Source organism: Chenopodium quinoa, unplaced genomic scaffold, assembly GCF_001683475.1.
Source record: "Chenopodium quinoa cultivar QQ74 unplaced genomic scaffold, ASM168347v1, whole genome shotgun sequence".
In the NCBI taxonomy this organism is placed as follows: Eukaryota; Viridiplantae; Streptophyta; class Magnoliopsida; order Caryophyllales; family Amaranthaceae; genus Chenopodium; species Chenopodium quinoa.
The window spans coordinates 5896342-5957289 of NW_018743955.1; the positions used below are offsets into that span (position 1 = coordinate 5896342).

The window sequence follows — 60948 nt, forward strand, 5'->3', positions numbered from 1 at the left end:
TTAGCGTCTGGCGCTGGCGCTAATGTCAGCGTCTGGCGCTAACTCTGTTTTTTTACGTCAGAACTCTGGTTCGATTTTCTATCTTTTTTGCTGATTTTCTCTATAAATAGCCTCCTAAAAACTCCGTTTTCATGGATCTACATTCATCTACAATCATCAACTCTTTAGTTTTCTAATTCTTTTCTCTCTAAGCTAAAGCTTCTCTCTCTCTCTCTCTCTCTCTCTCTCTCTTTCTAAACCTACCCTTTTTTACAAAATTTTGCATTCACGAGACCTAGATACACCTAGCATTATTCAAAGTTGCCTTCGCCCTAGACGTGAAAGGTTTTAATTTCTGAGGGTTTGGTCCCAAATCTCTCTTTCAATTATTTAATTTAATTGTTGTTTATTATTTTCCTTGAAGTTACTAACGCGTGTATTTTGTTATTAGAAAGAGGTACGAGGCATCCAAGTAAGTGCTTTAATGGTTTTTATTGATATTATGATGTAGAAATCATGCTTAGGTTGTTATTATGATTCCTAGTATCATGTTAGGATGTTTTCCTTAATTTGATGTTTAGGGTGACAACAATAAATTCCTAGTATCATGTCTAGGGTAACTTTAATATCAAGTATGATTAAAAGTATGATGCCTTTTATGTTCTTCCTAATATTTATGATTGTTATTATCATGTTAGGGTTAAAGCTTTGATTTTTATTGTTTAGTGACATGCTAGGGTTTGTTATTAATCTTGTTGGTATCATGCCTAAGATCTTGCTATTAATATTATGCCTTATTGTTAACATGATTATTTTAATTATTATTATGATGATTATTTATTATGTTGCTTGATATATTATTATTGTTATTGCTTGATCACGCCTTTTATGCATGTTTAAAGGGAATTGGTACTTGTAATCACGCTTAATAAGATAATTAATAATCTTGTTTAGGGTTAATATGATTATAATTCAAGTGATCGCCAATAATAGATTTATTTGTGCATTAAATTCAACCAACATAGATAAACAGGTTTAGGGTAAACCTATTGATTGCATGTTAGTCAGAAAGCGCATATGAGTACGATCAGAATAAAGTATAGGCCTATTATTAGGGCAGGTTCAATCTCTTTTAGGTTGGATTTTTACCTTCATCCCCAAACTACCAGTCATAATTCAAGACCTATTGGAGTGGACGATCTCTTGGATCGTTAAGGGGCGTAACCTTCACCCTGTGAACGGTTTACAAGTTCCTAAAACTTGTTCGCGACTCTTTTGCTCTATCTTCTTTCCCTTTGGACGCCACCGTACTTTAGTGTATGATCACAGTGGGGTTCAAGCTAGGGATAACGCTTGAAATATTCCCTACAATATTATAAGTAAAAAATATAAAAGCGTAGTAAAAATGTTAATTAAGTTAAAAATTTTACAAGTCAACCATGTGTATAAGGACTACAAGTTTGCAATAAATTTAATACATTTAACTATTTAATTATTTAACAAATTACAAAATTTCACGAAGTTATGAAAAAATCCGAGTTTTAGGTCCGAACCGGATTATTTTGGGTTAAGACCAGAATGAAAACTTGAAATCTTAAATTTCCTTAGATCGAACACCTGACTTGAATCAATCGTTCCATGGTTGGTCTAATTCAGGTCTACAATACGGTCTAGAATTTGATATTTTTCGCGTTGGTTTTAGATCAGGTCAGTCTGGTAGGTTTTGAAACCTTTAATCCCTTGTGGATGCTCTTATGCCACATAAGATTTTAATCTAATCTCTTTCGTAGCTAGTTTGTGCCACAATGGTTTGTTACTAGCTAATTTGCTTGACCAAACTAATTTCATTTATTAGCTCAAATGATTAAGATAGTAGTTAGGGAATTTTCTTAATTGCAAGCAAGTCTTTAACTACAACCATTGGAGATGCTCTTAGTACTTCCTCCGCTTTTCTATATGAAAACTCTTATGTGGACCTGGTTCACAATATTATTATTGTGGACCTAAGGTTTGTACACATACAATAACAATTGACATTATGTTGATTAGTGAATATTAACTAATACACTCTACCTATAAGCTAGTTAAGCAAAGTCTCTCGATGGAAATTCTCTGCCCTCTTCCGAGCCACCTCCGAACCCACCGAAGTTAGAAGATCAATTAGATAGATAAAACAAAAAAAACCTTGTTTGGCAAATAGCGAAAAATAAAACAAGGTTATATATCTTGTTTGGCAAAGGGTCTAAAGGTTATAAGGTTCGGTTCGGACTGATTTTGACTCATTTCAGCAATTTTTTCATTTATTCCCCTCTTCAACATGATAAGTGTCAAACTTTAGAGAATGAATTTTTTGTATATCGTATTAGCTTATGCACAAAGTATTTATATACCGTAAGATAAGAGATTAGGCCTTATAAATCGGCCCATTAACTAAATACAATACTAAGTACAATAATAGGGTTTAACACCCCCCTCAAGTTAGAGCATGCAGGTCACAAATGTCCAACTTGCCAAGAAGATATAAGAATTGTTGCTTGCCAAGATACTTAGTAAAAATATCTGCTAATCGATCTGATGTCCGCACATGAGAAGTACTAGTAGTGTCATCCCGAATAGAATCCCGAACATAGTGACAATCAACCTCAATATGCTTAGTATTCTCATGAAAAACTAGATCCTGGGGCAATATATAACGCTAATTGACTATCAAAAAATAGACTCATCGCCACGTGGATGCGAAACTCCCAAACTTTTGAGTAGTTCCTTCAACCATTTTAACTCATCATTTACACGAGACATCGAACGATACTCTGCTCTAAAGAAGACTTAGAGACAATATGTTGCTTCTTAGTCTTCCACGAAATAGGGGAACCACCAAGAAATACCAACCAACTAGAAATAGATCGTCTCATCAAAGGACAACTAGCCCAATCTGAATCACGCCAACCTGTCAAATGCAAATCACAATCTGAACTCAATGGTATCCCCTATCCTATACAACCCTTCAAATAGCGAACTATACGAATGGCCGCCTCCCAGTGATCCTAACGAGGTTGTTGCATGAACTGTGACAAAATATGAACAGTATAGGACAAATACAGCTAAGTGAAAGATAATTATGAGACGACCCACAAGCCGCCTATATACCTTAGGATCATCAATAAGAGCAGAGTCCGATTTGGCTAAAGTGTGGTTCTGCTCAATCGGAATAGCAACCGGCCGAGCACCCAGAAGACCTATTTCGGTAATGATATCAACAATATATTTCCTCTGACAGAGAAATTAACCTTCCGGACTTCTAGCAACCTCAATTCCCAAAAAATATTTCAAAACACCTAGATCTTTCATATGAAAACATGTGCTAAAGTAGGACTTAAATTCAAAAATAGCAGAAGAAGTATTCCAAGATATTATCAAGTCATCAACATAGACAAGAACACTAATATGGATAGTTCCCCGTTTCAGAGTGAAAAGGGAATCAACAAAGTACGATTGAGAAAACTCGTACCTTTTAAGAGAACTAGCTAACTTCGCAAACCAACAACAAGGTGTTTGGCGAAGGCCATATAGTGACTTCCGGAGACAAAAGACCAAACTAGATTTTGAGCCATGGAACCCGAGAGATGGATTCATATAAACTTATTCATCAAGATCATCGTGAAAAAAGTCATTATGGACATCCATCTGATAAAATTCCCAATTTTTCGCCGCCGCAATAGCTAAGAAAGTGCGAACAGTGACCATTTTAGCAACAGGAGCAAAAGTTTCACTATAGTCAATGCCCTCAACCCGATGATTGCCAAAAATAACAAAACGAGCCTTCAATCGTTCTATTGTGCCATCAGAATTATGTTTCACTTTGTAAACCCATCTGCACCCGAGAGCCTTCTTACTCGAAGGTAATTCTTCCATGACCCAGGTTTCATTATCTTCCAATGCAAATATTTATTTTTTGCATAGCCTCTTTCTAAACTTCATGTTACATAGCTTCCGTAGAATTTTGAGGCTCAATCGTTGTGTCTATAGCTGCAATAAATATACGATGTTGCATAGAAAATTTATCACAATTCACAAAATGTGCTAAGGGGTAAGAATTACCTAACGAGCTTGGAATAGGCGATGAACTGTGAGAGATAGAAGGTCATGGAAGAGAAACAATATGTGCCACATAATCACGGTGCCATCCCGGAGGGTGTCTTTGACGCTGGCCACAATCCAAATCCAGAGAAGAAGTAGAGCGAAGGTTCGGAGCAGCCTGTGGGGTGCTGTTCGAAATAGTAGCAGGAGCAGCCCACTCCGTGAGGCAGCCGCGAGTAGCACTGGAAGCCGCAACAGGGCTGCGTCCAACCTTCCAGACACATTTTTGGGAGCAGCCTCGGCAGAAGCAGTAGCGGTAGTAGGTGACGCAGTAGCAGTATAAGTAATAGGCGTAGCAGGGCTGGTATGTTTGGGAGCAATATCGGGGTTGAGGGAGCCCTCATCGACCTCTAGCACATGCTTTAGGTCGTCCAAAAAATCAATGTCAACACCAAAATTATTGTAAGACACATCATCCGTACCCATATGAGTATCCATAACTCCAACATTATCAGCAAATGGAAACTCATTTTCATAAAGCTTGACATCACTTTTAAAAAAAAATGTCACTCGATTCCAAGTCATACACCTTCCAACCCTTTTTACCGTGAGGATAACCTACAAACACACACTTCCAACTCCTAGGAGCAAATTTATCACCCTTAGTTTTTTTATTGTGAGCAAAACAAATACAGTACAACCAAACACTCGTAATGCATCAAAACTAGGTGGCTTATCAAAGAGTAATTCAAAAGGGGTTTTATTACCTAGTAAACGAGAGGGGGTATGATTAATTAAATAAACCGCCCCAAGGACACATACTCCCCAAAATCAATTGGCAAATTTGCTTGAAACATCAATGTATGACTCACATTTAAGATATCTTGGTGTTTACGCTCTACCTGACCATTTTGTTGTGGTGTACTAACACAAGAGGTTTGAAAAAGAATGCCATGTTCATCAAAATATGAAATCAAGTGTTTAAATTCCGTCCCATTATCACTTCGGATACATTTCACAAATACATCAAATTAGCATTTAATCATAGCAAAATAAGAACAAAAAAAGAATAAATTTCATTTTTGTCATTTAATAAATATATACAAACACCTCTTGAAAAATCATCAACAATAGTAAAAAAATAGCGTGCTTCATAAGAATAAGGAGTCTTATACGACCCCCACAAATCACAATGTACCATCTCAAACATACGACTGGCTCTACTATCACTATTTGGAAAACTATCTTGGGTTTGCTTAGCTTGCAGACAAACTTCACAAGCTTTATTCAAAGATGTGCCACTAGAACTAGTACTAATAATAGAGGGAATTAACTTGATAATTGTATCCGACGGATGTCTTAGATGACGATGCCATAACTCAAAGGTGGAGATATCCGGAGTAGTCACTGCACATACTATTGGAAGTCTCCAAAAGTAGTAGAGTCCATCTATCCGTTCACCGCCTCCAATCAGGATCCTCGAGTGTTGGTCTGTATAGCACACAAATAATCAATGAATTGAACAAAATAAAATGAATCATTAATTATTTTCGACATCGATATTAAATTGCAATTTAATTGTGGAACAAATAGAACATTCTCAAGAGTAATTCTTTCGGTCAAATGCACTCGCTCCTCCTTCGTAGCCATAGCTTGTGCACCATCTAGGAGATCGACAGGACACGAAGATATGGCTTGAGCATCCATTAAACAAGACTCATTCCCTGTTACGTGGTAAGAGGAACTGGTCGGTGTCTATAATCCTAGGCAAAGAACAAGACTCACCACTCAATTTTTCTTGTTGACGAGTAGCAGCCATGTTCAATAAAATTTGCACATGTTCTGGCTAGAGTGTAGAGAGTGCAAAGAGATTATCATGCGAAGGAGGAGGAAAATCACCCATGGAGCAGCCACGGCATTAGCTCGCACCGTGGGTTTGCTCGAGTCCAACACAACAACAACATTAGACGAGGCAGAGGTTGCCCCCTTCTTCCCTTATTTCTCCACCCACCATAGAGGGTAACCATGTAAAATAAAGCACCCCAAGTTATCGTGTCCCGAGCGCTTGCAGTAAGTGCAAAAAAGCTTTGATTTATCCACAAGAGGGGTGGACTGAAATTACCTACGGTCAGCTGGTGGAAGAGCAAACACATGTGCATCCTCCTTTGCCGTATGTGCCTTGGCTTGAGCGATTCTACGAGAGCGCTCCTCTTGAAGGAAGGCCTGGAAAGCGCGATCAAGAGTCACGGGAGGTTGTTGAGATAGCAGATTAGTCCTCACCATTGTAAATCGATTATCATCCACACCAATTAAAAATTGATGTAATTTTTTCTTTTTCCTTATCTAATTCATACTTGGAAGCCACATTGCAAGTACACAAAGGCCACACTCACAGCTGTGAAGTGGTTTTAGGTGAGCGAGATCGTTAAATAATCCCATTAGAGTATTGTAGTAGTCCTCGACACTCATGGTCAGTGACTTCTTGCATAGAGTAATAGTAGCTCGTAGTTGTTGGAGACGAGGGCTATTAGCTTCACAAAAACGCTTCTCCAAGTAGTCCCATAGTTTCTTAGCTTCATCGAACTAAGGCATGGAGGCTGCAAGTTTCGGTTCAACATCCCTTAAAATCCAAGACACTATCATGGAATTAACAGTTTCCCAATCTAGTGTCTTCTTCTTCTCGAGTGGTTTTTTTATTGTGCCATCAACAAACCCGAATTTCCTTCTAGATTTCAAAGATAGAGTAATATCCCTAGACAATGCCAAGTAGTTATCTCCCTTCAAGATGACAAGAGTAATCAAATTGCTTGGTTGATCACCCAAACCACGGTAGAAAGGAGATGAAGATCAATTTTACCATCATCCACCATTGTTGTTGTTAATTCGGCAGAGAAGAATAGAGATTAGAAAAGATTAGAGATGCTTAGAAAAAAAATTCAGTGATTTAGGGTTTAGAGTCATTTTGGCTTTGATACCATGTCAGACTTTAAAGAATGAATTTTCTGTATATTGTATTAGCTTATGCACAAAGTATTTATACACCCTAAGATAAGAGATTAGGCTTATAAATCGGCCCATTAACTAAATACAATACTAAGTACAATATTAGGGCTTAACAATCAGATATTATATTATACATAACAAATATATAAGCGTAATAAAAAGGTTAATTAAGTTAAAAATTACAAGTCAACAATGTGTATAAGGACTACAAGTTTACAATAAATTTAATACATTTAACTATTTAAGTATTTAACAAATTACAAAAGTTTACCAAGTTATGAATAAAATCTGAGTTTCAGGTCCGGACCATATTATTATTTTAGGTTTAGACCATATTGAAAACCTGGAATCTTAAACTTTCTTGGATTGAACACCTACTAAGTGACTGGGATCAATCGGTCCATGTTTGGTCTGATTAAGGTCTACAACACGGTCTAGAATTTGATATTTTTCGAGTTGGTTTCGAATCGGGTCAGTCTGGTAGGTTTTGACAACTTTAATGCCTTGTGGATTCTCTTATGTCATAAGATTTTAAGTTAAATCTCTTTCGTAGCTAGTTTGATCCCCAATGGTTCATTCCTAGATAATTTAATTGACTAAACTAATTTCATTTATTAGATCAAATGGTTAAGATAGTAGTTAGGGAATTTTCTAAATTGCAAGCAAGCCTCTAACTAAAATCATTGGAGATGCTCTTAGTACTTCCTCGGTTTTTTATATTAAAACTCTTTCGTGGACCTGGTTCACAGTAATATTATTGTGGACTTGAGATCCGTACAACTCTTATTTAAAATAGTGATTAATAAATCACATTTATATAGGATTTATAAGCACGTTTATGCTAAGTATATAGTAGCTTTTTAGGTTTTTTTTGTTTCTTTTTATGACGCAAATGCATAAGTTGTTTGTTTTGTACTCTATTACGCCTCGTTTGTGTTTTTCTTAATGTTTTAGGTGATTATATAGTCATTTGGACGCTTTTGAAGTGTTTGGAGTTGATTCGGATGATATTTAGATGGAAGACAATGAATCGAGTTTATTAATCGAAGATACCATGTTCGTGAATGTTGATTTTGATATTTATATGAATGAGGAATGAATATAGCATCCACAAGGGTAGTTATTCACTTTTTGGAAACGAATTTGAGTTAGAAACGAAGAAAAACGATATTTTACAAAGTGGCAAGACTGACCTTTGTCCACTCTTTTGATCATAACTTGTGTTCTACATATCATATTTTATTTCTTTAACTTCTTAGTGTTTTGAGTTGTTTTTAGTTGTTTTTGCTAGTGCATACTTGTGTCTATCTTTTATATTTTGACTTTGAACCGTGTGCGGATTTGATTTGACTCTCTTGAGCTTCTTTTGATCTTAGTTATAATTCTAAAATTCACTCAGTCTATGCTATACATTGCTAACTGTAGACACCCAAATGTATCTCCCCAAAACCCAACTCGGTGATGAGTACCTTTCACGTCGAATCATAATCGAATGAAGTGAAAGTGTGGAAAGTTTAGTGTTGCGGGTAGTTTTAATTTCTTTTCTCTTCTCTCTGTTTTTGAAAACTTATTTTAAGAAAACAGTCAATCCAGTTTGGTTGGTCCATGATATGGGTCCAATAATAGTGTAGTTGGATGGGGCTTGACAAGAGCTTTTCAACGATATATTATAGGCCCAATTCCGATGAATATTGAGGAAATTATGGCCAATTTACTAAACTGGGCCCGTTTTGAGCTTTATATACGGCCCAATGATCTAGGGGAGGGCCTAATATGATTTATCATTCCTAATGCAATTAGGAATGGTTTTAGTCTTCTAGATTCTTCTAGAAGGTTCTTTTCATTCCTAATTCAATTAGCATTGATAAATTGACTTTTTGTTGACTTTTCAAAGTTTTAATCAAAATCAAATAGCATTTTCGAGGAAATTATATGATTTTATCCTCCAGTACGGCAAACTTATCTGATTTTCAAAAACGCGTTAAAACCAGGCTTGGCGCCTGACCCCAGGCATTGGCGCTTGGGACCAGGCCTGGCGCCTGGCACTAGTATTAGTGCCTAGCGCCAATTAGCCAGCGCTTGCGCCAACTCTGTTTTTTGTGCGTCAGACTCTGTTTTGTTAATTTTATCTTTTTGGTTGATTTTCTCTATAAATAACGTATTAAAAACTCCGTTTTCATTCACCAATTCTCACGAATATTCACCTACAATCAGTTTTCATTCATCATCAATTCTCTTCTATAATCATCAATTCTTTATTTCCTTCTCAAAATTGCTTTTTACATACAAAATTCCGCATTCACAAGATCTAGAAACACCTAGCCATATTCGAATTTTCCTTCACCCTAGACGTGAAAGGTTTAATTTCTGAGGGTTTGGTCCCAAATCTCTCTTTCAATTATTTAATTTAATTGTTTGTTTTATTATTTTCCTTGAAGTTACTAACGTGTGTATTTTGTTATTAGAAAGAGGTACGAGGCATCAAAGTAAGTGCTTTAATGGTTTTAATTGATATTATGATGTAGAAATCATGTTTACATTGTTATTATGATATTCCTAGTATCATGTCTAGGGTAATTTTAATATTAAATATGATCGTTACGATGCTTCCTATGTTCTTCCTAATATTTATGATTGTTAGTATCATGTTAGGGTTAAAGATTTGATTTTTAATGCTTAGTGACATGTTAGGGTTTGTTATTAATCTTGTTAGTATCATGCCTAGGTTCTTGCTATTTTTATTATGCTTTAATGTTGATATGATTATTTTAATTATGATTTATGATTTTATGATTATAATTGTTATGATGATTATGATTATTATTATTGTTATGATTATGTTGCTTGATATTTATTATTGTTGTTGTTTGATCACGCCTTTTTATGCATGTTTAAAGGAAAATTGGTACTTGTAATCACGCTTAATAAGATAATTAATAATCTTGTTTAGGGTTAATTGTGATTATAATTTCAAGTGATCGCCAATAATAGATTTGTTTGTGCATTAAATTCAACCAACATAGATAAACAGGTTTAGGGTTAATGCTATTGATTGCATGTTAGTCAGAAAGCGCACATGAATACGATCAGAATAAAGTAGAGGCCTATTATTAGGGCAGGTTCAATCTCTTTTAGGTTGGATTTGTACCTTCATCCCCAAACCCTTATTTGGTTCTAGAACTTATGGAGTTGACGATCTCTTGGATCGTTAAGGGGTGTAACCTTCACCTCGTGAACGGTTTACAAGTTCCTAAAACTTGTTGGCGACTCTTTTTCTCTATCTTTTTCCCTTTTGGACGCTACTGTACTTAAGTGTATGATCACAGTGGGGTTCAAGCTAGTGGGATTAAAGCTTGAATCTATTCCCCACACTAACTACTTGATATTGTGTGAATCAATTGAATAGTTTGTGGAAAGATTGGTTGTCCCATATCAAGTATAGCTAGCCAATTCTCTTGCTAGGTCACCTTACTTTGTGTTTGTGTGATTGATGCAATTTGTTATTTCAATGACTTTGGCTTGAGATTTATTAGTAATTTGAATATGATTCACGCATGTCGCATATGATAAAGGTCATGTTCTTTAGGTAATCTTCAGATGATATTTAGATACATTTGTTCCTTTTGCTCACCCATGTTGTTGTCTTGCCCATTCATTGATATATATCTACATTACAAGCCACTTTAGCCCCATTGGTTACTATTCCCAAGTCTAGCTAGCTTGGGGAGCTTATTGATGTGGTGTCGTTGTTCGGGTGTCAAGCTTCAATTTATGCAAAACATGGTGGAATAAAGATTGAAAAAAAAAGTTGTTTCTATAGTTGAGAAGTGCTACTTGAAAAGAAAAAAAAAAAAGAAATAAAGAAAAAAAAAAAGAAAGCTTGTTTATATGAACTTCATTGAAATAGCCGAAAAATTGAAAGAAAAAAGGCAAAGAAAAAGGAAAAAGAAAGAAAAAGATTATTTATGACGATATATAATTAATTTCAATCTTGGTTCTTTATAATGTTTGGAGAAAGTTGGTGATGTCAATTAGAGAATGAATTTTAGATCATTATTTGTTCGTGTTTATGTTATTGCTCCCCAAGTTGTCTTTTCCGCTCACATTTTCCTAAATATTATCCTACCCCTTCACCTTTGCCCCATTACAAGCTTTAAAAAGTCATTTTGATCGGCATGTGTGTTTTGTGATTGAGTGAACATTATTTCTTGCTATCGTCAAGTTACCCTTTGTTGCTTCAAATATTCATATACTACAAGGTGTGCGGCGACGACTAGCTTGATTGGGAAATCGTTTGTGGCCAAGTTTGGTTTCAAATGTGGATCATGATGTTTAGTGGTTCTATTTGTATCTGAGCTAGATTTTGGTCTTAATAACTTTGGTTTGATTGTTTGCTCGAGAGTTAGGTCGGTCTTATTCTGGTTCCCTGGAATTTTTATTCGTCTTGTTTCTCCGTCTTGAGTTTAGTGTTGCTTAGGGACAAGCAACGGTTTAGCTTGGGGGAATTTGATAAATCATATTTATACAGGATTTATAGGCACATTTATGCTAAGTATATAGTAACTTTTTAGGTTCCTTTGTAGCTTTTTATGATACAAATGCATAAGTTGTTTGTTTTGTGCTCTATTACGCCCCGCTTGTGTTTTTCTTAATGTTTCAGGTGATTTTACAGTCATTTGGACGCTTTCGAAGTGTTTGGAGTTGATTCGGATGATATTTAGATGAAAGTCGATGAATCGAGTTTATTAATCGAATATACCATGTTCGTGAATGTTGATTTTGAGATTTATATGAATGAGGAATGAATATAGCATCCACAAGGGTCGTTATTCACTTTTCGGAAACAAATTTAAGTTAGAAACGAAGAAAAACGATATTTTACAAAGTGGCAAAACTGACCTTTGTCTATTCTTTTGATCATAACCTGCGTTCTACATGTCAGATCAAAGTGATTCAAATTGCGTTGGAAACTATACTTAAAGATATTTCCAATGATAGATCGCACACCTCAAGAAGCTTCCTATAACAGAAGTTATGGGCGTTTGAATCCAAGTGATGCAGTCAGCCTCCCGCGAGATGTTGCTGCGCCCCTGTCCCGCGACCACTCGACACCAGCCTCTGCACTGCCAGCCCGCGGCCACCAGCCTGCGCCCGTTGGTCTATTCGAGCAGCCTTGAAGCCTCGAGTAGCTTTTTCATTCCGCATCGTCACAAGTCTTCGGGCCACGTCATCTTCTATCATCCAATAATAATTCAACTTATGTAATCTTTATTTTCTTATTTCTTTTCTTTAATTATTTTAAATTAGATTAAGGATTTTATAAATACTCAAGGGATATCAGTTTTCCCTTAGACCATTTTTTATGTTCGTTTTCTTAGCCCTAGTTTTTCTCATGGGCAACTCCACTCCATGGATTCTCCATTGATTGTTCTTGAGTTTATTAATTTTATTCATGGAGGTAATTTTATTTCTTTATATTAATTATGCTTTCTTTATTAGATTTAGTTTTAATTATTTCTTTCATGTTTAAGTAGTTTATTTCTAGGGTTTGGGAATCCATGTTTATATAATGAATCTTGATTGGTATTTTTAATATTTTGATTATTGATTTCTCTAATTGATAGTGTTTTATTGTTAATCTTGCAACCTGATTGACAGGCTAAATTCGTATCACCTAATCAAAAGTAATTCTTAAAACCACTAACTAAAATAGATAGGGAAGTAGGGTCGAATTCACAGGGAAACGAGTCTTTTTATTCCTAATTAATTAATATAATCAAGATTATAGAGTAACAAATTATTATTATCGAAGGGAAACTAAACTACTAAGAGTAAAAGTGGGAAAGAATAAAAGTAGGAGGAGAAACAATGAATAAAAGACCTAGGGCATAGGTTCACCAATAAATAATATTCCAGGGTAAAACATAATAATCAATCATCAATGCATCAATTAATCAGATCATAAAGGGCTTTCGCTACGTATTACAATCACATAATTAATCTACCGGTATTAAATCTCATCTCTCGAATCTCGACTTAACCATTTATAAATTAACCTGCCTATTGAAACTAGGCCTTAATATTAATTCTCATCTCTCGAATCTCAAATTAATATTGCTAAACTCATACATAAAAGACCAGCGCTAATCTAGTTGCAGAGCATTAAATCAATCAATAGAAAATTAATTAAGCATTGACAATCAATGACAATAAATTACCCCTTCATATTATTTATGGATCCCCATAAACCCTAGAAAGAAAACTACTTACACATAATTAATTATAAACTAAACAAAGCAATTAAAGAAGACATGATTAAGATCAAAGCAAAGAAAATAAGTGATAAAGGAGAGAAGAGAAAGTACCAAAAGAAGGAAATATAAAATTGCATAAACCAAGAGTTTAGGGAGAGAAATAAAAGAGAAAGTAATACTAAGAGTTTAATTAAGAGGAGAGAGAGAAAGAGAAAAGGAAACTAAATTAAAAACTAAAACTAATAATAAACTAAACTAAACTAAGATTAAAAACTAAGAAAACTACCTAAAACTAAAGCTAAGCTCACAATTACCTCCCAAAAGCTACGTAAAAAACCTCCTTTTATAAAGAAAGGAAAAGGAGTTTGATTCCCATCCAACTATTACTCCTAAACTGACAAATTAAACATCAGCAAAACAAAACCCAAAAGTAGCAAGCCCAAGATAGGCGGTCCATTCATTGAAGCAGCCTAACGTCGATCGGGCCCGTCTGAACTCGTGGCCTCTTTCTCCCGATTGGGCCCGGTCAGCTGAGTATTGAGATGGATCTTGTCAGCTTCTTTTTCTTGAGCCCAAATCTTCATTCATGCTCATCACTTGATCCGCAACACTTGTTCTATCCGTGATAATACTTTAACATTGAAACTTTGGACCTCACTTAATCGAGCCCTTAATCATCAAACTAAATTTAATTAGCTTAATCTTGAGCAAATAATATTTGGTCATAATATAAGATCCGACTCTAATATCTTCGTAGTGGCTCAATAACCTCGGGAATTATTATAATTCTGCAAGTTCCTACAAAATAATACCAACTCTATAAAAACACTAGAAAACGTATATTAGTAATAAAAATAGCTCTGTAGAGCTCAAATAAGCACAAATATGACCGTGGGACGAGGAATAAAATATATATAAAATAGACTCATCACTGATCAATTGTTTGATTAATTATTGTCAATAAGAGTTTGAATCGAAAGATATTACTTTTAGAGGCTTACCTACAATTAGCAATCCTAATTATGTTAGCGACCGAACTATATATGTTGAATTGTGAGCGTTAAGACCCGATCGTAGGCTTAGCAATTGCTCTATGGAATTGATTGATTAAATTGTTATTGATATTTGATAGATTTAGAACTATAAACATGGTGAACCATAACCCTAGGTCTTTTTAATAATTGTTTTATTTCTTATTTCAATTAGACTATATTTCTATCCCAATTTTGTGACATATTTTAGTTTCTTCATACCTTAAAAGCTAGATTGAATAACCATCTCTCTGTGGATTCAACCCTACTTACCCTACTATATTGTTAGTTGATTTTGTTAGGAATTTATTTTTGACAGGTGTACGACAACCTATCAGTGATCCTAATTTTAACATAGTAATAACCTTAATAAAAATTTGTGCAAGTTTGGTTTAAAGGTTTGGAATGTGCCACTGACGTTAATTTGAACATAGTAATTCTAATTTTAATATAGTGACCTTTTAATATTCATATTGATCATTATAATAAATTTTCATTGGAATATATATTAATCTCTTATGTCCTTTATTATAACTCATTGACTTTTATTTAATGGGGTCACCTTTATTTAAACATAGTAACATTTTCATTGATATAAAACCCTTCAGGTCTAATTAATATTTAAATGTAGTGCCTCTAATATTAGTGGTGCACAATAAACACTACCACAAAAACTGGAATAAGTAACACTTAATATAAAACTGTCAAGTAGGATAGACGTTCTCTAGAATTACATAGAACACCTAGGATAGATAGACGTTCTATATGTTAAATCATATAGAACGCTTGTCCATCCTAACAGCTCTATTTGATTAATTTACTCTTTTTATAAAAATGTAATTTTCAAATATAAAACGCCTTTCATGGTTAACCGTTTTATGTGGATATAAGATATTAATACTCTGTATCACATACAGTACAACATAGGATCCAATTTCACAACTCTCCTCTCTTTTTTCCCTAACTTCTCATTACCGCCTAATTCGTTCCATGTCTCCTCTCCTCCTCCATGGATCAGCCCTGCCCCTCACTCGACCCAAAACCCTAACATCCACCACAATGGAGTTAGATCCCACCACTCGACGAACTCACCGATGATCTCCAATCCATTGAGGTCCACCACAACAACCATTGCACCACGCATCACATCTTCCTCCTCCCACCACTAACCTTCCCTCTTTCTCTTCTCTGACCCTTGTTGTTCCGCCGTCAAGTCCTTCCCTTCTCTCTCATTCTCTGACCTCTGCTTCATCTCTCACTTCAACTCTAAAGATTTCCACTTCGCTGCTACAGTTTCAAATTACTAGAGGTGTTCGATCTTCTCTTTTTCCAATATTCTTCTCCTCTCAATCCGTAAGTTTTAATCTGCATTTCTAGGTTACAGTTTTTAATAATTATGACTTAATTAAAATAGTAAGTCCAATGTCAACATATTAACACTAATTCTACAGTAAAATATTTAAAGTTTAAAACCCAAACTTTGAATTGACAACATACGAGGTATGAATTATCATTTCACCCTAATTTCGATTAATGTGGCAGGTAGACAATTAGTTAATTGCAAAATACAAACAAGATGGAGTGTAGGAGATAGATGGAGAAGCAATGATTTTCAAATAAGAAAGAAGGGAAAAAAGGTAAGTTGGGTGTCTTGAACTCGCGACATTTGATAAAACTTTATGTGCTCCTACCAATGGGCTACAGACCAAAATACATTACATGTTTACGCTATATTTTATTTAACTAATTTCTATTAGCTAAAAACTGACCAGTTTTTTTTGTTTTTTTTTTCCAGTATGGGTTTAGCTGAACCCACTTAACCCATACTGGAATCGCCATTGAGCATCAAACTTACCCATCAAGTGAAGGTAGACAAGTTAAGGCAACAACATTACCTAAATCATCACGCACAACACCCCCCAACCTTACGTCATCCGACCTGAATGTGGCAGCATCGGTATTGATTTTTATCACACCTTGCGAAGACAAACTCCAACTAAGCTCAACTGAGGTCGAGTAGTAAGCGAGCAGGCCGGGAGATTATGGAGCATGTGCATAGTCCCCAACAAGCCCCACAACCTTGTGGATAACCTCACTAACATCCTTCTTCCGCCCCTCAAAAATCCAGGCATTTCTACGAAAGCCAAATCCCCCACATTAAGCACCAAAACACACTCCACCAAGTCTGATCCTTATGACACTTTCAAATAGCAACACACCACTCCCAAAAGAACCCCCCTCATATCACTCCACCTCCAGCCTAAAATGGTGAAAGGCACCATTATAGCTTTGCATCCTTAGAAAAGAACAACATATGCAAAACACTTTCAATTTCATCACCACATAGGACAAATAGGATCAGTTTTTATACCTCTTTGCACCGAAGACTGACAAGCTGCTACAACTCCTTTAATAGCATGGCACGCAAAAATGTTTGATCTTCGGAGGCACATTCGCATCCCATACTACTTTCCAATCAGGACTACAATTTGGTTTAGAAGTAGTAGGCTTGTTATTTTCTACTTCATAGTGATTTGATTGCACTTCTCATCGTTGCCCATCCTTAATGTAATGCCACATCCTATTAAAGATAGGGATATGAATTTTGCAGATTTCATTAATCTCAACCGAAGAGAATGTTGCAGCAAGAACTTAGGTATTCCAAGAGTTGTCCAATAAGAGATCGCGAACAAGAGTTGGTGCCCCATCATTTGAACTTTGTCGATGACACTTTAAATGTAGGGAGGCTACATTGGGAATCCATTGGTCATTCCAAATGTGAATGGTTGAACCATTTCCCACTGAATTTCTAACATCTTTCGCAAGCAAATCACTAGCTCCCAAGATAGATCTCCAAGTATAACTCGAATTTGGTACACTTTATCATCAAATAAATTTGAATGGGGAAAATACATCCCTTTAAGAACCCTCGCCATTAGGGATTTCTCATTTATCAGAATTCACCATGCTTGTTTAGCAAGAAGAACCTTATTGAAATTCTTCATGTTTCTAAAACTGAGCGGAGGGAGTACATATTAGTGTATCTAATGATATCGGCATATCGCATTTAATAATTTTTTAGCTAACAATTAGCGTACAAATTAGATTAAATAATATTCGTTTTCGTCATGTGGATTGTTCTCCCATAACAGTTTTTCAAATAGCTTAGGGTTGGAGTTGTCGTAGTTCTGCAGCTAGAGATTTCTCCGACGTTTCTGGTCCTCCTCCTGGTTTTACTTCTTCCTCTCTTTCTTTCAGAATTAGAGGTTTTGATAACGTCCCTCCATCAGTCTTAGTTATTGTTGATGGAGCTTGGGATTCCAACTGTACGACTGGTGTGGGCTGGTGCTTCTATTCTTTGGAGATAGGTCTTAGTCTAGGTGGAGCGGCTTGTGCTTGTTTCACTCTTTCCGCTTTTCAAGCTGAATTACTTGCTTGTCTGTTAGCTCTTCGAATAGCGATCCAGCGAGGATTTGTTCATATTCTCCTCCAAACTGATTGTGTGTCTTCCCTTTCAAACATACGGAGTGCAGTCTCCAAGGATATTTCTACTGTTTGGATTACTCGGTAACTTTAGGATATCCTCCCGTCCTTTCATGTTTGTCATTTCCAGAAGATTTCTCGGGATGTCGTCTTTCCGGCTCATTGCCTAGCCTCTCGTGCTAGGACAAGATAGTTACTTCATTACTCTTACTAGTTTTTAGCATAACTATCAATGTGATACTACTGTTCTTCCTCAAAAATAAAAACTAAAAAAAAAAAAAAAAAAAAAAATTCAATGGCTTCAACCGCAGGTTTCACTTTCACCAACCTCAACCACTGCGGCAACGTTTTCCACCAGCCTCAACCACCGTAGCGCCTCCACCAACCTCAACCACTGAAGCTCCTCCACCAATAGCGCACGCAAATAGCGAAGCCGCACCACCAAACACCCAAAATCATAGATGAAAAATCAGAAATTTACCAAATCATAACATTAAAATCAATTGATAAAAGTTATAGATCAAAAATTAACAATTGGGAATTAAACAAGCTACCTCAATAAATGTTAAACACCAAGCAACCCGCAATAACTTGCGACCATAAACAGAGCAGAACAGAGATTTAATGGTTCTATCTTTCACGCTAGACTTTCGCGACGCACTGTATCGGAGTTGGGGTTGGAAAACAAGGCTCGTTGTATTTCTAGATTTTTCGTATCATTAGCGGCGATGCGACACTTGTAAATAGAGGAAGACGACGATGGAGAGGAGGTTAATCGGAGGTTAGCTTGGAGTTTCTAGGACATGCATTGAACCATTGAAGGATGAAGGTAGAAGAGAAAGGAATTAGAGTTTTAGTCTTTTAGAGGAGGTAAGAAGTGAAAGAAGAGGGGAAGTTATGGATGAAGAATGTAGTGGAAGGCTATCTTAAGAAGAAAGGGGAGTTAGGGTTAGAATTTTGGGCCCTTTCATATGTTAGATTATTCTTTTTTATTTTTAAAAAATAATATTAAGCATATAGAACGGTTAACTAAGAGGAGCGATTTATATTGTAAGTGTAAAATATTTGGGTATACTAAATAGAACGGTTAACTAAGAAATGCGTTCTATAAAATAAATTTACAATTTAATAAATATATTAAATAAATCAAATAAAACGGTTAACTTAGATAGACGTTCTATATTCTTCAGGAGAACGCCTACCTTTGGTAACCGTTCTATATTTTGCGATCTCTAATCTAGTTTTTGGTGTAGTGTGGGAAGAAAGACTTGCATGGCTTGAAGGCAAGTCGGAAGAGTGGGTTGTATTGGGAGAAAGGTTGCCCAAGCTCGAAGATATTGTGATAAAAGAAGCCGAGCAAATAGAGAGGCTTACTTCGGCAATTGATGGGTTGACGGAGCAGCTTAACTTTGTGCAAGGCGTAGCTGACGAGGCACAAGATAAATGTGCAACCTTGATGCACGCTCAAAGAGGGCTCGGGGGAACCAGAGGTGCTAGAATAAAACCTCCCAAACCTCGAACCTTCAATGGCACGAGAGATTCGAAGGAAGTGGATAACTTCATCTTTGACATGGAGCAGTACTTCCGTATCTGTCAGTTGGAGGACGGACTAAAAGTAGATACTGCCACGATGTATTTAGTGGACGACTCCAAACTCTGGTGGCGCACAAAGTATGCCGACATCCAAGCTAAGAGGACGTCAGTAGACACGTGGGAAGATCTAAAGAAAGAATTGATGGCTCAATTCTACCCAAAAAACACTGAGTTCGTTGCTCGCACCAAGCTTGTGACTCTTCAACACAAGACCTCCATTCGTGAATATGTAAAAGAATATTCGGCTTGCATGTTGGAGATCCATGACATGTCGGAGAAAGACCGTCTATTCAAATTTGTGCGAGGTCTAAAAGATTGGGCCCAAAGAGAGATATGGCGCCTGAAAATTGATACCTTGTCAGGTGCTATAGCTGCAGCTGAAAGGTTGATGGATTATTCATCAGAGAGGGTGCCTAATCAAAAGAAGGGAAAAATGGGGTCAACTTCAAGTACTCCGAAGAGCACTAGTGGTAACTCCCAAACCAGCTCGAACAGTGTTGGGAACAGATATAGGAGTGGGGGAGAGGACTCACGTAAGGGCGGAGTCGCGGCATCCACAAATAGAGGTGGGTCCGCCGGCTCATCATAATCATGGAATAAACCCCTCACTTGCGTACTCTATCGCGGACCGCATAAATGGTTTGAGTGCCATCACAAGGCGGAAATAGACAACCTCCAGAAGAAGTTGTCCTCGATGTCCTCAGAACCCACTAAGGGAGATGACAAAGAGGAGGACGTTGTCAGCGAAGAAGAAACCTCTAAGTTAGGGGCAGTGTATTATATGTGTGCAATGGAAAAAGAAACATCCGGGAACAAGAGCCGAGCCACCAGCTTGATGTACGTTGATGTCGTGATAAATGGGAAGAAAGCCCGGGCAATGGTTGATACGGGAGCTACCCACAACTTTGTCACCAAGCGGGAGACAAGCAGTTTAGGCCTGAAGGCCGTGCATAGTGGAGGTCGAATGAAGACCGTTAACTCCAAAGCTCAGCCAACTTGTGGGGTGGCAAGGAACGTGCATACGAAGATTGGGGAGTGGAGTGGGACTCTGGATTTCACAGTGGCAACAATGGATGATTTTGAGCTGGTTCTCGGGATGGACTTCCTACACTCCAGTAAGGCTGTCCCGATGCCCCATCTAGGGTCCTTACTTGTGACAAGCCGCCAATCATGCCTCTTGCGGACACACACCCAAGCAGAAGAAGGGAAAGAACTGAAAGGCCCCCTCCTCTCGGCAATGCAACTCAAGAAGGGGATCAGGAGGAATGAGCCTACGTTCCTCGCTACTCTCTTAATGAAGGAGGAGGGGGACATTCCGAGGTCATTAATGAGTTACTGGGGGAATATTCAGACATCCTCCCCAAGGAGCTCCCGAAATCTCTTCCCCCTCGAAGGGCCATAGATCACAGCATTGAGCTGGTGCCTGGTGCTAGACCACCCGCGAGAAGTCCCTATCGGATGGCCCCTCCGGAGCTCACAGAGTTATGAAAACAATTAGATGGTCTGTTGGAAGCCGGATTTATCCGTCCTTCTAGAGCTCCCTATGGTGCGCCGGTCCTTTTCCAGAAGAAGCAGGATGGGAGTTTGAGATTGTGCATCGATTATAGAGCCTTAAACAAGCTAACGGTGAGGAATCACTATCCAATTCCATTGGTGGAAGATTTGTTCGACCAGCTAGGAGATTTTGTGTACTTCACCAAGCTTGATCTAAGGTCTGGCTACCATCAGGTTCGAATTGCACAAGGAGATGAACCAAAGACGGCTTGCGTCACTAGGTACGGGGCGTTCGAGTGGTTTGTCATTCCATTCGGGTTAACAAATGCTCCTGCAACATTTTGTACGTTGATGAATCAAGTTTTCCACGACTATCTGGACAAGTTTGTGGTGGTCTACTTGGACGACATCATAATCTTCAACAACACCCTTGAAGATCACTTAGAACACTTGAAGAAAGTGTTTGAGAAATTGAGACAACATCACCTGTTCGTGAAGCGAGAGAAATGTTCCTTTGTGAAAAAAGAAGTAAGCTTTCTTGGACATTTCGTAGGAGGAGGCCGCATAAGGATGGATCCTAAGAAAATCCAAGCCATTAGTGATTGGCAAGCACCAAGGAACGTCTCGGAGCTAAGGCCGTTCTTGGGGTTAGCTAATTACTACCGACGCTTCATTCAAGGATACTCTGAGATAGCGAGCCCTTTGACGGAGTTGCTAAAGAAAGACAACAAGTGGGATTGGTCAGAGAAACAACAGGGGGCTTTCCTCAAGCTCAAAGAAGCAGTAATGAAGGAGCCGGTCCTAGCGCTCCCCAACATCAACAAGCCGTTTGAGGTTGAGACAGATGCATCTGATTATGCTTTGGGCGGGGTCTTACTCCAAGAAGGACACCCAATTGCTTATGAGAGCCGGAAGTTGAGTGATGCAGAAAGGAGATACGCAGCACAAGAAAAAGAGCTCTTAGCGATTGTTCACTGCTTGAAGGGGTGGAGACACTACTTGTTGGGCTCGAAATTCATTGTCTGCACCGTAACACGGCGGCTAGCTACTCCCTCACCCAACCAAAATTAACGGGAAAGCAGGCTCGTTGGCAGGAGGCCCTTGCCGACTTTAATGTGGAGTTCACTTACAGGCCGGGAGCAAGCAACAGAGTTGCCGACGGCCTGAGTAGGCGTACGGATCTTGCCACAACATACAAGCTTGCCCCGATGACTTCAAGAAGTATTACCACGGCAGTTCGGGATCAAGTTCGAGCTTATCTACCAGATGGCCCAATGACAACTACCTTAACGAAGATGATTGAAGAAGGGAAGACCAGACGTTTTTGGATGGAAGATGGTCTCATCTTCACCAAAGGTACAAAACTTTTCATCCCTAAAGCAGGAGGATTAAGGAAGATGTTGTTGAAAGAATGCCACGACACTCTGTGGGCGGGACATCCAGGTTGGCAAAGGACTTAAGCTTACTCTCTATGGGGTATTATTGGCCCGGCATGAAGGAAGACGTTATGCACTACACCCAGACTTGCTTGGTTTGTCAACAAGACAAGGTGGATCGTCAGAAACCTGGAGGCCTCCTAGATCCCCTCCCTGTTCTGTCACGTCCGTGGGAAAGCATATCGATGGACTTTATTAGTGGTCTCCCCAAAGTAGATCAGTATTCAGCTGTGATGGTGGTGATCGACAGATTCTCAAAATATGCCACCTTTGTTCCCTTGAAGAAGGCCTGCGGTGCTGAGGAGACGGCGTCATTATTCTTCAAACACATTGTGAAGTATTGGGGGTTGCCACAAAGCATCGTCAGCGATCGAGACACGAGATTCACGAGCATATTCAGGATGGAATTGTTTAAGCTAATGGGGTCCGACTTGAATATGTCTTCGAGCCACCACCCTCAATCTGATGGGCAAACTGAGAGATTCAACGGTCTCTTAGAGGAATACTTGAGACATTTTGTCAGCGCCAATCAGAAGGATTGGGTGAAGCTCCTTGATGTTTCCCAACTTTGTTTTAACGCCCAAAAGAGCACAACATCCAATAGAAGCCCTTTTGAACTGGTGATGGGCCATCAACCTCTCCTGCCTAACACGATAGCAACCTCCGAAGAGGGGAGAAGCCGCGATGCACGAGAGTTCAAGCGAGAATGGCAGAAAAACATGGAATTTGCTCGTGCTTACCTAGAGCGAGCATCGAAGAGAATGAAGAAGTGGGCAGACCAAAACAGAAGGCCGTTGGAATTTAGTGTGGGGGACATGGTGATGGTGAAAGTCCTGCCAGAGCAACTCAAGTTTCTTCAAGGAAGTGATCGTCGACTAATCAGAAAATATGAAGGCCTCATCCACATCACCAAACGGATTGGGAAGAGTGCGTACAAAGTTGAACTGCCTACGTGGATGAGGATACACCCAGTCTTCCACGTTAGTCGCCTCAAACCATATCATCCAGATGCAAAAGACGATAGCCGCAACAACAGCTCCCGCGCCAACATCAGAACCAGGACGAGAACCTCCCCAACAACCAAAGAATGAAGCTGCTGTTTCTTTTTCTTTTTGTGCGTAAGTTTGTTTGTGAGTCGACGAGGTCGTCGACGGCTTAAGTGGGGGAGGATGTTAGAATCCAACCTCTTTATTATGTATTCTTCTTTATTTTCCTTGTAATTTCCCTTTCGTAATGTCTCTTTAGTCTTTCTTTTTATTTTCTAGGCTCTAGGGAGAATTATTGTGTTACTGTCATTTCAACGTTCACTTGTAATTCTCTACTAATGCAATATAAAGCTCTTTAGGGAGCGCATGGTTATTCAATCTACGCCCTCTACCCCTTTGCTATTGCTTTAAGACGTGTGTGTTGTTTAAGCCTTTATAGATATTGTGCTTACCTTGTTTTAAAGCATCCCCCCACCAAACCAAGAGACCCTCAAAAGACGCCCTCATCTAGTCGGTTCCGCTTGCGCCCGCTTCGAAGTATCGGCAGTCACAAGCCCCGACCTAGCACCCGTTATTGACGAGTGCTTTCTTAAGATACCTTGGTCCGTGTTGCTGTGTGATTACGAACCTCACTTACTTTAGTCTTGCATCCTTGTCGCTAATAGTCAAGCGCGCGCCGCACGATCCGGTGTCAAAACTCTCGGACCGTGACACTAAGATTACATGCCACCATGTTAGTTTTCTTCAAAATACTTGTTGTTGATGTGTTGAATACATCATCACACCTTGTCAAACTTGGCTGCCTTGAGTTCCAGGGACATTTTTCCTAACTTGAGAAGGTCTCTGTGTACATATGAAAGCTATTAAGTGAACAAAAAAGAACATAAAAATATGAAACAAAATAGAGTGAAATGAGCTAACTCACTAGTTGGATAACACTGCCATTAGCTGAAATGATAATCCCAACACCAACAGAGCCTGTGTTGCTACCAGCTACAGATGAAGTTGAAGAGGATCTGCCACCTCTTGATCCCCTCCCACCAGTTGAACCCCTACCACCTCTTGAACCAGTTCCTCCTCTAATCATCCTCCTTCCTCTCCCGAGCTGGGTAGGTTGTGCAGTAGCAAGATGATGATGTTGTTGAGTGGGACCAGCAGATTGCATCATAGTAGAGGCTTGTGTTTGATGTACAGTCGAATTTGGTCTAGGTTCTGATTGATCATTCCTTGGTCTGCCCCTTTTTCTTTTTGCTGGTGGTTCACTCACAGTAGTTATGTCCTTGTTTGGACACCTTCTTTTATTATGACCCTTCTCTTTACACACACTATAGGTAATTTCCATTCCAACCCGAGTTAATGTCCCTGGTTTTTTAGGATTCTTGGAAGGATCTTTGATCCTATTTTTCCTAGGCCTGCCTGTTCCTATTTTAATGGGAGGGGGTTTTAGGCTAGAATTCACTCTTAGCCAATGTCTTTGTGAAACGCTAAACATCGCCCGCAAATTACCATATAAAGCCCACAAATATGATTTGGTGTGACCATTATGCCCATTTTCTAAAATTGAAATAATCTCGGTTTAAAAAATGTGGAGCCGTACTAGCTCGCCGGGGGAGACCGGAGGGCAGGCCGGAGATGCGGGGGACGCCGTAGGTACGTCGTCGTCGACGGAAAACGAGGTAAGTCACCGTTAAAATTCACGGTTTACCGTCGGAGTGGCTCCGGCGCCTAGGATGGACGCCCAATCCGTAGCCTGGACGTCCAAGCCAGACGCCAGAACCACCAGAGTGGCGTCCAGCCCAGACGCCCAGACCACCAGACTAGCGTCCTGGCCAGGCGCCACTTTACTGGATGAGGCGGCCCTGCCAGGCGCCAGTCCAGTGGCTGTGGCAGCCCTGGCAGACGCCACCCTTATAAATTAATTTATTTTTTTTTCTTTTTTGATTTTGTTGTTGTTTTTTATTTAATTTTTTTTTTAAAAAAAAAATCGAAAATGATTTTTTAAAAAAATTCGAAATGGGTTTTTTTAAAATTAAGTTTGAAAATTCGAAATGATATATTTTTAAATTTAGTTTGAAAATTCGAATTGGGTTTTTATAAAAATTAAGTTTGATTATATATAATTATGCTTTTTTTTGTGTTAATTCTGTGTAAATATAGAAATTAAATGTATTATCCGTTAAATGTATTTATTGTAATATATAATTGATGCAGGAATATGGTGGAGACGGAAATGATTACAGTGGGATATTTGGACATGATGGTCCATTCGAAGAAGCTCAACAGGCGATTGATTGGGCAAAACAGGTTGCAATTGCAGCTGGATTTTGCTTGGTAGTAGTAACTCATAAATCTCAACGGGATGGTAGAATGGATCGCATTTTGAGATGTGACCGTTATCGCAAAAGAGAAGAAAGAGATTTTCGTACAGCCACTCGGTTTGATACAAAGCGGAAAGGTTGTGGGTGTGAGTTCAGAGTAAAGGTTCGACAACTACGGAGTCGTGACGGTTGGGAAGTGATTGGTTACTCTAAATGGGGGTATCACAACCATGAGATGATAGTATATGAAGAGGGTCATCGACAACTGAGCGGCTTAAGTCCTGCTGCGAAACTAGTTGTGAAAGAAATGAGTGATGCTCAAGTCAAGCCTGCTAAAATATTAGCATCTGTGTTAGAGAAATTTCCAGAAGACCATCCAAACCAAAGACACATCTACAACGTCAGACAACAACTCAGGTTTGAACGGTCAGAGGGAAGGAACCCTATACAGCAGCTGCTACACCAGGCACAATCACGTGGTTACCTGTTCTGGTTTGATTCTGATGAAGATACAGCGGAGGTGACTCATCTTTTCCTTGTGCATCCTGATTGTGCTGATATGATCAAGTCTTGGCCATTTGTGATTTTGATCGACTCAACGCACAAGACAAACAAGTACAAGTTCCCACTGGTTGAGATCATGGGGATGACTCCAACGAACCAGAACTTTCTAATTGGTCATGCAATCATCAAGGATGAGACGGCTCCAAGTTATTATTGGGTGTTGGAGAAGCTGAGAAACTACATCGGGCCTAATGTTCATCCAGCAGCCATCGTCAGCGACTGTGAGGGAGGTCTCTTTGCCCCCATAGCAGAGCTGTTTCCCGAATCGAACCACTTATTGTGCACATGGCACATCAACAACCGCGTGAAAGTGAAAGCCTACAACCTTTTCAAGAAGAATTTGGAAATGGCAGAGAGATTGGTGAATGGTAAGTGGCGGAAGATCCTACAGGCTACCACAGAGGAAGCGTATGAGCGAGCATTGGCTAACTTCAGGGATTCGTACCAGTGGTGTCCGGCACTAGTGGACTATGTGATGCAGCAATGGGTCCCTCACAGGGAAAAGTTTGTCAAATATTGGACAAACCAGGTACTTCATTTTGGGAACAGTACAACATGTAGAGTTGAGAGCGCTCATAGAGCTACCAAGGACTGGATTGATTCATCGACCGCTTCTTTGGATACACTGTTCGAAAGACTTAACAAGTCAATTGAAACTCAGAAGAACGACATCAGGAACTCTCTAGAGGACTCTAGACGACGACATGGTACGATGTATAGCCATTTTATATTTAAGATTCTCCATGGTCGTGTGTCGCACTACTGCTTGGGGTTGATTCTCACTGAGCTGAACAGGGTGAGGGACTTGGCTGACGAAGTGTATGCTCGGTGTGGGTGTGCTATTTCAGTAACTCATGGATTACCTTGCGCATGCACCATTCACCGCGTTATTACAGAAGAAAGGGCGTCGTTACATGTTGATCAGGTCCATTCATTTTGGAGGACGCTTGTTATTGGTGAGCATGCAGACACTCAAACGGCCGACCGTGAACAGGAGGAGTTGGAGCAGTTTCGTTCGATGTACGACCGAGTGTCCTCCAGCCATCCTTCTATTATTCGTGACGCTACTCGTGTACTTCATGACATGTTCCACCCGTCTACCTTAGATTATGAGGAACCCGAAGGAGTTGACCGTCCTCGAGGTCGACAACGGCGGAACAGGAGTGCGTTTGAGTATATCCGTGGTCTTGGTCGTGGTCGTTCTCGTAGTCGGACATCGTCATCTAGTCGTAGTCAATCTTCATTGTCTGTGAATATGCCCCTGAGAACTGGTACGTTTTGGTTGTTTTTATTGCACATAGTTTTAAAGTGTTACTCCTGCCTTCTTAACTGTCTATAATTATATGGTGAATAGGAAGAAACGATGTTGATCAGTTTCCGTACAAGGAAAGGATACCTGCGATCATCATGTCATACTTGGAAGGGTGGAATGATGTAATCGGAGATGGTAACTGCGGATTCCGGGTCGTGGCTGATGTTTTTCAAATGGGCGAAGACAACTACGGTTTGGTGCGTCAGTTGATGTACAGCGAAATTGCCTCTAACCGAAATGTTTATCGTCATGTGTACCAGGATGACTTGGATGGCGCTCTGCGGCGTATCCGGTGGGGAGGTGGACCTTGCGGCCAAAATCATTATTTTTACGCGCCCCTAGATCTGTTTGCCGTTGCAAACATTTACAAATGCGCAGTCATGCATTTCGGCCTGGGAGTGCATAGTCAAGCTTATTATCCTTGTACCACGGTTCTCCCTTGGCGGTCGCGTGAGACTGTCACCACACCGGTCAGAGAGCTAGCTATTGCGTTTCTTGGGTCGTCATACAGACATTTCATCCGACTAGACATGTCAACCGATTTTCCAGTGCCACCGATTATACCTCGGTGGTACAACATTCGCACAGCGAGCGTAGAGGGTTGGGATGCGCTATATCATGACCGGATCCACGAATGGAACACCCTAGCTGCATTTTAGTTTTTCATATTTACTTTCTTTATTTGTAATCTTATTTGTACGTTGCTCTTTTATTTGTAATCCACGAACGGTTATATCAAAATTTAAAAACAGCACTGATAATATGTTTAAGTTGGAAGCTAAAAGAACAATCTAAAATGTTACAATCTTACAACATAATGTCCAACATAATGCTCTATAAATAAAATGACAAAACCATCAGTAATCCCTCCTCGACGACGACTCCCACTGCGCAAGGGTCTGTTTCAGACTATCAACAACAGCTCTCCCTGTTGCACTCATGCTGTCCTTCTCAAGAGAGAGTTTCTGTACGTCCTGCATTATCTTTCCCATCCACTGCATACAACAAAAAACAGAAGATGAAATACAATAACAACATATAAAACTTAATTAAAAGACAACGATAAATATAATATAAGACATACCGCTTCCATGGCAGTAGGCGGTGGCACATAATCATCATCGATGTGGACGAGATCTGCGATCAACCTCGGGTGCGAATACCGGTTGAACCATTCCATGTAGTAATGGCCACACATGGGAGTAACCCCAGAGGGCGGCCGCTGCAACTCCGCAGTCCATAAGCGGGCCACCATCGGAAACTGGTCCCACATCCCGGTCATGATATCCGGCCATTGCACGACGTAGTCCCTCGACGATGCAGGTCGGACCGCCTTCATCGGACATGCCGGGGGAGGAGGGACAACTTGGACAAATCCAAGCTGGCGAAGACAACGCTGGGGCATGTACGCCTCGACGATCTCACGATACTGAATGAGTCTCGTGTACAGGGTCCTGGGTACCCTAACACTAGGGTTCGGGCCGAAAGGCATCCAGTTCACCTGTACAATAACAACATATAAAATTTAATAACATGAATATAATATGTGCAAATAATAAAATGTAGAAACAATTTATAAACGTTACCTCTAAGGGGGACAGCCTGTCCAGCAATAACCGTATCGATCGGAGGCGGTCAACGGACTTCTTCTCCGAGCGCGGACTCCACGCACAAGCACGCGGCATCCCCTCATCAATAGGAACTGGGTCACGATGTGGTCGCAATGCAGGAAAGTACTCGTATATCCAGGTCTGCAATAGAGTCAGACACCCAGTGATACCTGCCGCGTCAGCCCGACTCGCAAATCCTAGTTGGCGATACAAATACGCCAACGTAGCCGATCCTCAGGAAAACTGGCCTACACTGTCGGGGTCACACGCCTCCACTATGTCGCGTGGCCTGAGCTTGTTTCCGCCGCTCTTATCCGGAAACAAGGTACATCCGAGGAGTAGAAAAACATAAGCACTCAGCTGTGCGTCGTGCGTCTTACGTGCACTGGGGTACAAACACCGCTGCAACACGGATGCGATCTTCACACCTCCGTGTTCCCAAACACCTAGCGCCTCGGTGTACAGTGCAGCCCTGTCCACCGCCAACAACTCCGCCAGCAAATCTGCCTGATCCGCATCAGCCACAGCACAAAGTCGTTTACCCTCAACACGAATCCCCAGAATGGCCTCGACGTCATGTAACATGATCGTCATCTCACCGAACGGAAGGTGGAAAGAGTTTGTATCCGGCTGCCATCGCTCAATGAAAGCCGTGATCAGCGTACTGTCAATCTTATCGTGCATGGTGGCAGGAACGTGATTCACCCCAGTGCCCTCCAGTCGCTCGAACATCTCGCTCTCCGCCGGCCAAGCCTCAGCCCATGTACGCAAAAAGCTACAAGTCTTTTCCCGGGTATGACATTTCAACAACCCCGTAACTGAAGGCCTCTCCTGGTCCTCCCAAATACGGGCAGTTATGTGTCCTAGAAAGCTAGGAATCACACTCCCGTCAACAGGCCCACCGGGCACCTCACTCCTAACAACCCAAGAATCATTACCGGCCCTCGACCGTTTCCTGCTTGCCCCAGATACAGTGGACGCATATGATGTGCCAGATCTACTAACAAACCTACCACCCCTACCCTTACGCACCTCCACCATATGTGTCTCGTACATGTCATCAACCCTCTGACTGAATGGACCGTAATCATCATACGATCCACTGCCATCGTCCACATCCTCATCCTCATCTGCGCCCTCCTCCTGCTCTTCCTCCTGGTCACCCTCCTCAGCATCATCATCGTCATCGTCATCCTCATCCCGACGGTGGATCCGTTCTCTACGAGCTGAGGCCGAAATACCACGGGATCTGACATGTTTATGCCCCGACCTCTCCACTGAATAGCTTCTACTAAGAAGCTCTACATTCTTCCCCGCACCATGACGACCCAGTAAATTCTACACAAAATTTTAAAATATATAAACATACAAAAATTTATACGAAAAATAGCTACCACTCCCAAATCAAATAAACTAAAACCATACAAATAATTGTAAACAAAATATAAACATAGAAAAAATATGACAAAATTGAAAAAATTTATAAAAATAAACAACAAAATATAAAAACATTTCAAAAATATATTACACAAAAAAAAATTAAAAAAAAATAAAAACAATATTTTATTTCAAAAAAAAAGGGGGGGGGCGCCTTGGCTGGACGCCCAGCCAGCAGTGGTGGCGCCAGCTGCAGACGCCGCCACCAGTGGGCTGGCGCTTGGGCTGGACGCCAAGGCCACGGCTGCGGCGCCTTGAATAAACGCCACAACCGTGGCTATGGCGTCCAGCCCAGGCGCCAGCCTACTGGTGGCGGCGTCTACAGCTGGCGCCACCACCGCTTGCTGGGCGTCCAGCCAGCGCGCCCCGCCTCCGTCACGGCGGTTTTTCCTTTTTTTTTTTTTTTTTTTTACAAATTGTACCTTGCCTCCTTGGGACCTCCTTCCCTCCGCCGCCGCCGCCAATTCCTTGTCTTGCCGCCTCGACATTGCCGTTGTTTGAATTTTTTTTTTTTTTTAGAGAGGTTCAAAGAAGATGAGCGATGAGAGTTTGAGTGATGAGGGTGTGAGTGTTTTTTTTTAGGTTAAGGGCAATATTGTCAAACCAAGTGAATTTTGTGGGCTTTATGTAGTAATTTGTGGGCGATGTTTAACAAATCCCATGTCTTTCCCCCTCACATGGTGGAATCGACCCTGAAATTGAGAGTATAAGCATATATTATCAACAACCAACAAACAACACAAGTCAATGATTAACAACATAGCCTTACTTAAAAAAAACAAAAAAAAAAACATACCTGCATATGCTTTCAAGTACATATCCTTTCTGTATCATTTATCAACATAGTCTTCAGCATTTTGATGCAAAATAAAGATGCATGTAACTGCATGGCAGCATGGAATTCCAACCATGTCCTACTTCCTGCAAGTACAAGTTCTTGCCTCCAAATTCACAATTACTTGATCAAAATGGTAGCTTACATTAAACAAGGATTCAGATGAAGGCATGACATCACAATGTGTAGCTCTGTCTTTCTCTTTCTCAAGCTTCATGTGAATCTTAGGGCAAAGAACTGAAGTACAAGCATCTTTCTGGTTGGACTCATCTTTTAACATTAAATGTTTGGGTAGGGCCCTCCTTATTGGCACCTTGTGCTGTGAATCTTGCTTTAGTAAAGGTTGAAAATTTTTTACAACAGGTGGGGGCTCACTGGGGTTTAACTGTGGGGAAACAATTCCATCAAACACATAAATTTCAATACATCTGCTTTTCTCAATTATACTCCTCAACTCCATCACTTCATGGTCTGAGTACACCTTCCTCAAACCATTATCTAAGGCCATACCAGGAACTAAATAAAACAGGTTGTCTATTTTTTCATAATCCCCACAATTTTTGGCAAAATCTTCCAGCCACACTACTACAAAAGTGAACTTAAGTAACATCCATTGGTAACACTTTTAAAATTTCAAGATTATTTAGTTTTATGTAACACTTTTGTAACATTGTATTACTAGGTAACATTTTTTGTAACACATTAATATTATGTAACACTTTACAGTAACACTTTGATATTAGGTATCATTTAGTAGTAACATATAGCGGTTTTATACAAATGAACATTGTTAATACCGATACAAATTAAAAACTAATCGGAGCCCTATAGTCTTTTTTTTCTAATTACTGGTATTTAATTTTTCAGTTTAATGTATGTTCTCCCTCATTTTCTGTATTTATTGAATCTCTCAGCCGCTGCCGCAACCATCGCCGGCCAAAAATTCTTTTTCCCCTTCCTTTTCTCACTCCTCTAGCTTGGTATTCTAGAGTTTTGTGAGATTTTACTTCTGCAATTCTCACTTTTTCTCTCCTCCAGCTTGGTATTCCAGGGCTTGACAAAATTTTGTGATTTTATTTCGAAAAATTCGTCTTTATTTATGAAATTCGGGCTTGATTTTCAGCGAGATCAATGAAATTTTCTCATCGCTTCAATAAATTAAAGAAATGTTGCAAAAGACAGTCAAAATAATAAAGAAGAAACGATTTCTAGGTCTGGTTTGTTTTTCTTCTTCAATTGTTGAATTTCTATACTATATTCATAATTTTTGGAATTTTTACATTGTTTGCCTTCATTTTCATTTTAATCGCAATGATGCGTGACTATGAGTTTTCCTATCAAGCTGTTTGATACTTTGATGTCAACATTATAGTTTGTTAATTTGTTGTTCCTATTTAATAAATTAAATTTACAATTATGCATCGGATTTTCTCTGATATATTTGACAAGTACTGTACAGGTAGGCTTTCGAAATTTTTTATAATTGTGATGAATGAATTGATAATTTGTGATTGTAAATAATTGGGTTTAGCGTTTAATTTATGATTGAATTTGAATTGGGGGTAGATTATGCTTGATTCCTTATGGGGGTTTTGTAAATAATTCTCATATTTTAATTAATATATTGAATTAGGTAGTTTGTAATTGAATTGAGTGTTGATTTTAGGGTTCTAACTCTAATAATTGAATTTTAGTTAAGGGATCAGTATGATTAAATTAGCAAGCTCTAAGTGCTAACAATCATTTTTGGGTATATATTATTCATAGGCTTTCCTCAAAATTCCATGCAAATTGGTGAAATTGGCGATTCGTAGAAGGATTAATAATGAATGCATTAGTTGCAAGCCCATGGAAGAGGTAGAAGACCCCCAAATTAAAGACAATGAAGTTTTGATCAAAATTGAAGCAATTACGCTTAAACGTGCAAATATCATTTAGAGGAAGGACTCTTTGGAACTATCCTGGTCTACAATGTTCTGGAACTATCCTTCAATTTGGCAACAATGTCACTCGCTAGAGAGTTGGTGATTAGGTTACAAATTTTACCTTTTCTGCTTTAATTTTCCAATTATTTGCTATTGCTTGAAGTTTTGTGATTTGGGTTTTCATAATTTTTAATAAAAGTTATAATATTGACAATATTTTATTTGTAGGGTGTGATTAACTAGTAGTTTTGTTCTGTCTGCGATTAAATTGATTGATTTATCATATGTTAGTTTGTGCATTTTCTCTTTGCAGTTGATATGGTTTATTTCTAAATAGAAAATGATAAATGTTGGTTCAACATGTTGTTGATTGATGGTAGTGGAGGTAAGCTAAATATTGTTATATAAGCTGGTTGTCTGATTGATGCAGTAGAATGACTAGTAATGCTAAAGATGAAATGCATGTAGAGCTGGCCAAAATTGCCTTTGACAGATTTGATTTTACCATCTAAAGTTTCTTGTATCACATTTTGAACCATGTAGATCCTAAAGGGAAATTATCATGACTAGATATGCATTTAATGTTAATATTTATACAACATGGGTCTTAATTAATTCATTATTACTTATCGTTATTCATTAAATAAAAAAGAAATATATCTCATGAAACTAACAAAAAAGATTGTGTGGGCATATTTGAATTGCTATGTATCAAAAATTACAAAATTACTTTTAGTGCAATCGTAACATAATTTGAATGTGGCTATATCCTCTTAATCTAGTATGGTAGTTCATTTTATACACAAATCTATAATTCCTTATTTCTGTATAATTGCACTTTACTAGTTCAAAAATTTGGTATGAAGTGTACGTTTAGTTTATCTATTGTCAGTGTTCTAATTTAGAATTTTAGAGTAAGTATGGCGTTTGAGTTATACTTGTTATGATTTTTTTGAAGGTACAATTCTCTTTTGGTAGAGAATGAGTCATACGTACATACTTTTTTCTTAAAGTATTGGGCAGATTTCCGTAATCTGATCTTGTTGCAGCTAGAGTTACCAATTAGTTATTGATTTAATACTCTACAATTGTTAGCTTCTACATAATGAATTTACAAATATACATAGTTTCATGAGCTAATATAAATTAGATCATTATCATCCAAATATATCAAAAGTCAAAATCACAAAGCAATACTGAAGGAATTTTGGAATTAAGATAGTGTGATTAACAAAATGTGAACCACGAGGCTCACTACTTGCAAATTTTAATTGTGAAATAATTAGTGCAAAGAATTTTGATTTCTAACATTTGTGAGTCAAGTTGGTGGTAGTAGGCCTAGTAGCCTTTTTAGCGTTTTATCTGTGTACTTCTAATTTATAAGGGAAGGCAAAAGGAAGCTTCTATACGATCAACTGTCAAGGGCCTTGAGATAGTTTGTTGTGACTTGTGAGACTAGAGGAGCCTACCAAATTTTGTTGATCAATTTGACTAGTACACTTTTCTTTTTAGTCTACATTTGATTTTTTTTATATATATCATTCTCTTTTGTATTGTAAGATTTTGTGAGTGCCCCGTTCTTTTTAGTCGATTAGAAGTTCTAAACATATCAGTAAACCATCTGCTTGTGGAACTTACCTATCCACCATATTGGATAACTGCAAAGGTGAAAATTTTCTTTTTTATATGTTCTAATATTGCTTTCGTAATTCCATGAATCAATAATCAAATCAATTCTCTTAGTCTTACTATGCAGGACTTTAAAGTCTGAATATTGAACGATGTTCGATCACGTACGAAACAATTCAAATAGTTGCTAATTTGTTGGATTTTGGTTATGTACTGTCTCAGATCTCTTAGTGGGTAAATAACTTGGTCAATATGTTATTTTTGATACTTTTTCATCCTTTAATTGAGCTTCTAACATAAATCTCTTTTTTTTTGGCAGGACATAACAGCCCTATATTCATTAACTCTTTATCCAACTGACTATCAAATCTTGGGAAGCTATAAAGGTGAAGGGTTTTCATACTTATTTGCGGCTGTCATTTTGAACCTTAACTTTCTTATAACTGTGATAGTTGTAGGTTTTCAGAACATAGATTGTAGTGAATAATTAATGAACTAAAATTATTGTAAGTGTGGTTAGCATCTCCATTTTATTTGACCAACCTTGGCTGATGCACTTGTGTTTACATTCCAGAGGATATACTCCCACCCCAACAGACAATACTCACAAAAAGGGAGGCAGCAGCGGAAGGAGGATGTGAATGATCGTGTTTATGCATTGTTTAAGCATTGTAGTTGTATTTTATTTTAATGAAATTGTAATAATTTTTTATTTTGACACAATGAAATTGTAATATTACAAGAATTTATTTATAATAAAATCTAAGTTTATTTATATACATTGGTTTGTTTATCAATTTTAGTGAAAAAAAGCAAAAAAGTTATTATTTTTTTTTTTTTTTTTTGGCATAAAGGGCACTGACCTATCTAAAAAACAAACCGGTGCATATAATAATAATGATGGAAAAATGATTGAAAAGTGTTACCTAATAATGAAGAAGGTGTTACTTAAGTTTGCAAAAGCGATACACAATGTCAGATAAAGTGTTACTACGTGATTGAAAAATGTTACTAAAGATTAGTAAGTGTTACATAAGGAATTAAAAGGAACACTATAAAAATGATACTAATAGTATAAACAACGTTACATAAAAGGGTTTATAGTAACACTTTTAAAAGTGATACCATACGTGACCCAAAGTGTTACATAAGGCCTTAGGTAACATGGGCGGATGTATCACCCACTAAAGTGTTACCTATTGTATATAATAACACTTTTAACACTTTATGTAACACTTTTTGGGTGTTACTTAAGGTCAGTTATGTACTAGTGCCACCACCAACACTACTTGTCAATATCAATGGTAAAAGTCTTCCCTTTTCCACCTTTATATACTAACTCTCCATTTGAAATAGTTTTAAAAACACCACCATACCAATACTTTAGTGTGACAGCAGAGAAGGGATCATCCAACTACCAAAAAACCACAACATACACAACAATATCCAGCATTTAAAACCAATTCTAAGTTCAAAACCGCAAATTAAGAATTAATATAGCAAAACAGAGCATATAATTCGCAATTCAACAATCAATTATCAACAACAGGGCACTTTTAATACACTACCCTAAACAACCAAACAAAGCGTCACCAACCAAAAAATTCAAAATTTCCACAACACACATACAATTACTCAAAAAAGGAAAGGAATTTAGGGTTCGTTGATCACATACCTCCATTTGACGCGCTTCGATTCGAGAGCCCACAACAATCTTTTGTGCGAAAGTCTTCGATGATTTCACCAAGTAAATCGGGAGTGAAAGATAATAGTGACTGGAGTACGGATAGAGAGGAGTAAATGGAGGTGGTGCTCGATTTTTGATGGTGATGGTGATAGTGATAGTCGTGGTTGAAGTAGTAATGGAGTTTCATTCATTTGGGAAGAAAACCAAAAGTCAATAAGTCAACAATAATAACCCTCACTTGTGTAGCCGGTTGCCAGTTAGCAAGAGTTGATGTGAGAAAAAAGGGGTAAAAGGTTGGACTAATTAGGAATAAACAAAAGGTGGGATTAATATGGGAGAACGGACAAAAGGTTGGATTATTCCCGTTAAATTTTCCTATCTAAAATATAGTTCAATCATAGTATTATGCAGTACCAACAAAACTCAACATCATACAAATTATAATCAGCAGTAATGATTTATTGGTGAAATTCATACTATATAATTCAGTAAATAAATAACACTAACCTTGATGACTGATTTCCTTTTTATATTAATTTTTTTCGTCTGCTCAATTGATTAAAGATGGTGCTAATAACGTGTTAAATATGGAAAAAAATTATAGAGAGATGAGAGAAAATTGTTACGTTGTATCTCTTATTCCATCTAGTACGGGATATATGTACATGTACATTACCTAGGGTTCCATCAATGGATAAGACCAAATACCCAACTCTAGAGTATTCTAGATAGTACATGGGATAATAGTCTACTATATTTAGATATCTTATAACACTAATGTATATTTTTAAAAGCATAGTAATGAAAAGGAAAAGTTGCTAATTTTTTTTTAAAAAAAAATATAACTTTTTTTTATTAAAAAAAAAATGTTTGGCCAAATTTTTTTAACATTTTTTATTTAAAAAATTAAAAAAAAAACTAAAAATTTTAAAAATAAATATAAACTCCCCTACCCAGCTCCTATCTCACTGGGAACCACCCCCCCACCGACCCACCCCACCTGAAACCACCCCATCTTAGCTCCCATCATCGTTTTCGACCCCCTTTTCTTTTCCGCCAACATTGCCGGGAATAGCACGATCTTTGAGCGGTCTTCCAAAAATAGTACCACTTTTCGATTATTTCAAAATAAAACGATTTTTCACATACGTCCGCTATATATGGTACGTGACCAATTTGTAACCTGTTTTATAGTTATCTATGATATTTGTCCTAATATCTTTGGCCAATTTTTTTAAACATTTTTTCTTTAAATTTTTTTTTAAAAAGTAAATATTTTTAAAATAAAAATAAACCCCTTACCCAACTCCCATTTCACCGGGAATCACCCAACAAACCACCACCAACTGAGGGCAAGGTCATCGGACACAAAAAAACGATTACAAATGATAAAAATTGAACCAAAGATATTGTGACATAAATGGGTTGGAAAGTAGACTTTCAAAGCTTTCCAATGATGTATTATGTGTCTAAATCCGAGTTTGGGATCAAAAAGTTATGATAAAATAAAAAAACGCAAAAAAACTGGAAAATTCTACGGGGTAAAACGCTTTTCGAATCTCCCAGGGACTTTTGATTATTTTAGGTGTTTCTCCTTTAGAGTTTTGGAAAAATTGACGTTTTCTCCCTCCAAAAAAAACAATTTTAATTCCGACGATGTGTTCGATGACCTTGCTCTCGGTCGGTGGTGGTTTGTTGGGAAGAGAGGATGTTAGATTAACTTAGAACATGGAATACACCTGAGGGTATGTTTGTCTATTCATATTTAAATGTGGGCGTTACTTGGTAAAATAAGGGTGTTGTTTAGCTTCTCACTTTATTATTTAGGTTTTTTTAAATCAAATTTGTAAAATACTAATTGAACCAAAGATATTGTGACTGTGTCATGGGGTAACCTGTAAAACAAGTTACAAGTTTTTTGTACCATTTATAGCGAAAGTATGTGAAAGGTATTTTATTTTGAAATAATCGAAAGGTGGTGCAGTTTTTGGAAGGCCACTTTAATGTCGTGTTATTCCCGGTAAATTTTCCTTAAAAAATGTACACTAGAGTGCCATATTTGGTTGGATGAATGTCCCCTATGTTTTGTATCTTTGCTAGACAAAGCTCAATTATAATGATATGGGTTGTGTAAAAAAAAAGGGTTTATATAATATTGAACAATGTTACTGATAGAGAAGGAGAGTGGTCTTAAAGGAGGGAAGAAGTACATTTTAAGAAAAATAGAGGTCACTTACATCCAGAGTATCCGACGAGATATGTAATTTCAAAATATATATACTTTTTATATGTAATTACATCCATGGAAAACAATATATAATCTTAATATATATGTAATTTTAGAATATATATAAAGTTCACCATGGAAAACAATTTCAACCAGAGGGGAATTTGTTTTTTTTTTGTTTTTTTTTTTTTTGAAAACAAGCCCCTAAGTTGGGCATCTCATTCATTCGTAGTGGAATCAGCAAGAAGCATTGGTACAATAGGTAATGGGAAGTCAGACTCCCATACACGACACCCTACAGACCATGGAGGCAAATGAGCTAATTTATGAGCCACTTTATTACATTCCCTATGAGTAAACTTCCACGAAATAAACACAAAAAAACTAGCAACGTGATAGATGTCATCCAAGATAATATGAAGAGAGCTATTCCCTCTCTCTCGTGCACGAATTACGTTCACAATGCTCAAGCTATCACTCTCAACCTCGACCTCCTTAAAACCATGATCCAACGCCAACCACATTCCCAGTAGTATAGTTTTAGCTTCGACAATGTTGGGCTGCCAACGATCCTCCACGCACCACGCTGCTGCAATACAAGCATCTCCTTTCTCATTTCTCACAACCGCACCCGCTGAGGATCCCACTCCCTCGACCAAACCTGCATCAACACTCAATTTCACCCTTCCCCTAGCTGGTAGATTCCACCTCTGTCTCGCAGCGCTTCCCCCACCAACCACAACTGCATCATCTTTCTGTAACTCACTCGTGAGCACAATCGATTTCTTGGGGTTGCAAGCTTCCCCTTCAAACACCCATTTATTTCTTGCAGTCCATACTACCAAACAAATAGTCATAAATAATCCATGTTCCTTGCTAGGTAAACGCTCCAACCAAGCCAAAGCAACCTCCCCAAAGTGCTGCGCTGCTACCCCAACTCACACCACTCTCATCCCAAATAAGCCTCGCTATGACACACTCCTTTAGACAATGAAGCTCAGATTCCTCCTCTGCCCCACAGACAGAACACATTGGAGAAATACTCAACACCCTCCTATATATGTAAACCACGGGCTGTTGGAAGAGCCCCAACACAAGCCCTCCAGAAAAACAATTTAACTCTAGGAAGCTAAGGGTGTTAGCGTGCCATAACTTTTTCCACACAAGCCCTCCAGAAAAACAATTTAACACAAGACGAGACCACTGTCTCCACATTCATTTCCCCAAAAATAGCCCGATACACCGACCTTAGAGATTAAACACCATGCCTCTCTAAGTCCCAACAGATAGTGTCACGAGGTAGACAAAATATAATCGGTATACTTAATATCCTATCTCTTTCAAATGGCAAAAATAACTCATTCACCATGGAGACATTCCATCAAGCTTCAACTAGATGCAGCAAATCACACACACGCAAATCATCCGGAGCCTCGCCTTTTGGAGAAATGACTTTCGGAGAAGAAGTACCTGGGATCCACAGGTCCTTCCATACCATAATATCCAAACCATCCCCAACTCTCTACCTCACACCTCGATTCACCAACCACTTTGCTCCCCAAATACCCCTCCAAGTATAACTTGGAGAAGCTCCAATATCTGAGCTCAAAAAATCACCATCAGCATAATAGCGTGCCTTGAGAACTTTCGCCACCAAACTCTCCGGATATTGAATAAGACACCAAGCTTGCTTCCCCAAAAGAGTCGTATTAAAAGACTTAAAGTCACGAAAACCCAAACTGCCCGCTGCCTTTGGTTCTTAAAGCTTTTTCCAAGAAATCCAGTGAATCTTACGCTCCCCCTTCTTTTGCCCCCACAAAAAATTAGCAACCATCGAACGCAACTCATCACAAAAAGAGGATGGGAATTTGAACACACTCATCGTGTAGGTCGGGATAGATTGGGCCACTACCATAATCAAGAATTTCCGACCCACTTTTGATAACATTCCCCTCTTCCACCCTTGTAACCTCTTTCACAACTTCTCTCTAATACCTTTTGTAAGAACTCTCTTCGACCTTCCCACCACTGTAGGCAAGCCAAGGTACTTATCATGAATATCAACAATATTAACCCCAAGTAACTCAGCTAGCTCCTCCCTTCTAGTAAGTGGAGCACCCTTGCTAAAAGACACCGTTGTTTTCCCTAAATTCACCATTTGTCCCAACGCCTCCTCATAGACACTTAAGATATCATTAACCGTCTGAACCTCCTCTGCACTGGCCTTGTAAAAAATAATACTATCATCTGCAAACAACAAATGGGAAATGGAAGGAGCCGTAGATGCCACCCGAATACCATGTAAACCACCACGTTCCACTACTCTAGTCAACAGTCTAGACAGAGCCTCTGCACACAAAATGAACAAATATGGGGATAGAGGATCACCTTGTCGTAAGCCCCTCGACGGAACAAACTCCCTAGAAGGCTCCCCATTTATAAGAACCGAGAAAGAGACCGAAGAAACACAATACATAACTCTATTCATCCAATTTTCTGCAAAAACAAGTCTCATCATCACAGCTCTAAAAAAAACCCCACTCAACCGTATCATAAGCGTTTGCCATATCAAGCTTCAAAGCCAAATACCCATTCTCACTCCCCGAGGTCTTCATATGATGAAATATCTCAAATGTGACCAAAATATTATCCGTAATCAATCTACCCGGGGTAAAAGCACTCTGATTAATCGAAGTAATATCCGACAAAAAAAATTTCAACCTATTCGCAAGCACCTTGGTGATCAACTTATACACAACATTACACAAGCTTATCGGTCAAAAATCACCCATTTTATCCGGCTCTTTCATTTTCGGAATTAAAGCAATAAAAGTATCATTAATAGACTCCGTAATAGCATCACCATTCAAAACTCCAATCACAAATTCGCAACCGTAGGACCAACAATATGCCAATAAGTTTGAAAAAAATAAGGGACACATACCATCCGGCCCCGGAGCTTTCAAAGGGTGCATCTGTTTGAGTGCCGCAAAAACCTCCTCCGCCGTATAATTTGCATTGAGAACCGCATTCATATCATCAGAGACTCTCCAGTCAACCCCTGCCAACGTCTCCTCATAAGAGCTCAGATTCGAATATGTAAAAAGCTTCTTAAAGTAACCAACTGCCACATTATTTAAACCTTCCACATCTTCATATTTTACCCCGTCATCATCCACTAATGAAGCAATGAAATTTTTATCCCTTTACTGCGAAGCTTTGCGATAAAAAAAAACTAGAATTTCGGTCCCCTGCTGTCAACCAAAAAGCTCTAAACCTTTGACGCCAATACATTTCTTCATAATGCAGCAGATTAGAAATTTCTTTCACAACTCGACGTCGCTCATTCACCTTCCCAGCAGCTCGACTTCCCCTATTTAAGATGCTCAAACGTTTTCTCTTCTTACGAATCTCACGAAAAATCTGACCATACTCCTTATTACTCCAGGATTTTAAAAGTTCAGCACATAATCCGAGCTTAGTCACGACAGAAGGTCCTCCCAAATGCCACCCTTCTTCTACTACCCCTTCACAATTATCACTTTCGGTCCAAATGTGCTCAAACCGAAAGACACTTTTATCTTTTTTACTCGTGTTACCCTCATCCCCAAGTAATAATTTGATCGGGGCATGATCCGACCACTCCTTCTCCAAATTAACCACTTTCGCTTTTGGGAAAATATCCCTCCACCCTTGTAACGCCAATGCCCTATCCAACCTGCATTGGACATTGTTCTCACCTATTTAACCATTATCCCAAGTGAACTCATAGCCAGTAAACGGGATATCTTGCAAATTGCACACATTAATTACCTCACGAAAATCCTCCATTTGCCACAAAGCCCTGTCACACCCTCCTTTCTTCTCATTATCCGACAAAATCTCATTAAAATCCCCAATGCAAACCCACTCTCCACTTCCCTGTACAAATAAGTCACTCAAAAGCTTCCAAGATAAGTGACGATTATGCACCTCAGGCCACCCATAATAACCAGTAAGACGCCACTCCCTCAGACCAAGGCCTTTTTTAATTAACACATCGATATGGTGTAAAGACATCGAGCACAAATCAACCTCGATACCTGTTATCCAAAAAAGAGCTACACCCCCAGACCGACCTCTACTATCCACTGCCAAACTATCATATCCTACCAATTTGTCACGCACTTGCATCATCTCACCGCTACTCAACTTCGTCTCCGTCATGAAGATAAGAGACGGGGCCTCTCTTCGGACCAAATTCCGAAGATTATTAACAGCAGAGGTGTTACCCAGCCCTCTACAGTTAGCACTTAAAATACTCATTGGGCTTGGCGGGGCTGCTGAACAACAGTCTCCGCCTCACACCATTCAGATAAAGAGTCATTTAGTAGCACCTTCTTACTTCCTTCCCTGCCCAAATCATTCTCCTCCCTACCTCTCTTTCCACTCACTTGTTCCCCCATCAACATCCATATTACAGACCTTTTTTCCTCCCCCCCCCCCTCTATTATGCCTCCTCCATGTTTTTCCACTTCCACTAGTCACCTTGTTGCTGACCAAATTCGAGCTCAGGGAAGAGGATAGTAGCCCCTCCTCCTCCCCCCTCTTATCAGTGTCTCCCAACCCAACCATTCCACCACTCAAATTGTTCTTTTCCACCACTCTATTATTTCCTTTCTTGCTCACAATAAAAGTTGACCCCCCTTCCCTTCTTCCCACTCTTCTTCACGTGCATACTTCCCCTCCCCTTACTTGCATCTGACACTCCAACAACAAAACTCAAAGGGGGCATTACGCCCTCTTCATTTCCCCCATGCTCCACCGTACTCCCTATTACAACCCTTGACTCATTCAACAACAGTTCACGAGTATGACTTTCTTTGATATTTTCGATCATCGCAGGCTTCTTCACAGCGTTCACATCAAACACACTAGCAAAATCAGCCGACTCTTCTTCGCTCGCATCATCAAGTTGACCCCCTAGCCCCTCTTCATTGTCTCTCGTAATAAATAATTGCTTCCTCGAAGCCACAATCGCTTCGAGTTCCTCTACCTCCTTCATTCTACCCTTTCTCGGTGAGGCTCTCAACCATCTTCCCCACCCTAATTTATTTTCTTGTTTTCCTTCGAAATCATAACACAATCCCTCTCCGCATGACCAATTCTACCTCACGCAAAACAAAAGAATGTCAATCTCTCATAGGCAAATTCCACAACAATATAATTTCCTTTCCAGCCTTGTCTCGAATTTTCTGGCACCTACGCAACGGCTTGTTCACATTACTCATCACCTTAACCCTTCGAAATCTATCTAGCCGCAACTTGTCTTCTTCAATCTCCAACACCTCCCCAAGGTTCCACGCAATCTCCTTCACATCCGTATCTGATCTGCAATTGAACGGGAGAAATTTAATCCTGACCCAAAAAGGTGAGTGGCATAGGGCTATACGCTCAGGTTGTTCGTCCCCCTCCACCTCTTTGATCACAATCAACATATTATCAAAGCACCACGGCCTACCCGACAACACTTTCTCCTTATCACGCCAATGAAATAATAGGAATGCATATAAATTAGGGCCAAGAACCCTAATTACAATCTCATTAGTCAACACCCATACTTTCGTTATCGTAGCCTTGAAAGCATCAACGTTATATGGTCTATCAATCATAACCTTCCCAATTAGCAGAAGATTAAATTTATCGTTCATAGGCAGAGCATCAGTGGCTCCTAAGTCCACAACTCCATTTTCCTCATCTTCCAAATTAAGATTTGCATATCTCGAAACCAGATCATCCGCCATATCCCTTGATCAGAGAGAACGAATGCAAAATTTCAGTCGTCGAACATAGCAGAAAAGCCCTTGCCCTAGCAGAGAGAAAGACCCTTTCTTTCGAGGGAGAATTATATAATTAGAATATAAAAAATGGAATTTGTTATTTCTGGAAGACAAGAGAATAGTATTTTTTTAAAAAAAAAAAAAAAAATTTCAGAAATTAAGTATGAGTATTGAAAATGACAAATAATTTGAATTTTAATATTATCATGGTAACAAAAATTTCATTTTAAATTCAATTGAAATTTCAATTTGAGTGGAATTTGGAGCCTATTTCAACAACTTATAAATTAAAAAAAACCTTTTCAAATTGTATGTAGGCCTCACATAGAAGGATCGTATGTGTAGCCTATCCCTACAACATTCCCCTACTTTGTTTAATTTATTTTGATTATCTGTAACTATAAAGTCTATTACTGAATGCTTGATTTATTACTAACTAAAGAAGTTTAGTGCAACTTTAATAATTGTAGATATGAACTTGCTTGCAATATTAAATAATCATTTGCTACTAGCTTGACCATTGGAGCTAGAAAATGCAATTAGCTTGGACAATCAAATATGCTTAGAAAAAAACTTGCCAAAAACAAAAAAATAAAAATAAAATGAAATACAAGTATGAAAAATGTTAATTAAGGAGGTGTGGTTTAATTAAATATTAAGCTAATAATAAGTCATTAGAGCTCAAAGTAGTCAAAAAGTCAATTAATTTATTGACTTACTAAGTACTTCGTATATGACACGGTAAAATAATTTGACAATTAGTTTGCTATTGAAAATGCTTACAAATCTAAAATCTAAAATTGAAATTAAAAAAGTATAAAATCTTATTCCCACTATACAATCATCATTTCCCTTTAATAAATTAACATTATAATCCTTAAATTAAAAAAAGAAAAATTTGCAAATTACAGCCATTTAAAGTTCGTATTTTGCAAATTGCAGCCATTTATAATTTTTTTTGCAAATTGCAGCCCTAAAGTTCGTATAAATTGTAAATTGCAGCCCGATACAATTTTTTCATCGGTTTACATGTTGAAAAATCTTCGATTAAGGTTTTAGGGGTCATTTTCTTTCTTAGGGTTCCGAATTGAGCTCGAAATTAGCAAAAAAAATAACGCAAGTATTTCGTTTTGCGTAACAAAAATGTATCGATTTGTGGGAAACTATAAATGTGAGACACTTACGTTATTTTTTTGCTAATTCCAAGCTCCATTCGGGCCCTTAAGGACTAAAATGACCCCTAAAACCTTAACCGAAGATTTTTCAACATATAAACCGATGAAAAAATTGAATTGGGCTGCAATTTACAATTTATACGAACTTTTGGGCTGCAATTTGCAAAAAAAAATTTAAGTGGCTGCAATTGACAAAATACGAACTTTAAATGGCTGCAATTTGCAAATTTTCCTAAAAAAAAAAAAATCAACAATATAATTTGTTCTTACACATTCTATAAATAGAAATAACAGTTGTTTAAATTGGTTAAAAATAATTTTCTCTTTTTTTTTTTTTTTTTTTTTTTTTTTTTTTTTTTTATTTTAAAAAAAGCCTCCTCAAACTTGAGCTGATACATCACCTGAGCTAGTCAAGCTCTCCTTTGAATTCCTTTTGACACTCACTTTCTCTCTCCTCTCAGTTCTTGTACTTTTATTCCAATTTCTCGACCAATTTCTCGCAATTTTATTCAATCAGGTACCTCTAATTTCTTTATATTTTTCATTTTTTTTTTTCTTCTTTTTGTTGAATTTCACCTTAGGTTGTGATGAATTTTTCCAGAAATATGAAATATGTTGTTTTGAATTTAATGTTAGTTTCAATTTGGGAAGTGATTGATTTTGGCGGGTTAGTACTTATTTTGTATTTGGGTGTTGGATTTTGTTGTTCAGTTTCAAGCTAAAGTTGCTAAAAAAGGGGATTTATTGCATCAATCAACGAATTTGACAGGGGAATTCAGGTATTTGTTGCCTTTTGATTAAAATCCCTAATTTTATTTATACTTTAATCATATTTTATTTATTAGGGTTTGATATTTGTATGTTTGTTTGTCTGTTAGCGAGTTAAAGCTTGATGTGATTATGCTTAATATTTGGTATTTATTCTTGAAGAATTGTTTTTTGTTTGTACTTTCTGTTTTTGTGTTGTATTTGTAGCTCAGTGGGGATTATGATAATGCTTATAGATGTGTTGCATCGTTTCGAGTTCGATGTTTCGGTTCTTAGTTTTCTTCATCTCGAACAAATGATAAAGGGAGGTATACAAAAGATTCAGTTTACATTCAATTGCGCGCACCTCTCAAAGATGTAAAGAGGCATATTAGGAATCACTTAATGACAATGCTTCACGAGTAAGCAAATAAGAAGAATGGCGAGGTTAGTTGGTTTGTGAAGGACATTTTTTGATATTATCTAAAGATTGCTTGCTCTAGTAGATCACAATATTCGTTATATGCTGGGTTGAAAGATAGAAAATGCAAATGATTTGTATTTTAATCCCGACAAAGGGTATAACATTCGTCTCCACCTTTGGTATTGCTAAGATATAAAATGATTTTTGTGTTGTGAATTTGGATTATGTCAAAGAAATGAGAATGGTAAAGTACCCTACATGTAGTTCATCAAACAAGGGTAGGACCTTATGAGGAGATGCAATACCAAGTGTTGAATATTTAGGTTCCTATAGACGTCTACATTTCTGCTTTGATTCTTCACATAATTGTGTTTGTGTATGTGTGCAAACTCTACACCTCTTGTTTGCTTCATTGGAGGCCACTAGTTTCCATGGTCACTTATGTCCCGCTAGACATTGCACTTCATGGTACCATTATCAATTTATCAATAAGATGTATTATGTAAATATCAGCTAGATTCCTTTTGGTCAATCTATTTCTTATCTATATTTGGTTGTATATTGAAGTTTGTAATATGATTTTCTAGGCGATCAGCCAATTATTTGGCTTTGCTTATTCAAATGTTTGTCCTAACTAAGCTATCCTCTCACTGATGCTGAATGATTATTATGATTGTGAAAAGTGCTCTCAAAAATTTGCTAAATCTAATAGTGTACTTTTAGCACTAATGCTGTTTTCGTGTTTTTTTCATGCTGTTAAATAAAAAGTTACATTGTGCAGCCTTTGAAGGATACGTAAATGATAAATGTAATTTGAGGTTTGTGACTGGAAAGATGTAAATTAACTCAATTGTCCCTTTGTTAAATTACTACATGTTTGGTTGGCAGTAATAAAGTTATGTGATGATAATAAGTTCATATTTAACTTCGTTAGGAGGGTCTTATGACTCTTGACTCCATGTTAATTTTTCTTCACCTCTAATAATGTGTTGATCTTCTAAAATTTCCATTGCCATTCAATACCACCACCATGATTTTTAGTGGTGATGGAAATTTATGAAGACTCCACACAATTGGGAATGGAGTTGCATAATTTTGGACGCTGACATGGGACTTCCCTTGCAAAATTGCATTCATGGTTACTATTATTACTGCCATCAATCATCATCTAGTGCTGACCAACCGGGCCGTTACTTCTTATATATGCCACATCATTTTCTGACATGTATGAATGAGAGTAGCATAGACTTTTATGTTTTATGATTATGCTCTTTTTATTTCTTAGCGTCATAACTCATAAATCAAATGTCCTTGAAATCGAAAGAAAAGTTAGATTTTTATATTGGCTGGCCTTCCTTTAACACAGCTAGAAGTTTGGTTGTTTGAGATTCCTTTCTATGATTATTGATTAAAGCTAATTACCATTTGGTAAGTGGCCATCATTGTTTTACTTGAACATTACTGCTAATTTTGGCCTCAGGCTTACAATTTGATGCCTTCGTTTGAAACATATGGGAGACCAGAAAGAGGAGGATTTGTATCGTAACTTCTCAAGAAAGGATCTCCAAGGCTTGTGCAAGAAATATGGTCTACCTGCTAATAAGTCAAACTCTGAAATGGCAACATCCTTGATTCTTTACTTGGAGGTATTTTACTGATGTCGCTATCTGTCAGATGAATGAGGAAAAAGCTAGTATACATTTTTTTATGGAGATGTCTTATAGTCAACTTTATATTCGGTTCTACACTTTACATTTTTTCAATTTTCATGTTTTTTTTTTTTAATTTATTTGCCTTTACGGTGCCTGCTCAATTCCAGTTGGCTCTGTGAATTATCTGCCATTATATTTTTCAGTTGATTGGACTTCTGTTAGATTGCAGCGCTACTTTTTATGACTTTCTTGTTTTTGGTGCTCATATAATTGCAATGGTTTTATTGTGTTAATAGTAATTGCATGAGAGAATTGAGTGTTTTTTTGGTGTTAAATGTGCACTTTTATTAGTATGAGCGAAGCAAGTCATATTTAATTTTAGTGACTTCCTCTAAATGCATTTTCCTGGTGTGATAATTTGAGGCTGATGTGGTAACTTTAAGAGAAGTCATGGAGCTAGTTGTATTTTACTATTGTCGGGAAACTTATTTTCAAAACCCTACTTGTGTTACATTGATTATTGAGGAGTTAGTAGTCATGGACATAGTAGAAATCAGGGTAAATAAAGGAGATATTACATAACATACTTCACTGTATTTAAATTCTCAAACAGCATTGTATTTTTGAGACCCAAGTGGGTTTTTAAATAATCTGAATCGGGCTATAGAAAACTCTCTAGTACTATGACAATGACTGGATCAACTTTCTTAATAACATCGTAAGGGAAACATAGCCTGAAATTGTCCATTCTTTGACCAGCTTTCCAGTAATGATCCTGAGTTTTAATATTTGTCAGAAATATCATCCTCGTAAGATATTAATGATTTATTTACAAATGTAAATAGTATTTTGGTTGTAACTGAGACAACTGTGGAAAGTTAAGAAGCAGGTCCTGTTAGAAAGGGGAAGGAATTTTGTTGTTTTCAGTTAACTTATCTAGTTTTCAAAATGGAACATTAATGTTTTAAAATTTCCATTAGGAGATTTGATACCCTCATGCCATCATGGTTCAGGCAATACTCAAAGACCATTCCCAAACTCTGGATTATATGAACTAAAGCATCATAGGGGTTTTGTCAGCCAATTTTTTTTGGAGGATGGATTCTTTAATTTTCCTACTTTTTTTTTTTTTTTTTTTCCTTTTAAAATCTATTCTGTATTTCTGATCCTATTGTGTGAGCAATCTTACATTTGTGATGTACTAAGAAAATAATAATAAAAAAATATTGAACTACTTGCTAAAGTTCATGTTTCTCAGTCAAGTAGTGACACAGTTATTGAGATTAAACCTAATGTAGTATATGCATATATGGCCAAGAATATAGAAATTAGGTTAGTGATCCAAGTGCATGAAAATGTTTGAACGTATTTATTCTATGGAACATATTCCTCACAGTTACATGTTTTGAATTGAAATTGAGCTGCCTTGTTTCTTTAGGAAAGGACACTAGGTTTACTGGTAAAAAGTAAAACTCCTACTGTTGTGTAAAGATGCATGAATGGAAAAAATAACGAAACGGAAAGCTTTAATTGATCTCATGAAATGATGGCTAGTGAGTGATGGAAATTGGTGTGGCAGGATTTCTCATGGAACTCATTTTTAAAGTCTTTCCAAAAGGTATCCTTTATTCATGTGAGAGCCTTAGCCTTACATTCAAGGGGTGCTTCATTCAGAAACTATTTTTTTTTTTGCTGATAAACTTCAATTTGTAGAACTGTTGCATATGAACTTTTGTTTTATGAAGTGTGAAACCTTTCTTTTTTCTATCACCTTTTCTCTCATCTATAACTAAAGTAGTATTGGTAGTGAATATTGCATTAATTTGAAGGAAAATAATATCACATTTAGTCGTGTAATGGTACGAATTGTAATCTATAATGTAAATCCAAGTTGATAAGTATATCTAATTGAGATATGGAAGGTTTTTTTGGGCATAAGGTTTTAGGCTACTAGGAAGGATACATTGTCTCTTAAAGATGAAGAAATGTGAAAGTTAGGTTTTCCAACATATAGTTAATGTTGTCTTGTATTTATGCATAAATGATAAATTTATGTGAATATTGAACACAGTTCTATAACCAAAATTAATGTAATTAATGATATTCCAAATTCCAATCACAAAAACTTGCCAACGTTTTGGATGGAAGTTGTGTTAAGAAGAAATTGGTTGATAAGGTGGAAGTAAGTGTTATCTCCATGAAGGTGAGATGCAAGAGGGCAAGGTCTAGATGGTTTAGTCACTTGATGATAAGTCAGTTAGAAAACCAATACTTAGGATTTCAAGAGAGAGGGGCAAAGCATAAGACTAATGAGAGTTTGGGGGGGGGGGGGGGGGGGAGGGGGGAGGGAGGGGGTGGCCATACAGGGCTTTAGTTCTGGTATTCAATAAGGAAATGTGGAGCTCTAGGGTTGTTATAGTAGACGTTAATTCGTCAGCCTAACTAGATTTTGTGCTTTCTCATTGCTTGAGACCTTGCCAATAGGATGTTTGTGTGCTTGCATGTGGCTTTCGTTTAGCTACAAATACTTAATATATCATTTTGCTACAATTACTTTTTACTTTGTCCTAAACGTGACAAAAATTTCTTATATTTTACTTTCTTAAAACATAATAAATTCATTAATTTATTTATGTTTACTGGTTGAGATTGTACAGGAATGATTCTTTGATTTTCCATTCTACTTGCATGTTTTCCATTGTCCCATAGTAGCTTGCAAACTGCGAAAAAGGTAACACATTAAGGCCTGCTGATGTTGGGGTCTATGCTGGCTTTTGTCTGTAGATTTGTCTCAAGGAGTAGCACCAAGTAAGGTGTCTATATACGGTAGCACCAATTGTAATGTTTGGAGAACTCAATGATTCAGTGATACACCACATACTGTCCTAGAATTCTTCCGTATTCCAGTGAAACTTTCTAAGTTAGTGGAATTGGGTGGGAGGGTTGGGGATGAAGAAAGGGAGTGAAGGATTCTGAAGGTGACTTGAAGGGATGGATCTGGGTTAATCGATTTTGATGTGACATTAGGCATTCATACTATTATAGTTGGTGTGTTCATGTACAGCCAATTTAGTTGTTGGAGCCTAGCATCAAAGCTGTTACGGTTATATAAACCAATTTTCCCAATATTTAAACAATATTTTTGACGATGATGTGGAAAGAGTTTTATTTCAAAGAATTCAAACGTACACAATATCTATAAATTTCCCAATACTACCCAGGTAAATAAAGGACTGGGTATCAATGTTTTGACCAAGTTGAGAAGGGTTTGGTTGTACCACATACTCCCTCTATTTTTTTTAAAGTGACATTTTCCTTAAACCTACGGGTTTTTTCAAGTGACACTTTTCTTGACCATTCATTTTTATAAGCGACATAATTTCCTGTATTGGATATATTCCACTTTTTTTAATTATATTTGTCTTTCTTTTAGTCCCCACTACTGCATTTTAAATTATTTCTAGCTCTTCATGGTACCCACTCCTACAATTTTATTATTTTTCTCATCTCACATCCTTATACTTCCTCCGTTTTTTTAGTTGCATCATTTTTCAAATTGCGGACCCATGTGATAGGAGAGAGATAGAGAGAGTTTATTTACTAAAAGAAAGGATGCAACTAATTTGAAACTTTTTTTTTAAGAAAGTGATGCAACTAAAAAGAAACAGAGGAAGTATTTGATTTCCTAACAAACCACCTTACCTATACACCCTATATATCTTTCTACTAAACTCCATGCGGAAGCTAGTGTCACTATATATAAAAAAAAAAAAAAACAAAAAAAACAAAAAAAAACTGAGGGACTAGAATTTACGACGGTCGTATCAGAATGTTTTGATATCTTGATTCACATGCCTCTGAAGGTTATATTTTGATTTATTGTGATTTGTTTCCTAATATTCACAATAATTGACAATTATCACTTTAAATGCAGAAGAAGAACCTAAGCACGAGAGCCATATGGGAGGGTACTAGAAGTGATCTCTTTGCTTCAGGAACAACAGAGTTGCAAACTGTTGCAAGGATGAATTCAACAGATAAACAGAGAAAAGGTATCTAATTATCTCTTCATCCCCCCCTCCCCCTCTCCCAAAAAAAAAATGATTAACTCGTTTTCTTACAGTTTGTTTGTGGTAATCATGAAATTTTTTAGGAACGGATACCGCTGTATTGTGTATCTTTTGTTATTTGAGTATGGTGCTTTATAAAGATGATATGAATTACAAGAAAATAGGCTAGATCATTGACATTGAATGTATATCTAAATCGTTATTCTTGAATCCTCATTCCCCTGTTTAATTTCTTATCAGATCTGGTATTATTTAGTTTCGTAATTCCCTAAATTTTGTTCTTTTTTAATCTCTGATATCCAGATCGTGGACGCATCGCATCCCATAATAGCTTTCGCAACAACCAGTGCCTTAATCAGCGAGATGCAGATCCAGATAATTTGCAGAATTCCAAAGAGTCTGCTACTTCTGATAAGGTGCAGATCTCATTGTTAGGTTATCTTTGCCTGTTTGGCTATAACTTGAGATGATTTGTGTGTTCACACAATTTTGTAAAGTAATCGTCATGCCTAGACTTTTAACCTGTTATAATCAAGCTGAGTCCATTTAGTTTTGTCATTGATTGTGAAATAGCCTCTAAAGACGTCCAATGTTTTGAATTCATCTGTTAAGTCTTTTCCCTTCATCTCCATATATTAATTCCATGGCATTGAAAAGAGATAGAAGCAATGAGGGATCCAGGTCACTTTTGGTGTCCTGAAACTCAATTCTAAAAAATATGCAAAATTTGATCAGTTTTTGGAATATAGTGTACCTTTAGTGCTTTGCATTCTTTTGTTTCTGACATTCTCAAGGTAATCCTATGTATGTGGCAATTATTTCACCATATCCTTGGTTATTGCTGGAAAAGTATATTTGATCTCATAAGCATGTTAAGCCCTCCAATCGGGTACCTTTCATAAGAAATATTGTACAATGTACGGAAGATGTGGCCTTGATTTTGTCAAGGAATATATTTCATTGTAATGCAGAAACAGAGAATGCACTATTAGTAGATTCATCATATATTTCATCATGGTAAACATTGTTAAATGTTCAAAGCATTTTTCTGGTAAAAAACTTTTGGTCAAATTTTGTTCTTAGAGATTATAAAACAGTTAATTTGTAAGCTTAATATGGGACTAAGGAAGTCTGCATCTTTCTTACTATAGTTACTAAGCAAGAGGCTAATTTGAAATCCAGAAAATGCAGTTGGGTAATTACCTATACCAGAGTATAATTTTTCTTAAACAAACTTCCTATACGTATCCCTGGTTGCAAGGAAGAAGTGAGTTGGGTAGGACTATAGGAGAGGGGAAGGGGTGGGGGGGGGGGGGGGGGAGAGGAGACAGTAGAATGAGGGAAGCAGTGGGGGCCACCGGAAGCTAGGGTTCAGAGAATAGGTTTGGGAAAGGGGAGGGGGGTGGGAGGAGGAGGAGGGGCGGGAGAATTGTGAAAGAAACCTATCAAAAGAGAAGTATGTGAGACTATGCATGTATTTAAATTATTGGGTTTGTGATTGAATGAGGCTAAATATGAAGTTAATGATGTACTCCCTTCGTTCTCTCATGAACACATATGCCAATGCAAAATTTTGACCAATAACATCTTTAATCATCAATAAGTAAAAATTTATAACAATTAAATATTAATAAACTATTCATTCAAACGATTCCAACAAGTACGCACAAGATTGTATTTATCCTTATGTATCAATCACTAACATTGGTAAGAGTGGATTAGGTGAATAGTGCAAAAAGGTAAAACGTGTCGCTTAAAAAAAATGGAGGGAGTGCTTTTGTAGGAAAAGTGACCTGGTAAGTACAGTCTTACATTTGACAGTATTCTGACAGGGCTATCATATGAAAATCTTCAAAATCTAACAGGGCTATCATATGACTCTGCTTGTCTTTTAAGATGCACGGCTCATTTTGCCTCTTGTGCTTTGCAGGCATCTGTTGATGTGGGTAATTTAACGCAACTCCATAGAGAAAGTAACAATGGGGCAGGTGTTGCAGAGAATACCTTCTCCTCTGTTGTTAGTTCCTCTGCAGTAGCACCTTCCCCTGAATTTACATTTGAAGTCCGTTGTGAGGATGGGATTCAACTTTATGTTGATCTGAATTCAAGCCCATCAGACTGGATTGAGAGTCTAACATCTGGAGTTCATATAAATCCTGATGTGTACAAGCCCAAGTCCCAAAGTTTTCATGAAGATATAGGAATGTTACATTGTCCTAAGCAAAAAAATGGATCTGATGCTATAGATCCATGTAAGGAGACTGATAATCGCCAACTACAAGATCGGTCTTATCCAACCTCAATATTGACTGATAATCTGACACAAACTGTTGAGCCTGATGATGGAGAAGGGTCTATGTCTTCACCTGGATTGAAATGCTTAAGCAATGCTGCTCATAACTTGGGGAATTTACAAGAAGAACAAGCACATTTATCATCCAGACTTGAACCTGGTACTGAGTGGCAACTTCCTGGTGCAAAATATTGCAGAAGAGAGGAAATATTGACTAATAAGTCAGACATTAATGCAGCTGTCCGAACTAGAACGCGCTTTAATTTTACTGGAAATTCTGTGCCATCTGATCCTAAGTTTTCAGAGATGCCACACCAGGGTGCAGATACTGGTAATGGTGCTCATAAAAAGCAATCCTTGCAGCAAATTAATAATTGTTCTCTGGACCCTGTTCAGAAATCTACTCGTTCTACTATGTGTCAAGATATTGAATATTCTCCTTCTGAAATTGGTAGACATGTAAACACAGTTGACCAGATAAAGAATACTGAACAGACTGAATTAGTTAAAACTATTCAGACTCCCAGCAGGGATGGGCTGCAGATGTGTCCTGCTCAAGAAGTTGGTCAAAGAACAAATGTGTCTCCTATGTTAAAGTTTCCATTTAATCTTGCTGATAGGAGTAAAGCGGAGCAAATCAACAGAACCTTATTTGAGAAACTTGATAGGCAAATAAGAGAAGCTCAATTACATTTAGCAGGTAGTCACTCAGTAAGCAGATATTTTTCTCCTTGTAAAAGGGCTCGAATATGTTATTAATCTCTGTAATGGTATTGAAACAGGAAATGCTGGATCTCTTAGGACAGTGGAGGCTAGTAATGAAGCTAATAAGCTTCAGAAAAAAGATGATGGGTCCTTTGAGGTGGCTGTTTCAAATAAAAAGGAGTTAGATCTTCGCATATCAACTAAATCTAATGAGCTTCAAGAGGACATTTGCAGAAGCCCATCAACAGCCAATGTGGGAAATCTGGTATTTAAATTTGCTTTAAACCTTTGCCTCCCCCCCCCCCCCCCTCTCCCCTTCTCTCTTTTTCTTGTTATAAAAGGTAGGTGAAGCCTTAATAATATGTTTCCACCTGATACTTACAGATATTTAAGGCAAGTTGATGATTAATTGTAGTATAATAAGTCATGCCCAAAGTAGACCCTAAAATGATTAAAATCAGCCTCCTTGCCCTGAAATTGCAGTAATGACAGTCCTCAATGCTGTTGTTAATCTGCGAGGGAATTATCCAAATCCTTTTGAGATGCTCTCTATGTTCCTTAAGATCTTCCTTGTTACTGTAGCATCAGAAACCAAGGGAAGTAGAAAAGTGGGTTTTTCCCCCCTATTGTGATGGGAAAAGAACATAGTTTAGACTCTTTAAAGATAAGAGGGTCCAACAAAGTGGGGCGAGGGAAGATGAAGGGTAACAAATTTAACCAAAATAGGGATAAAGAAAAAGTAGGAAGAACTTCATAAAACTCAGGAAATATAACAATCACCCTGCATTATTTTCTAACAAACATAGTCATTTCTCAACTATCTAAAGTCTCTGTAATTACAAGTTTCTGAAATCTGGATTGCTGACTTTGCATTAGCCATCATGATTTCCTTTATCATCCTATAATACAAACCCAGTTTCTGCTTTGTCTTTTAATCACCTTGTTCTCTCGTCTTCTCTAAACTCTAAGAGGTTGATTCTCTGTTGCATTTAAATATATATATATATATATATATATATTTTCGAGCTGGAAGGATTGAATTTTCTAATAATACTGAAAAATATATATTAAAACCTGCGCCTTTCTTACAATACTCCCTTATCGTTCTGGATTTTAGCTAATTGAATGACCAAGGAACAACTCTTGAATAATATCTTTTGTTAGCTGGCTGCTGGGAATCCTCTAGTTCCACAGCAGCATATTTGAATTTTGGTTAAATTTTTGGCTTTCCTTATTTCTCTCTCTTCTCCATGCCCTCAACTTTAATAAGAATAGTGCACAAAGTCCTGAGGGCTGATTCTGTCAGCTTGAATTTCTCTTCTTGTAGAGAAGATAGGGGTTCCTATGGATCATCATGATACTCATATGAATAACTTTTTTCCAGTAACATATATGAATAACATTTTTTTAAAATAAAGATCATCATGATACTCACATTGGTCAGAAGTGCATTTTCTTTTTCATCCTGGCTTCCATCATTCACAAAATCACTGTATTAGGTTCTAAGTAATACTTACATTGCAGGGTAAGAGCGACGCTGGAAATGGAAGGGAGGGATCAAAGTAAGCTCACTACCTCAAAAAAGAAGATTTTTATTCAGGATTTACCTTGTTTTACCTAATAACTTAATTTGCTTATTATTCAGATGCTTGAATTCTAATAACCTAATGGAGAAGCCCCGGAAAAAGTCTTCGGATTCAGAATCTACTGGGGAGCACAAGAAGAGAAGAAATTTAAACAGCGTTGAGCATCCGAGTAAACTTGCAAATGCTGAGGCAAAGAATTTGAGGTCTTCAAAGCAGCTTGATGGAAATGTTAATTCAAAGCGTAGAAGATCATCACGGCTTTTTACTAAGGTTTACTTTCATTCCATGTCATTCTTTTCCTACCTCCACTCCATTTAGTTTCTCTCTTTCTTTCACCCACCCATCCACCATTGCACACACCCTGTACTCTCACCAAAAAGTTGATTGGTACTTGCAGTATTATATTTGTTTTACAAATCAGTTGAATTCCATTTTGCTTGTTTAGCAGGAGTTGCTACGCTTACTGTAATGTGATTGGATCCTCTTTCTGATGATTGATTATGTAGTTTGGTTAATTCAGTTTTGTCCGAGCTTTGCATCCATAATTTTTCTGTATGCTTTGAAAACCATTTACTTTTGAACACACAATATTGATTTTATCTGGTGATGTAGAAAGCATATGCTGTCTAAGCATCCTAGGTAATACTGTAATTAGATTGTTCTATACATAATAATCCTTGACAATTCCACTTGATGCATATGGCTGGATCCACTCTGAACGTTGCTGCTGTATACTCGTATTAGCCTTAGCAACTCTTGATTGACTTTTTTTTTTAAAAATGCGAGGCATGGTTTAATCCATAAAAGGTATAACTTTGCTGTGAAAGAAGAGGTTTGAACTTGATTAATGTGTAGTTATTAGATCGAACCTATAATGCTCAAGTATGAATTAGTTGTGTTTTGACATGTAAAAGTAGATTTTTTATATATTGTTGACCCCCCCCCCAACCTGCGGGGATCTTCTATGAATTTGTTCATTTTTTTTGTTTAATAATTATGTTCTGAAATTTAAAGTTTTAAGTGTAATACCAAATTAGGCATTCCGTGATTGAGAATAATGCAATGGTATGCAGGGGAGAAAATGATGAGTCATGTAAATGGTCTATGTTTAATATAGCCTTTATGGGTACGGTGAGATTAGGAACCAATTTGGGAGTTACCTGTGTTTTTGAGTAACTAAATCTGTATATTTCAGTTTTTGGAATTAGGTAGCTGGAGCTGTGTTCAGATTTATTTGCCAAACAATCAAGCAAGATTGTTTTGATAGATTGTCAAATGTTTTTGAGTACAGATTTCTCGACTCTAAACTTGTTTACCAGATTATGTAATATAATTGTGGATGATGCCTTGGAGTCTTTATGAGACAAGTGCCAGATTATAGCTCAATGAACATTCACATTGATGCTCGGTGTATAGGCTTACGCTCGTGCTGATATGTTCAGTTGTATTTGTGTTCCTGAAATGACAGTTTTTTTTCCCTGCTGTGACAGTGAGCTGCTGAGACACAATTGAAGTTGTCATGGTACTTGTTGAAAGCTGAGAAGGAATTTATGGTTAGTACCTATTGTCTATGGCCTCTGCCTATACAAATTCTGAAATTCGTTAACATATTTACTTTCTGGAACTCCCCAAGATTTGTAAATTTTCATGTGAATTTTGTTCATTTCATCAATTTCATTGGCTTTGATATTATAGTATAAGCTTATGGTTCTGAGATGTCAGAGGTGAAGGAGTTAAATTTATATATTTTAATTTTTTCTTCTTTGTATTACACTTGTACCTGTTCAGCTGTCCCTCTATAATCAACTGTGCCTATTGCTGCTTTCGCTTGTCTTTTACACTCCTGACCAATAATTTAAATGCACTATGGTCCTGACTTCCTGGTTATAAAATTGTAGGTCTTTAATATCATTAAACACTAAACAAAATGATAGATATTGTGCTAGATACTCGTTCAAATGCGACACTTTTGCTGAGTTTTGAATATTAGTGATGTCTGTTATTGATTATATTTATTGTGGTATTATGCAGGTTTGCTTATATGTTGGAGATGTTGGAGAACATACAGATACAAAGAAAGAATAATGGTGCTATACCCTATACAATTTTTAATTATTTCTATGACATTTGTTATAATTAATCTTGCCTTTGGTGTCTACATGACATGAGGCCATTGTTCTTTTACTTTTTTTTTTTTTTTTTTAAAAATACATTTATAATTTTGGTCTCTGTTTTGAGGCTTGTATATTAGGCTATATTATTACTCAGGACACATCTATGTTATACTTTACTTGTTATATTTGTTTATCTACTAGTTATCTTTGTTCAATCTTTTATTTTATGACAGATCCATCTAAAAGTAGCTCCAATTCAACTGATCTTGAGCTGAACTGTTCAAGCCCGAGTTGAACTCGAGTTGAGTTGATCTAAGCTAAACTCGTGATCAGTTCACTCGATTAGGGGGCATAAAGACTGATGAATACGGTCATACAGAAGATATTCTTAGTTCATGATTCAAAAACTGTAAACAGACCTCTGTCTCGAAGATGGGTGTAACATAACCCGTGTTCGTGGACGACCTCGGAAATGGGGTAGCATAATACATATACTTGTGCAATGGTGTTATTCACCATTTTGGTAGGCTGATGGCTCATCTTTTTTTGTGGCAACCTCAGTAACAGAGCTTCTAAGATTGTTCGTCAACGCGTTGAAGAAAGATAGCGTCGTAATTCAACTGACCCAAGTAGCCGACCAAGGTCTATAAACACACAACCAAGCTTTTTGGTCTTTACAATTAACTAGTCTCAAACAACTAGATTATTATAAACCCAAAAAATATGAAAAAGAAAAATAAAAAATTGATTTTCAACTTCTACATAATCGAGGAGATCTTATTAAATAAAAAACTGACATACATTATAATAAGTTTATTAATATTTGTGCTTAGTTGCAAATTCTAGAAACTAGGATGTTTAATTAGGCTCTTTGTTTAGTTGAGCTCTATATTTCTAATCAGTCACTTATGTACTCCTTTGTTTTAGCATGTTTGCAGTCAAATGCCAATTTTGTTTCCTTTTGTTTAATTCAAAAGGTTATAAGATAATATCATTTTTTTTACAATACTCTAATTCTTAAAGAATGATCGTTAATTGGTTAAACACTCTAAAAATTTACTTCGGTTGAGGTTCTTAGAGATATTCTCTTCTTTACAATGGCTATGCAAGAGTTCTGTAAAAATTAGACTATTGTAAAAAATGATATTAGAAAACCTAATTCTAACACTAATTTGTCAATATAATAGTCTAATTCTTTAAGGCTATTGTTTAATACTTTGATGTCAGAATTAGTCTAATTTAAAAGGTTATAAGAATTTTGTTTAATATGACTATTAGAGTATTAGAAAAACCTCACTACTTTAAGCTCAAAAGATTCAAGTGAAATAATCATATTTCACAAATTGAAAATATATGCAAGACAATATTCATAGTAATAATTCGACCTCTGACCTCACTTTTGAAAGTCGGAGAACTAGCCAACTAATCTAGCATTCTATCTCATATTATAGTACAATTAGCTGTATCATGTATTCATATACAT

The 60948-nt window shown here is 37.5% G+C and overlaps 2 protein-coding genes and 1 long non-coding RNA gene across 10 annotated transcripts; 2 read left to right on the forward strand and 1 right to left on the reverse strand.

The window, feature by feature from the left end:
• Positions 1-32237: 32237 nt before the first annotated feature.
• Positions 32238-35858, forward strand: LOC110689247. Of its 2 annotated transcripts, XR_002504863.1 has the most exons (4): positions 32238-32624; positions 33180-35200; positions 35286-35352; positions 35541-35858. It is a non-coding gene; the product is annotated as an uncharacterized LOC110689247 (long non-coding RNA). The 2 variants fall into 2 exon arrangements; XR_002504862.1 differs by having other exon boundaries at positions 33180-35352.
• An 8193-nt stretch (positions 35859-44051) lies between these two features.
• LOC110689486 lies at positions 44052-44663 on the reverse strand. Its single transcript, XM_021866272.1, has one exon. It carries the CDS (start codon positions 44661-44663, stop codon positions 44052-44054), a length of 612 nt encoding a protein of 203 aa, XP_021721964.1.
• Positions 44664-46234: 1571 nt separating this feature from the next.
• LOC110689248 lies at positions 46235-59680 on the forward strand. Of its 7 annotated transcripts, none has more exons than XM_021865981.1 (12): positions 46235-46391; positions 46586-46653; positions 46850-47068; positions 48526-48691; positions 52632-52749; positions 53071-53183; positions 54698-55760; positions 55843-56030; positions 57290-57327; positions 57411-57621; positions 58842-58904; positions 59383-59680. In XM_021865981.1, exons 4-11 carry the CDS (start codon positions 48557-48559, stop codon positions 58842-58844), a joined length of 1869 nt encoding a protein of 622 aa, XP_021721673.1. In that variant the 5' UTR covers positions 46235-46391; positions 46586-46653; positions 46850-47068; positions 48526-48556; the 3' UTR covers positions 58845-58904; positions 59383-59680. The 7 variants fall into 7 exon arrangements, with proteins under 7 accessions (XP_021721673.1, XP_021721677.1, XP_021721674.1 ...); XM_021865985.1 differs by having other exon boundaries at positions 48569-48691; XM_021865982.1 differs by having other exon boundaries at positions 46855-47068.
• The last annotated feature ends 1268 nt before the right edge of the window (positions 59681-60948 follow it).

Coding starts and splice junctions, on each gene's coding strand:
- LOC110689248 (XM_021865981.1), top strand. CDS start 48,557: ATGGGAGACCAGAAAGAGGAGGATTTGTATCGTAACTTCTCAAGAAAG. Junction 48,692..52,631: donor CCTTGATTCTTTACTTGGAG/GTATTTTACTGA, acceptor CTTTAAATGCAG/AAGAAGAACCTAAGCACGAG. Junction 53,184..54,697: donor AGTCTGCTACTTCTGATAAG/GTGCAGATCTCA, acceptor TGTGCTTTGCAG/GCATCTGTTGATGTGGGTAA.
- LOC110689486 (XM_021866272.1), bottom strand. CDS start 44,663: ATGGCGGATGATCTGGTTTCGAGATATGCAAATCTTAATTTGGAAGAT.